Here is a 72,089-nt window from a genome sequence, read left to right on the forward strand (position 1 = left end):
CAATAAAACTACAGGAAAAATAATAATGCTGAAATAATGAATTTAACATGGAGTGTGGATTTACCATATTTTAACAACAGCATCTGGCTGCCCAAATTAGTTTACCAAACTTTGGTGGTATTTTTCTGTAGTAGGCCAATTTCAAATTATTCTAAAGAGGGCCCAGCCCTAACATTTTTCTTGTAGATTAATCTCACAATAGCAACCATGAGCTCAAGCCGCAAGCAAAGACGGTCGACTTGTGTACAAAGGAGTTGTTGAAAGTCATTGTGTCCTACTGAAATAAAGAATTGATGATAATGGTGCAAATGGTCCAAATTACTGATAAATGCCAATAAATCCAAGCACCCACCTATTCTTTGATAATCTCTTGTTTACTGCAAATTGCACATCTGCATATTTATGAAGTGAACTGATACTAATTATATGCACGGAGGTAAGCATGAACATCATTAATTTACTCCTAGGATAAAATCAGCTCAGCTTTGTTATTAACACCTTCGGCTTTTGAGTAGTTTGTAATAAACAAATATTAGATAACATGAATTTTCCTAGATTTAAGCCTATGTTAACCCTAACACCCATAAATACCACAAAATACCACAATGAAAACCACAGTGCATGTGTGAATCCCAGGGTCTGGGATGACACAATCACGTTAAGTGCTATATGCTCATGGAATTGCTGCCTGGGGCAGCATTACCCGTGTGGCTACCAGTCGGTAATCGTGTGCTTGGCATGCGGGGGGTCTAAGGTTTGAATCCCGGGGGTGCCAAGTGACTTCTTTCTTCATCTTCTCTCCTTTTTTGTTTCTTCTTTAACTTCCGATAGCAAAAAGCAGGGTTGGGTGTTAGGGCTAACAAAATGCAAGTCACCAAAGTGCATACTTCCACTTACAATGACCTACATGACCATCACTTCAGTTTTATTATTGGAAAAGTTTTATTAGTGGTGAATTCAAAATCAGGAGGGTGGTGTGAGTCCCTTTTGTGGCCTCCCATCAGCAGCTTCAGCACTACCATGTTGGTCTTGGCTACACGTACGATGCTGCTCAGCTGAAATAAAAAAACAAAAAAATGAAAATGACAATTAAAATCTGCACACAGTGGACATCCTCTCACAGGTTTGGGAATAGGTTAAATTACTCGAAATGGAGATCAGTGTACAGGGGAGAGAAGAACCAAGCGTCACATACCAGCACAATTAAACATGAAATTACAATGTCGTTGTCATAAGTTCCATTTCACTAAACATGCTTACGAATGGTACCCTTCGTATGGAATAGGGATTTACTACAGGGACCCTTTGTAAAGTTACATCTAGTACTGGGTATTCGTAACTTTAAGAACGGTTACTTGAGTTACGAAATGGACCCCAGGTCATTAAAAAAATCCCGACCACCAATGTCTCTTGGACACATGGTGTGGGAAAACTAACAGTTTATTTCCACCTCAATGACAAACTTATAGGATGACTTACCTCAGTGGAAGGATTAGGAATTTTCTCCAGCACGGCTGACGCTTGCATAAATAACTTGCATGCCGCATAGTACATGTCTAATGCAGTTGGAGGCTGGTCAAACTTCCTGGTGTCAGTCACCTCAAGGAATTGTTCATATTGCACAAGTGGGGGCGTCAGTACATTGGCAAAGTTGCCAAATCGATGCTCAAAACGCACCTTTTCATTGTCAAACTCACAGTTGGGTCTCTTTAATTTGCCATCAAGTGTGAAACCAACAACAGCCTGACAAAGTAAAATGTGTAATTGAAATAATAAGTGTGAAACTAACAACAGCCTGACAAAACAAAAATGTGCAATTATTGAAATAATAATTCATTGCTTAGAATCCTTTCTGGATGGTTTCTCCACTCACATGTAAAGCAGGAAATAGATGTTCAATACGAAAATAAATTTTCTAATTCTTCAAGTTCTGGGTACATATTGAGAATGCAAAAGAGGTGAAGTCTGTCCCTTCTACACGCTCAATGACCAATGGGTATAATTTTTTGCACAAAACCTTTTACAAATTAAGCATACTGCTAACCATCCAGCATGTATTATTTTCCACAACTCCCTATGCACACGCTTGTTTATCATTTCTGTGTTCATGCTCATATATGCATGGTAAATAATTCTGAACAATTAGTTTTTCTGAACAATTATGAAATTGAGTTTACCAGTAATATAATTTGAATTCTTTCATGCCTTCTTGATGAGTTAGTTATTGTTTATGGCTAAGGTTAATTACAGAAATCTTGTCCTTGCTTAATTTCATCATTCCAATAATTACACAAATTTTTATAAGGACTTCCATGTTTTATTTTCATTCTACTATTTTGAACATTTGAAATATATCCTTAATTCCATGACTAAGCAGACCTGACTAACATTATATCACAAAATTAAGCAAAATCAGTCGGAACTCAGAAATATTACATTCTGAATTTCTTATAGGATAGTAAAAAGCATTTGCAAAGCTCCATTTTGCAGAAAGCCCCATTGAAATTGAGTAACCAGTTCCAAAGATATGAGCAGTTAAAGAGTTTCCAAAACAAGAGGAAACAAAAGGAAATATTGCCTTTGTTTGGCTATATCTCAAAATTTTGCTTGATCGCATCACATATGTGACACGATCTGGTCCGTGGGGGGCCAAAGGAGGCATTTTTGAAAATTGAGTTACTATAATTATTACCTTATACAAAGATTAGGCTATAATATACTGAAAACACCAAAGCTCTAGCGTACTTGGTTCTAAAGTTCTGAAGTTTTGTGATGTGTATTTTCTTATGTATTTTATTGTTTTTTACTCTATACTTTTGCCTTTATCACAATTTCAAATTTGCCGCCTTTGGCCCCCATGGACCAGATCGTGTCACATATGTGATCAACTTCAATTACAACAGCTATACATGAAATTGCGCATTTGTAAAAGGCATTATGTTTGCCCCTCCCTTGAGCAAACTCTCTTTTATTGGACCTAACCCCTTCCCTTACCTTATAATAAGCAGAGCATAGGGTCTGTAGCCCTTGTGCCTGCATTAGCTCCTTCTCAAGTGGCCTTGTCTTCTTGCGTTTATTCTTCTTTTTGTTGCTCCTACCCTTGGGTGGTGTATCCAAATATGACGTCTCATGTTCTTGAAGCATGCTGTCTGCCCTTGTTACCGTGGAGATAAACCATGCATACAAGAAATCTGCTAAGTACCTAAAATATAGATGTTAACAAACATTAAAACCAAGTTTATATTACATACACTGGTGTATAAGTTTAGATCACGGAAAGTTGTGACACCAGCCCGGGTGACGTCCACACAATTCCCGTACTCAATTTGTGTACTGTTGTGAGCTAAATGCTTTTATGAGCTAAAAGGAAATTTTGTGATTTTCCCATAGGCAAACCTAATATTCATTGCCCATGCCATGTATTAAAATGAGATGATGAATAAAAACAAAAGGCTCTTATTAACGCTTATGATCTATCAATTCATGCAAATGCGAAAAATTATACAATTTTATATGATTTTCTAATTTAAGAAACTCGCCTTTTTTTCGGGTGCGATGACGTCCACAAATCCATTTTAATCAATGCTATCACAAAAATCCTCATAATTACGCGTAAAATCACTCAATTGTGACTGGATCTGAAGTACATCAGAACAAAAATGATGGCAAACCACAACATTGCAACTGTTGGGTTACTGCACATGCCTAGAGGATCATCCGGGTCAGGGAACCCTGATCTATATTTAGGGAATGTCAGCAAAATCGGCAGCTATGACCCTAATGAAGTGAAGAGACAAGGAATTTGCATAATTTATGTTTGATTTGTTTCTCACTGTTTGTTAGTGTAAAAAGAGCCCTGATGTTCAACTTTGCCCCATAAATCATAACATCTACTTACCAGAATATATAATGGTATTCATGAGTTGCATAGAGCTCTAGTTCGAATCCTGACAGGACATGTCTAATCATGACTCTCAGTGTGTGGTACATAACCCAGCTACCAAAGCATGCTTGGTATGAACGCTTAGGCTCAGCTTTACTCAGTAAACTGTGAAGATTAGCATCCACTTTCTCAGCCTGTAAAAAGCGACAGAATAAGAAATAATAAGACTGGTGACAACTTGGCATGTTTACTTAGCTATATTTTGGCACAATGTCGGATGACTTCCCTGCTTTTGATAATGTTTTTATCATACTTAGAAATTGCTACAGTATAGCTTTTTGATGATGTTTTTTGCCCTGCCCTGCATTCAATCCAAATCAGCTGAGCTCAAATCATAATCGATAGCAAGTTCCTCTGCCATTTTGTTCTGAATTGATGGCAGGTGGAATTTACACATTTTATGTTTACATATCTAACTGACTTCTGTTGAATCCTAGAATCCTGGATCTTACACAATTTAGCTCCAATTTGAGAAATTTTGTTTAGAATTAGACAATGAAAAAATGGTTGAAAATGGAATGGCTCAAACTGTTGAATTTGGTATTCCAAAATCCTATTAACCAGGGATGTGGTTTTTAAATGGAACAGCCCAATCGCTACCAGAGTTTGATCACAAGCAATTTGTCCCTCAATCTCTATGATAGATGGTATGATATACAGGCATAAGCCATATATCTAGTCATACACAATGCCGTCTAATGTCAAATTAGTCAAGTTAGCTCACTCAATACGGCTTTAGACTCTGGTGCATTGATGTGTGGCGATGCTAGTGCGCTTGTGCCTGTGCATAGCGCAAACTAAATTACTGCACTTTTACATTCTTTACATTATTTAAATAACATGTTATTATCTTACCTCTTCTTGCAAGGTGGCTAGTTCCTCCAGGACCTGTCCAAGTTTATCTCTCTGTCTGGCATGATTATGGCCTTGTATTTGTACCAAGGTGCACATAGGCTGCAATAACGCAAACATTGAAAATGAAAGTAAGCTTAGTGACCCACAAGAGTGATTTAGTGGCAGACAAGTTTAGTATTGGCTGAAATTGAGCCAACCAAACACATAGGCTGCAATAACGCAAACATTGAAAATGAAAGTAAGCTTAGTGACCCACAAGAGTGATTTAGTGGCAGACAAGTTTAGTATTGGCTGAAATTGAGACAACCAAACACTGCAGCTCTATAAACATGTTACAAGAATATGCATATTTTAGGAAGTTTAACTTTTTAGAAAGTTTAACTTTTTAGGGATGTAATTTTCTTCTTTTTTTTTTAAGTAATCCATGAAAGGTCAAAAGATGGATCTCATATAAAAGACACAATTGCAGAAATAACCTCAAACATTGCCAACATGCCTACAATTTCACAAAAACTTTCATTAACATAGTGATGAAAACATAAAGACAACAAGAACACAGTGACCAGAGAAGATAGATATCTTCTCTTTTTGTTGCCTCTGTGCAGTGGACAACTTCCCATGTGTGATGAATGTCTGCCAATCTTACCATGATATTAACCTCCAATACCACGATTCCCTGGGCAGATGAACTTCCCCTTTGAAATCAACTGGAGACCCCCTCCTGATGCTGGCCGCAAGAAATAAATAGATTTTTAGGCCTTTTTTGACAAGTTTAGGTCACTTTCATCAAATTTTGCCCCCTTTGGCCCCCCTCTGAAAACATACTGGTTACCCTCCCTGTCTCTATGAGAGAGCTAGGAAAGAAGTAGAAGAGAAAGAGAGTATGAAATGGAAAATATGGTGGGAGAGATGGGGACAGGGAGAGAGGTCAGGGGTGATAAAGAAAGAAAGAGACAGAGACAGCAAAAAAGAGAGCAAAATAGCAAAAGAGACCAAAACAGAGAAGAACAGAAAAACATGAAAATTGGCTTTTTACATAGTCTGTGAAATACACTACTATTGTTCATACTCACTCTGACAGAATGCAGCAGCAGTGAATCCACCATTTCCTTGGCATGTGAGTTATTATATAATGGTGACTTAGCAGCCAATGCAGGAGGACAGACAAACATACGTATGCAATCCCTCAACACATCAGGCAACATTTCTATACCATAGACTTTCTTATTGGCGTATGGCAAGAAGATGAGCTGTAGAATGGAACGAGATAACACGCATGGACACTGCTTGCTGAAATCTGAAAAGAAATCCTGTGCAATGAAAAGTGGAAAAAAAAATAGAACAAAAAGTCAATACTAGTTTTGCAAAGCTGTTGTAGGAGGATGAGTTGAGTTGTTGGAGGATGAACTGATTTTATCATATGCTGTTTTTGTGCAAATGTGGTCTAACCCTAACCCAACCAAAAGCCACAAAAGGCTACAGCACTAAGCAAATGAAAGGGCAAGTATCCCAAGTGACACGTCATCATTCAAACGCACATATGCACGGAAAGCTTGGCTGGCCAAGGAACTGACAAAAGGAACTCCCCAGTGGCGTGCTTGGCTGGCTAAGAAACTCCCCAGTGTGTCTATAGCACCCGAGGGGAGTTCAAAACCGCACCCAAGAAAAAAATCTTTTCATCCTTCTTTCTTAAAAAAAGCCTCCAGTAAGTTAGGGTTACTAATATAAAACTGCTTTTTTTCTTTCATTGGGCATTCACTAACCATAACCCAACCGAAAGCCTCAAAGGCCACTGCACCAAGCAGTTGCGAGTACAAGTATCTCACGTGATGTGATTGCATCATGTAAAAACACACATGGGTACGGAAAGCTAAGCTGGCAAAGGTGCTCCCTGTGGCGCGCTATTGCAGTTTGTGTGTCTAGCACCCGAGGGATAGGGGGTTCAAAATGAGAAAAAAATTCTAATCTCCTTCTTCACTAACCATGATAACACTCACTAGTCACTATAAACTATAGCATTTTTGTGTGTTTAGTATGGTCTATCATGTCATCGAAGAAAGACAGGTCCAATGTCTTGAGTAGTGATGCCGAAGCAACACAATGATAAATGCTTTCAATGAATGCTGTCACAAGACTTACCAGTACAACATGAAATGAGTTGAGTGCAATAACATCACACACAGCCTTTAGTCTTGCTACAAGTCCTTCAAAGTATTCTACTGCAGCGTTACTGTCTAAGATCTTGGAATAGCGTGGAAATGTTGGTGGAAGTAGCCTCTGGTTGACCAATGGCTCAAATCCCATGATTACAGCATGGTCTGCCAAAAGAATAGTGTTAGACTATTTGTAAACACTTGAGAAATGTCTTGCAATTTTATACACAGGGGTGTGATTCAAAGCTTGTGAAATATCCATGAAGTAGTAGAAAATCCTGAAAAACAGTGTGTAATTGGGCTAAAATACCCCAAAATGTGCTGAAAAACAATAAAATTGCATAAATGTTGGCCACAAAAAATCCAGGCAATCTGGATAAATCCTGAAGAATCACACCCCTGTATTGATTATAATATGGCTGCAGCATACATAACAGTATGCTGCTCAATCCAATCAGATGTGAGACCGAGAACTGGACAGATCCATTTAGAGTCCAGGGATGACTATTGACAACAAAATGATTGTAGTACATTTTAAACAGAAGTACTTAATATTCTAGTGTCCATTAACAACAGCATATGTATACAGTAATATCAAAATGATCTCACTTGTCGTAAAAAGGCACATTTGAACAAGAATCTATCATTTGCATTTTGAAAAAATGTTCACATTTAAATTTAAATTAAAGGGCATTTACAAGCCCTGCCTTGTATTATTACCTGAAGACTGACCCTCTGTAGGTTCTTGGTCTACTGGTTGTATTCCTAGATGAATGGATTTGCGTAGGGCTGGTAATAAGTCAGATGCTTGTAACAGTAGCTTACGAGCTTCCTCTACACCTGACTTCACCTGTTGAATCAAAATATATCGGGATTAGTATACCACAACAGTACTTTTTAAAATTACTTGCAAGTTCTACAAAAAATACCTTTCTGATGCAATCCACTATGGAAAGTGACAAACAACAATGCTTAGCGATTGCAATGATGGGCAATTGCTCATAAAAGTTATCTTGCCTTCGTATATTCATAATAATAACTGCTTAGTGGTTAAGCATTGGTTTAAAGATCAGAAGGATTTGATGTTACTGGTAATAAATAATGACAATTATGAGGCACAGCGTCATCATCCCTATACAGAGCTGCCAACATTTGAATTTTGAAAAAAGGGAGATTTCCTGTTGCAATCAGGGAGATTTGTCAAAATGTGTACATCTTAATGGACGAAACCATTTCCTTTTCAGGGAGATGACCAAAAATTAAGGGTTCTGAAGAGCTAAAAGTAGGGAGTCTCCTGCGAAAAGAGGGAGAGTTGGCAGCTCTGCCTATATCTTTGTGTCAAACATTGCCGTGATAGTACGGCGAATCCTCTCGGTTTTCAACAGATACGCATGGCGATTTTGTTCGATATAGGCCGAGCTACTCAGGCTAAGCATACCATTTACACGTTTTGAGATACCACAGAGCCTGCCGCAGAGTTTCTATTCTATGATTTGTGCATGATCAGTATCCCATATGGTGTTGCTATTACAAGAAAATTCGATTTGTTGTCAGGTAAAACCCAGGTTTTGTTTCCAATACACTAACTCGAAATGCAACACACTAATTAGGGGGGATTGCTGTTTGCTGTGGATATATTTTACTGCATTTTATAAGTAACGATTTTGAAATCAAAAGTCAAAATTGTGATATATTCAACTGTTTGATAATTACAATTTTATAAAAGAACACATGTATAAGGTGCTGTATCTATAATGCAATGTACATTATCAACACACATGCAGCTTTCTTTATCTGAGTCAATAATAGAATATTGATTTCAATCGAATTGAATACATCTCTCCAGTTTGAGTTTGTACTCCACCACTGAGCGATCTAGCGATCGATTTCTAGCCAATCAGATAGGACTCCTTTTCTTGCGTTCGGTGAAATACCAGTTGCCCGTCGCTCACCAACGGAGTATTAAATTTATATTTATAATACTGGGTGTCGACACTGTGTGAGAGTGACTATAATTCTGCTCTTGTATTATTACTTACCTCTTTCTTATTAAAAGACAAGAGTGCCATATAAAACATGCGACAGAATTTGATCCTTGATTGCACTGCTATACATTGCTCATGCTGAAAAAACAAAAACAAAAGACAAAATTGTTATGTGCAGATCTAAACTATCACTGTTCTCCATTCCATATATCCACCACTGTCACTTGGCAGGATGGGTGCAAATGTCAGGGACTGTCTTTTGGAATTTGCAGCAGAGCATTAAATAGCTCTTCTGGAGCCTTCAATGAGAGCTGTTTAGACTATTAACAATAGAGTGTAAGGAGAGAATGGTCAATTAAGGAGAGCTACAAATCACTCTACTATATCAGATTCAAGGAGAGCAGTAGATAGTAATTGCTCTTGCTCCCCTCAAAAGGCAGTCCCCGTGCAATGTGATGGGAGAAGAAAACAAACATAACTTGGAAGGTCAGGGTTTGCACAGATTTTAAAATGCCTTGATCGAATCCCAAAAATGCCAGACCAACAGTTATGACAGCATACTTTAAAATCAGTCTCTGCCTATCCCTCACTTTCCCTTAGACATTTTAAAACTAACAAACAATTGATTTTTTATTATCTCTCTCTCTCTCTCTCTCTTTTATACATGTACTCATGTAAAAAAATTGCATTCTAACTTCTTCTTTGAAAGAAACCATAATTTTCATGACTGTCTCTGGAATTTGTATGACCAGTATCAATTTTCATGACTCTCTCTGTAATTTCTATGACCAGTATCAAAATTCCATGAATTTTCCAAGACTTTTGTACTTTCTTACCTCCAACTCTTTTGCTGCATCTCTTTCTTCTCCCTGTCTTGACCTGGTATTCTGGCAAAAGAAATAAATAAACAAAATACTCAACTAGAGCCAGCAGAGTGATACTTGGAAAATATGACATTGACTTCACTGTAAGTTATTATTATTATTGGGTGAAACTACACAAACTTGATGTAATCTGTCCTAGGCTATATTTTCATTACATGGTATTTCCTGTTATTCTCACTAGTTCAGTCAATCTAAACAAATTAGTGGTGTCACCCACCACTAATTGCAACAGATTTGTTTTTACTGTTATGCATTTTAGAGATGTTCCCTGAACATTATACCTAAAGTATACTAAAATATACTTGGTGGAAAGGTGGGAAAAGGTCATACAGATACTCAAATTCGGTTGCAATTAGTGGTGCGTCAAAACCCACTTTGATTGGACTATACCTACCATATTCATTCCAATAAGCGCCCAGGGCGCTTAACAAAGTCATTTTGGTTGGGCGGAATGGACACCTATTTTTTTACCTGGTTTACCTTATTTTTTGTGAGGGGCGATTATTAGAGATGAATTTACGTACGTTATAAAAGGGTCCCGTGACGTTCTAGTAGCTTTTCTGATGTAGAAAATGTATTGCAAGTTTACACCGGATGTGCAGTCCTCCAGCTATTTCACTATATCAACATCTATCTGTCACTTCAACATTAATGGTACCCTTTAGCAAATTGAATATACCCTGGGTGGGTGCTTATTGGGACATAGGCGCTTATTGGAATGAATACGGTACATTTGTGTTGGTATTTCCTGGAATATTACCAATCCTGGTTTGATATCTCAAGTACAACTCACTTTTATTCTTCTATTGTATTCTTCCTCAACCTCCTTCAGCATTCCAGACACTCGCAACTCTGTAATGTTATGAGCTAGCTTGAAACCGTATGTTAATGACTGAAAATCCTCCTATGAAAATAAACAGAAATCAATGTTGTCAAGGGCAAAGCTATGACATATACGATAGCCTACCTTACAGGACATACAAGTCATACACTTCAAACATCTTGATTTCAGGTATCCATAAAGAAACCCTATGTTAAGCAGAAAATAATCATGACTCCTGCATTAATGTCAAATTTCATGGAAGAAATACACACATTATTTAATATAATGATCTTTGAAAAATTTTTTTATACAATCTTCCTTAGTTAAAAAAAAAAAATCATTCCACACTTGAATTAAGGGCTGGGGTATGAACGTTTGGACAGTATTTATTGTGGGACATTAGAGCACATCAGACATATCGAATTGTATTCTGAATACGAAGAATGTCATTCTGATATCAAATAATTTTGATTTTTTGAAATTCGCAATTTAATACACATTTTATGGCAAATCATTAAAATTTGATATTTTTGATATTTAACAGTACTTGAAGTAAACTTAATAAATCTGATGATTTATACTTAAAGTGTATGTCGGTGGGATGAAAAGTTCAATTGAAAATTTTGACCTTTCAGATTGAAGATATGGATTTTTTCCCAAAACACCAAAAAAATTAGGTCTTTTTGGGAAAAAATCCATATCTTCAATATGAAAGGTCAAAATTTTCAATTGACCGCCTGCTTTTCCTCCCTGCTACATACACTTTAAGAATATGTCATTAGATTTATATAATTTACTTCGAGGACTGTTATATATCAAAATTTGAAAAATATCAAATTTTTATAATTTGTCATAAAATTTGTATTATATTGTGATTTTCAAAAATGAAAATTATTTGATATCAGAAAGACATGCTTCAGATTCAGAATGCAATTCGATAGGTCTGAGGTGCTCTAATGACCCACAAAAAATACTGTCGAAACGCAATAAACGCTCATTTTAGATCCCTTAACGTAATCACATTGCTTTGCGTCTTTACCGAGATTGTGATTTGTGTGAAATTGGCAGCTCATGTGTGACCAGCTACTACTCTCATGTATATCTCATTTTCTAGTAACATTCAAACATATTTTCAACCAATCATATTGTTGAAGAGGATAATAAGCTTGTATTGTATATGTCTATAGAATTGTTATAAAACTCAAGTCTGTTTGCTTTGTCTACACCCTGTTCAAGTGATTCCCAGCAATGGTGTCTTCTGCTGTAACGGGTCACATGTTTACTATCTTGTACTGTGGTGTCACATGTACAATACACTAACTTCAACATATACCTATGTTGTAGAGTGTTATGGCTACCGGCTACAATGAAAATCGAACACAATATTCTTCTGCCGTCACCAAAATCACTGCCAATGTTTTTACCAACAGTGGGGATGTCAAGAGATGTTATAGTTTTCAGTATAATACTTCAGTTTATGGCGTATATGGAAGTGGGACTCCGATTGGCTAATGGAATCATGTCATCATTACACTGGCACCTCATTCGCTGGTCAAGCTGCGTAGCAACGTGTGACCTTGTTCTTTTTACGCGATAATCAGACACAAGCAGACGGACACCGCTAAAGTAATTTGCTGAATAGTATAAGACTTACCTCTTCAAATACACCTGCTCTAATGACTTAATCCTTGATGATATCAACTATCTTGAACACTGTCACTGTGAATGCTCTAAGACACCTGTTTTCACAGTGGGGATATCAAGAGCTGTTAGACTTACCTCTTCAAAGACACCTGCTCTAATGACTTTATCCTTGATGATATCAACTATCTTGAGTATTGCTACTGTGAATGCTCTAAGACACCTGTCTTCAATAAGATCTGGGTTATGTGTGTAAAGATTGGTAAACACTGTCTGTGCCAAGGAATGGCCTTCTAACCAGGTAGTCTGTATAGAGGAAAAATACATCAATTATCAACCACATCTAATCGAACAGATTTCTCAGGAAATGTTATAGCCTAGTAACACACAGAGGGTTGTAGTTTTGATCGGGGTGGGAGAGAGGCGCTATATGGTGCAGATTTCAAGCAACAATCCACACATCTTGGCAAATTCTTAACATCAATGTCATTATTTCCAATCAATGAGTTTTCTACTTTTACTATCAGAAAGTTGCTGATATTTTAATGGCAGAGCATGGATGCATATACTTAAGACATACCTCATCAACACAGGAGGGGAACTTCTCACAGGGGAAGCTGCCCCAATGGCCATGCCACTGATGTCCTGCACGATTTGCTAGATACTGGTGATAGAACGATCAGCCCTCAAGAATATGTGAGATGTGGTTTATTTATAGATCTGCCTCTGAAGCCAACATGTAGCAAATGTCTGTCCCACTTGTAGGTCATGTCTTTGTCTACACACAAATGGTGTCTTTGTCTCTGCACTGTTTTGTATTTTGTTATTACTTTTCAGGGTGGCCAAAGTGTACTCAAGCTTTGCTCTTTTTTTTTTGGACATCCTTCCATTATCTATTATATATAACTTTCATTGTGTTGTTGATATGGTAAATAAATAAACTGAAACTGAAACTTTTCATTGCATACAAAGCACAGGGACTCGTTTCTTTCTGTGCCTCTTTAATCTATGCTTCATCCACATTTGTCGAAGCAGGTCATGACTCATGACATACAATGTATTTCTCTTATCAGTAATAACTTACCATACAAGCCAGTGTTGTATCTATAATACCAATCAATTCCGGTAGTTCCAAGTCTTTGATCTTCACCCTGCCAGCTGCTATAGACTGCTCAAAGTCTAGTACCTTGTGTCCTGTTTTATGACTGATCATCCCAGCATCCATCTTGGGGTCCATCATCTCGATGGCTGACATGGCTTCAAACAAACCAAAACTGATGAAGACCACATAAAGAGAAAAAAATGACACTGATACTAATAAAGAACAGAAAATGACACGAATGATCCCAACTTAGTTAGAATATCAAGCATATTATGTGAGTGAAGCTATGTATACTTTGATCAGCTTGTATTATTAGGCTTTTATCACTACGCTGAAAGGTAGACCCACGTTAAGAAGGGTATTATTAATCTGCCTGGTCTATATTTTGTGTGTTAAAGAAAGTAGACAAAGTATTGACAAGACAATTCTCCAAGTAAAATATATTGATATTAATCCGTGATGTTATCCTAAGGGAATCCTAACCAAACAATTATGTTGTCTTCTGCATCACAGTCATATCTCAAAAGGCTGCTTTGTGTTTATTATTTTCATCTAAATTTATGATGAGATATAGTGAAATTAACTTTAATTTTGAGGTATTAATTACAATACCGTATTTCCTCGAATTGTTGCCCCCCTCAAATAAACGCCCTCACCAATTTTTTCAACCAAGATGTTTCAAAAATGCTGATATTTCCATGCTATCTTGTGTTGTAAGCTTACCAAGTTGCTCACATGGTCGATAATAGCAGCAATAATTGGCGAAAATCTGCATCGGAAACCCGGAAGTGAACCAAAAGTCAGGGTTTCTAGTTCATAGTTCGTCATTTTAACATGACTTTTAAGCTTACATTGTACCTAATGATTTTAACGGGAATAATGTGCTAAAAATAACCTCCAATAAACACCTCCGTTTCGAAAATGCAACGCCTCCGGGCGTTTATTCAAGGAAATACGGTATTATGTTTATGTTCAGAAAGAAGCATGCTGAAACATAAAATAACAATATAAAATACCGGTACAACAATGATAATAAAAATCGCATAAGGCAGCCTTTTTTAGATATGACAGTATGTGTTGCAGACGACGATTTTTCCCAAAGCCTAATGTATTCAATGCCCACTTACTTTGCATCATGAAGTAGTTCTCCCAGTTTAAGATCTGATGTACAGCTGACAAAGTCTTCTGTGATATCCTTCCAGTTATACTTCACCTCAGGCATAGCTGGGAATAGAATGTACAAAAACCAATGAAAAATTAAATAAATTAATTGAAAGAATGACCTATGTATGTAATTTACAACTTTCTATCTGTATGATATCCCAATATGAAGTTCAAATGTCCACTATTGTCAGTGTCAGCATCAATTACAGTAGAGGGGCATGGCAGATCCCTGATTTAATTATTTTGGCAGATTTCCCAGCCTATGCCAGGGGCTGTTATGTGGCCCATACAAATTCAATTATATTGGGCAATATCAAAGACTCTACAAAAAATGTAGATACAAAATCTACCAATGTTTATTGTGTACTGTACACACGATCCTTAATAGCGCACAATGGTAGATTTTGTATTTAGGGTCTTTGATATCAATTGCCCAATAAAAATGTGTATGGGCCGCATTACTCACTCCACACCACCTGGATCTGACTACAGTCAGTCTACTCTGAATTACAAAGTACTGACGTGGACGCACACATTGTGCCGACTTTGAAGGCACGCTTACCCGCAGCAGAGACGCAGCACTGCGCACTGTTTACGCGCTGTATACGCGTGCGTTGTCACTTAGTACTTCAGAGTGGACAAACTGTATAGTCCGCATGCCTTCCTCGAGGTAGTAATTTACATATTGTTTATTTTATTGTATCTCTTAACGTAAAGATGATATTTATATAAAAGTATACATTTTCAGAAAGGAAATGGCGCAATGAAATGAAGGAATTCAACTAGTATAACAGATTCCTGCAAAAAGGAACGGTTTTTGTGAAAATCACAAAAATTGGTTTTACTTTACTTTCTTGGGAAAGACACACAAGACTATATAATAGTTGTTAATCCTACAAATAATGTAGGGATGTGCTATTCCGTTTATTTTCTAGAACGTTTAACGCATCAGGGATGTGTGCATTTAACATAGAGTCCGAAGTTTTCCGTTTTACGGAAAACGGAAAAAAATCACGGAATCGGAGGTACAACACAGAAAATGACATTTTGTATGATGTGACAAAAATTGTTAAAAGATAAGAGAAATAAATGTTAAAAACAATCATGAGTTGTGTGTGTCAATTTTATGATAAAAATACTGTTTAATAATACCGAAATAAAGGTATATTACCAAGGCACAAACCCCCTATATCCCTCCAAACATCGTAATAGTCAGCCTATTATCGTGAGACTATTCCAATTAGAGCATATTGATCACAATATTGAACACTTTATTGTGACATAATATCATTGTTTATACATTTTAAGCTTTATTCATGACACAGATTTACAAATTTTACAACACGGAAAATGGATTTTAGAAAACGTTAAACTTGGGACTCTAATTTAACATATTAATGTCAAGTTAAAATACGATACATGATAGGTGAGGTGCAAAACAGGAACATCCCTACTGTGTGTGGACTCTGCCTCTTCTACATGTACTTCCCTGAACAAATAAGCCTTTGCATCGAGCTTGAGATTGGAATTCCAGTTTCCTTTCTCACAAAGTAAGGGCTAAGAGTAAAATTGTACAATTGTGTTTGGGAGTGGCCGTCTCTCCTTTCTCCTTTTCCTTGCTATTTTCTTCCATTTCTTGCTTTGTTTATCAAAGCTATCTAGGCCAGCATGCATTTTATTAGCCTACACTGACTCTCCAGGCTTGTTCTTTTAATAGTATGTGGAATGGTCCATGGATTTCCCATGGATTAGCATGTGTCCCTCACAGACCAACCTGGGTAAACAAACAAACAAGCAAATATGGGTCTTACCTGAAAGTGTGCCTCCATTATGTGGTACTGGTTTTGGATCAAGTGACCTAGAAGGAAGAGTTTGTAGACTGTTAGTTATAGGAAGTTTGCAGCACACATTCTATCATTGCGTCAGAGGAAAAATCACAACAAAATTGCTTTCGAGACATGCAAGCCCACCCGGCACAGCAAGACATATTTTATTAGCCGTTAGAATAGGGCCATTTCTACCAAGTTTCTGAATGTAAAATGCTTTTGCACCTGGGTTTTAAAGAAAACATTTTTTCTTCTCACCTCACCCCAAACATGGGGTCTTATTTGCCAATGCAATGACATGCCAATGGCACACGCTGGTTGAAAATGAAATGAATCCTAAAAGTGTATGTCTACATCTACGTTGATACTTGGCGGGATCCATTTGGACGTGCGGCCATTAGGGACTGTGCAATAATAATGAGCCCCCTGGGGGGTAAAATTTCCAAACGGTTCGCCAAAAATCGCTTGCCCCCCCCCACCCTCTCGGCCTGCCAAAAAATCTTTGCCCCCCCTTGCACATGCCAAATTTTGGGGATCCCAATTTGCAAACCTTAAATGGTCTATATACATGTTGCAAGTTTTCTGACAGTTTTCCTAAGCCTTTTTAGACCATTTTATTTAAAAGGCCAAATATGTGTGCCAAAAATCGCTTGACCCCCCTCTTGGCTTGCCAAAAGTTGCTTGCCCCCCTTTCGGCTCACCACAAATTTCTTGCCCCCCCCCCCCAATTTTACCCTCCCCCAGGGCTCATAATTATTGCACAGGCTACAACACTGCCCCTAAGGAATTGTGACTTATGCTCAGGCCATTCGCACTTGATTATTAGTTTCCTGTTGAAGATTTTGAAAAAGGGATGAGGTGCCCTTTAAAGGGGCATTTCGTGATCCACAGCCTCATCCCCCCAGTTTTCTCAAAAAAAGTTGAGATTTTTATAACACTGGAAACCTCTGGCTACATAATGTTTATGTACAAAATATTTCTTGCAGATTAATTCCTTTAGCAAAAATATCGTGAAATTTGAATTTCGTTCTGGTGCACCAGAACAAAATTACAACGCATTGTCTATGGAGCAGTGTAATACACATAATCATGCATAACTCGCAAACGCAAAATCGGAATCAACTGAAATTTTGGGAATAGGCTTTTTTCGTGGATATGTACTGAAAAATGTCATAAAAAGAGGATGCTAGGATCACGAAATACTCCTTTAATTATTAATTATCTTTTATTTTCTTTATTTAGTTTGACCTATCACAAGCAACTATTGACTCATTTTGACTAAAGTCTTATTCAGATTCCCTTTTACAAATTAAGCGTACTGCTAGCCGTCCATCGCGTATTATTTGCACAAGGTCCAATCAATGTACACGCTTGACGTCGCGCGCGTATACGAGATGATTAAGCTGTCAAATGAAATCTGAATAAGACTTTAGAGCGGGCATTTAATTATTTCACAACAATACCATGAATATTTGATTAAAGTGAAGGTGGAGTTGTATAACTTGTAGTTTAGTTGTGAGTCTTAGTTGTAGGAGTTCCTTGTTTATGAATTCATCATTATTGTTGATATAATTAAAGTCAGAAAATGGCAAGTAGAAGTAGTTGAAAGTTATTTTAAGGGCTGGGGTATGAACGTTTGGACAGTATTTATTTTGGGACATTAGAGCACATTAGAGCACATCAGACATATCGAATTGCATTCTGAATACGAAGAATGTCATTCTGATATCAAATAATTTTGATTTTTGAAATTGCAATTTAATACACATTTTATGGCAAATCATTAAAAATTGATATTTTGATTTTTAACAGTACTTGAAGTAAACTTTATAAATCTGATGATTTATACTTAAAGTGTATGTAGGTGGGATGAAAAGCCGACGATCAATTGAAAATTTTGACCTTTCAGTATTGAAGATATGGATTTTTTTCCCAAAACACCAAAAAAAATTAGGTCTTTTTGGGAAAAAATCCATATTTTCAATATGAAAGGTCAAAATTTTCAACTGACCGCCGGCTTTTCCTTCCTGCTACATACACTTTAAGAATATATCATTAAATTTTTATAATTTACTTCTAGGACTGTTATATACCAAAAATTTGAAAAATATCAATTTTTATAATTTGTCATAAAATTTGTATTATATTGTGATTTTCAAAAATGAAAATTATTTGATATCAGAAAGACATACTTCAGTATTCAGAATGCAATTCGATAGGTCTGAGGTGCTCTCATGTCCCACAAAAAATACTGTCGAAACGCAATAAACGCTCATTTTAGATCCCTTAAAGGAGAAAATTAGAAATAAAAATAAAATAATTAATTATTTTGAGATTTTCAATTTTGGACGCAGGCGGTTAACAGGAAACTAGTAATCAAGTGCTAAGGGCCTCAGGTGCAGTGCAAATGTAGCTGGGAGGAAAAGTTAAAATAATTTGATATCAGAAGGACATTTCTCGTATTCAATGTAATTTGGTGTGTCTGATGTGCTTGCAGGTCCCACAAAATATACTGTAGGTATGCTAGGTGAATTCAAATTTGCCATCAAACTGCATCATTTTATATATCAAATCAAAGCCCTTGAGTAAACAAAGCCAAAACTGAAAACCATTTTTTCATAGCACTTTCCGTAGCAAGTTACATCTTGTCAAAGATTGACTTTCATCAAAAAGTTTCAGCTAGCAAAATTCCCCAAAACGGCATTTCGGGGGTGTTTCTAGATCTTAGTCTCATTATGATAGCAGCTTTTTTAATGGAACTGCTATCCAAATCCCTCTAAAATTCCATGTGCGAGTGACTTATCACCATAAAAAAACATATTTTTATGGTCTATATGGTGGCGCTATTCAAGATGGAGTGTGTTTGGCGATTGCTCCGATAATCGAAGCAAATTTTGCAGTTTCTTTGCTGATAAACCAACCAAACTGAAGATTTGCAAGTACCAGTAGTTGTAGAATTAGACATAGATAGTTGTGGCATGGGTAGGGGGCCCCAAACCCTAATAATATTTGCATGTCACAAAATGGCGTAGCTCTCGAACGATTTTTCTCTGGCTAATTTTAACCGAATGCAGTCGGTTATGCAGTCATAATTTATTTAAAACATGGTTGAATCAAGATAGAAGGATGCAATAATGCCGAGGCAGAAAACAAAGCAAAGTAAATTAAACGAATTTACCAGAAAACCTGGTGAAAAGTTTCGTCGCACCTCTTCGACAGAAGAAGGCATGGAAGAAGTAGCAGAATTCCACAACCTGTCACAGCCGAACGATACCAGCATGACCAGTGCTCTCGTAAGGCCCAAACCTCGGCCTCTCAAGCATGATTCTGAGAAACTTAATGTAATCATGGATAAGCTTGATATGCTAGATACGATTAATGAACGGCTGGGAAATATTGAGAAGGACATTGGCAATATGAAGAAAACAATTCGGGATCTTGAACAGAGTCAGGAATATTATGATAAAGAACTGGACTTAAAAGTCAACACAGCTGAATTCGATAGACTGACAACACTGGTGGATAACCTAGAAAATAGATCACGCAGAAACAACTTGATATTGTTCAATGTTCCGGAGAAAGCAGAAGGAAATGCTACTGGTAATCAAGGTCAGAAATGTGTTAACTTTGTAAAAAAATTCATAAAGGAACACTTGAGATTAGAAGAAGATGTTGACATCGAGAGAGCACATCGAACGCCTACTAGATTAGACCGCCCTAGAGATAAACCTAGACCTATCCACGTAGCTTTCCTCGTTATACACAAAACAAAAAACACTAAATGCTGCCTCAAACTTAAAAGATCATCCTTTTCCCAATGCTACGGTGATTGTAGCAGAAGATCTGAGCCAAAGACTACAAGAAGAAAGAAAGAAGCTGTGGAAGAAAAGAGGAGAGCTGCTCAAAGAAGACGCAAATAGAAAGGTATATGTGAATTACCCAGCAAGTCTACGGGTAGTGAACCAAGATGGAACCAGCTGTGTAATAAAAGCAAGCGAAATTTGACATTTAGACTGCAAAACTTGATTGAACATAATTTATGGCATAGAGAAACAGTGACATGTGTTTTGTTTACATCCAGAACAAGTATAATTTTCTGACCACTTCCTTTTAGTTTTGGTTAAAAGAAACAAAAAAGTTTTCCTTGAAGTGGTCTAAATCCCTTGAGTATACAGTACCGTATTGAATATCATATCGGTACAGCTGTAATTATGCGGTACACAAGGAAGTTAATGTTTTTGTGTAGTCCTAATGGACTTTTTTATGTTTCATATTTATATGTGGTGCCATCAATAGCGAACAATTTTATGCATATCAGAATAATACTTAATCAACTCAATGACTGAACTCACAGTATGTACGTTGAATGCTAAAGGTCTACGGGACAGAAAAAAGAGACGTGAAACATTTTTATGGCTACGAGTAAAGAAATTCTCTGTTTATTTTTTGCAAGAGACTCACAGTGTTGCAAATGATATAAAATGCTGGTCAAATGAATGGGGTGCAAAAGCACTATAAAGCCATGGAAGCTCCAACAGTAAAGGCACTGGTATCCTGTTTCATAGTAATTTTGATTTTACAATTATGAAAACCTTATGTGACCCGAATGGTCGTTTTATTATTATTGATATTGATGTATCTGGTAAAACATTCACCCTGGTTAATATTTATGCACCAAACGATGATTGTCCTGAATTTTTAGAGCAATTGATGACCATCTTAATCAATTCCAGTGTGATTCAATTATATTTGGTGGCGATTTTAATTGCGTGTTAAATATAACTTTGGATAAAAAAGGTGGTAGAATGCAAACTAATTTTAAAGCTCGCACTGAAATTCTGATGTTAATGGAAAAAAGGTGTCTAATTGACATTTGGCGTGAAATGAACCCTAATAGTAAAAGTTTTACTTGGAAGTCGAACACAAATCCACCAATCATGTGTCGTTTAGATTATTTTTTAATTAGTAAAACACTTAGAGGGTGTATAGAAAATAGTGCAATTTCACATGGTTATAGAACTGATCACAGTTTGGTTTCTGTAAAACTCAATGATAATTATGAAAAACCAGGTCGTGGTATTTGGAAGTTTAATGTTTCCTTGTTAGGTGACATTAATTATGTAAATATTGTTAAAGAAAGTATTGAGAACATTGTTAATGAGAACAAGGATGCCAATCCTCAGATTTTGTGGGAAACAATTAAATGCGTTGTTAGAGGTGATACCATAAGATACTCTGTAAGGAAAGCAAAAGATCGTAAAAAACACCAGGATGATCTTGAAAAGGATATTACAAGGCTAGAAATATTGTATTATCAAACAAACGACCCAGATACTCTTGCTGATTTAAATATTAAGAAAAGAGAACTGGAATCAGTGTATAGCTACAGAGCCAAAGGAGCTATGATACGTAGTAAAGCTAGATGGGTAGAAGATGGAGAGAAAAATTCCAAATACTTTCTGAATCTTGAAAAACGTAAAAAAAAAAAAAAAATGTATCAGTAAATTGCAGGGGACAGATGGTAGCGTCATAACTGGTAACGATGCAATTTTAGAAGAAGAAGTTAATTTTATTCTAATTTATATGCTAGTTGTAATGAACATGGTAATGAAAATATTCTTCATAAAATTGGAATCACTGAAAATGATATTCCCAAAGTGTCCAACCAGGATTCAAAAATGTGTGAAGGTATTATTTCATATGGTGAGTGTATGAACGCTATCAAATCTATGCCTAATGGGAAAAGCCCAGGGTCTGATGGGTACCCCATTGAATTTTATAAAGTGTTTTGGAACCAAATTGGATCTGTTTTAGTCAAATCCTTTAATTATTCTTTTAATTTAGGGCAATTATCTGTTAGCCAAAGAAGGGGTATCATTTCACTGATTCCAAAAGATGGTAAAGATGAACTTTTGTTGAAGAATTGGAGGCCGATTTCTCTCTTAAATGTAGACTATAAAATTGCTGCTAAGGTAATAGCAAATAGATTGAAAAAGGTTTTGAGCTCTGTAATTTCAAGTGACCAAACAGGGTTTTTGCCAGACAGATACATCGGTGAAAATGTCAGAGTAATTCTAGACATTATTGAGCATACTGATACAAATGATATACCAGGCACACTTTTCTTTATTGATTTTGAGAAAGCGTATGATAAATTAGAGTGGAATTATGTGCAAAAGTGCCTTGATTATTTTGGCTTTGGTAATGATTTGAAAAGATGGATTAAATTATTCTATACACAAATAAGCAGCTGTGTAATAAATAATGGTTATGTTTCAAAATATTTTCAGTTGTCCCGTGGCGTCCGTCAAGGATGCCCATTGAGCTGCTATATTTTTATTTTATGCGCGGAACTGATGGGTATTGCCATCAGATCCAACGACAACATTAAAGGTATCCAAATTGGTGATGGTAACTGTGTAAAAATTTCCCAATTTGCTGATGATACCACTCTTGTCTTAGATGGTTCAAATGAATCCCTTATGAATGCTATTAATGTTATTGAAAATTTTGGCTCAATTTCTGGTTTAAAATTGAATGCTTCCAAATCTGTTATTTTGAAGATTGGCTCATTACAGAATGATAATGATCATATGCTTCCAGATAAGACCTATCAATATACAAAAGGTCCTGTAAAATTTCTTGGTATTATGATTTCACTCAACAAGGATGAGCTTATTAACATTAATTTTGAGCCTCAGTTAAAACAGTTAAGTACAATTCTTGATATATGGTCTCAGCGTGATCTTACTCCAATAGGCGAATCACTATAATTAAGTCTTTAGCTTTGTCACAGCTGACTTACCTCTTTTCCGTCTTACCAACTCCACCCAATACATTCATTAAAAAGATTGAGCAAATTTTATTTAAATTTATTTGGAATGGTAAGCCAGACAAAGTTAATAGAAATGTGTTGTACTGTAAAAAAGAGGATGGTGGTATGAATATGACTAATATTTATAACTTCATTGATGCCTTAAAATGTGCTTGGGTTAAAAGGTTTTTAGATGATGAGAACAAAAGTAGTTGGAAATATTTGTTTTCAAATGAATTGTTAAAAGTTGGTGGGGATTGGATTTGGTTATGTAATCCCAAAAGTCATATTAACTTCAGCTATGACAAAATTTGTAACACCTTTTTGTGTGATGTGTTGAAATCTTGGTTTAAATTAAGGAATATGGATCATGAAAAAACGGATGAAGTTTTATGGTACAATTGTAACATAAGAATTAACCTAAAAAACTTTATATTTTAAGTCCTGGAGTAGTAAAGGTGTCAATTTTGTATCTGATTTAATTATTGATGGGCATTGGATGTCATATGAAAATTTCAAAGATAAATATGATATCAATTGTAATTTCTTAAAGTATCTGAGTGTGATAGATATTATTTCAAAAGCCTTTAAAAGTCAGCTGTTGGAAAGTAAACACAACCGTGAGCTACAGCTGATGTCCCAAATCAAGAATGCAAAGAAAGTTACCTCATTTGCATATCAATTACTTTGTCATACAGCTCATCACCCAGTCCCTAAAGCACAACAGAGGTGGAAGGTTGAATTTGAGGTCAATGATATGAATTGGAATTTGATTTATGCTATGCCATATAGATGTACATTGGATACCAAAACACGGTATTTACAATTTCGTTTTATTCATAGAATCCTTCCAACAAATAAGTTTCTCTATAAAATTGGCTTAATTAATGAGTATAAATGCTCCTTTTGTAAGGAGGAAGAAGAAACCATGAAACATTTGATGTGGTCATGTAAATTTGCCAAAGCAATGTGGAGTGATATTTTTGGCTGGTTGAGAGAATTAAATATTACCGTGAATATTACCTATCGGGAAGTATGTTTGGGTATTTATGATGACAAATATGCCACTTTTTTGAACTTGATTCTATTATTGACAAAAAGATTTATTTATAAATGTAGAGTTCAAGAAATTAACCCTATCTTTAATGATTTTAAAACTGGGTTTTTTCATTGAAAAAGTAGAGAAGGAAATTGCAAATAAAAAAGATACTTATGGTTATCATGTAAAGAAATGGGAACCATTATTAATATTAAGATGAGTTCTGTCCAAAAGATGTCAGAAAAAAAGTTGTTTGTAATAATTTTGGTATCGTGTTTGATGGTTGTTTGTAAACTTGTGTGTTTTATTTCATTTTGTATGCAAATAGAAATATTAAGGTACATTGTATTTACTTTATGATATTATTGTATTTGCATTTTGTGTATTGTTTGTGAGTTAAAAAAAAAAAAAATAAAGACCCTCACGGGCTTTGAAAGACAAAAAAAAAATAATATTTGCATAAAAGCACTTGTCATTTTTGCTCAATTAACGTGCATGCTTGTCAGGTTTCCAAGATGGCGTCCCATGATGTAAACAATGGCAGTGACACAGAAGATGGTGCGAGCGGTAATTTGCCTCCACTGAAGTTTACATTAAGCCAACAACATGGTTTAAAACCTTTGTCAATGCAGAATAGAGATAATAGTGATGATGATGATGTCCATTTTTGTGGAAAGTGCGATGAAGAAATTGATGATTTATATAGTGATGGGTATGGAAGCCCCAGTGCAGTAGCATGTAGTATATGCAAGACGTGGTATCACCAGAAGTGTGGCGATTTATCATATGAATTGTTCAATGTTATTAAACAGTATGGTATGCAAGGCACACATGAGTTACCATGGCATTGCAAGGTGTGTAGGAAGTATGCAGAGAAGCTGGTAGGTGAAATGGTTGACTTACTGAAGGAAGCATGAGAAGTTAGAGAAAGAAGTAAAAGATATAAACAGTAGATTGAGAGCCATAGAAATCAATGGTACAACAGTTCCTGTAGGCCGTGAAGACCAAAGCATGCAGAAGGTAGTGAAAGAAATCATAGAACAAGATAAAAGAAAACTGAATGTCATAGTCAGTGATCTACCAGAGATCACCAAGACTAGTTCGCCAAGAGTTGTGTTGAAAAGCGTTAAAGAACTTTTTCAGAGTAAGCTTGAAGTAAGTCCAAACGACATAGTGAAAACTGATGTAATACCCACTGAAAAAGGTTGTCTCGTAAAAGTACAAATGAAAAACAAAACGGCAAAGCACACAGCTCTTACCAATGCCAAAAATCTGCACAACGATGAAGTGTACAACGATGTGTACTTGAAACCAGATCTGACGTATGAACAGAGGAAAAAGAGGCTGAGCTACGCAAGAACTCAGGCAGCGTAAAGCGGAGGGTGAAAAAAACTTGAGGATAGTGAGGGGGAAAATTGTCACAGCCAGACCTCCTCCCTCACAAGAAGAACAGTAGGTCAACAAGACAAGAACTATGTAAATAGCGCACAAATTAGCACCAAGCACCAAACTTCTACTGGCCTGCAAGAACCAGAGTCTTCAGAGGAAAACCACCTTGAAGAGAATTTGCAGACAGACATTGAAGAAAAAAATTGTTGATGCATACCAAGAGACTGGAAGGAAAGAAAACCGACCAGTGGATGCAGACAGACATTGTTTTGATGGCCAAAAACCTGGCGAGACAAGGAAACGACCAGCAGCCAAGAGAAAAAACAGTACAGCCAGAAATCCAAAGACTGGTAGGAAAAGTAACCAACCAGCGGATGGCACAAGAAAGAAGTTAAATGCACCTTCTGCAACGCACAAAGTATTACAAATAAGAGAGACGATTTGAGATACCACATAGAAGAAGAAGATCCAGATATAGTAGGCATTGTAGAGACATGGCTTCACCAAGATATTGCAAATGCAGAGCTTCAAATACCTGGCTACCAGACTAGACAGGCAGTACAAAGGACATGGTGGTATACTACTGTATACAAAGGATGGTATACATGTAGAAGTACAGGTGAGAGAAGATGCAGCTTTAGCAGAGTATGAGGATGCATTATGGTGTGACATCTCATGTCCAAGCACGGAAGCTGATATGCTACTGGGGATCATGTATAGGAGTCATTACAACACCAATGAGCAAAATGATAGCCTGAACCAGGTATTAAAGAGCCTCAAAGACGAGAAAAAAGACATCATGGTTATTGGTGACTTCAACTACCGAGAAATTAACTGGGAAATCATGCAAGCTGGATCAGGAAGAGCAGAAGCCTTCATGGATGTTATCCTGGACAACTTATGGACCCAACATGTTACAAAGCCAACTAGACTGAATTCCTTGATAGACCTGGTGATAACCTCAAACCCAGATATGGTTGACGATGTGCAAGTTGTAGCCCACCTTGGCACAAGCGACCACTGCATGTTGATTTGGGATACAAATTACCTGGTCGAACCAGTGAAATCACCGCCAAAGAGAGACTTTAGAAATGCCAATTTTGACCAAATGAAAGCCAAACTGAGACAAATAAAGTGGACCGAATATTTGGAAACAAGATCAGCAGAACAAGCTTGGAACTATACCAAAGAACAATTGCACAACGTAATACATGATCATGTTCCAATGAAGATCCAAAGAAATAAAAAGAAACCAATGTGGTTGACCAAGAAAGCACAGAAACTTGTACGCAGGAAACAAAGAGCCTGGAAAAGATATCAGAAGAGAAAGACTAGTAGAAACTTGGAGCACTACAAGAAATGTCAGAAAGAAGCTAAGTATGAAGTAAGACAGGCAAAGAGAGACTTTGAGAAGAAATTAGCAGAGAATATAAAGGAGGATTCTAAAAGCTTCTACTCCTACGTGAGATCCAAACAGAAAGTAAAAGACGCTGTTGGTCCACTGAAAACCGACACCGGAGAAACAATACCACCAGGGCAGTCCACAGCAGAAGCATTGAATGACTTTTTTGCATCAGTCTTTACAGTGGAGAACCAGAATGTACCTGAACCAGAAACTATTTACACAGGACCAGAAGAAGAGAAACTTGAAGAATTTGTTATTACCAACGACTGTGTCAAAGAAAAGCTGAAAGGACTTGATTCTTCCAAAGCAGCTGGCCCAGATCAAATTCCCCCTTCGGTACTTAAAGAATGTGCAGAGGAACTGTGTACCCCATTGGCGAATATCTTCAACAAGTCATTAGCAGAAGGCATTGTTCCTGCAGACTGGAGAATCGCGCATATCATACCACTCTTTAAGAAGGGCTCAAGATCCAAAACAGGGAACTACAGACCTATCAGCCTCACTTCAGTAATTGGCAAAGTCCTGGAAAGTATCATCAAAGACCATATAACAGAGCATCTTGATAAGCACAATCTCATCCATGACACTCAGCACGGATTCAGAAAGGGGAAGTCTTGCACTACAAATCTTATTGAGTACTTGGAAGTCATCACCAAGACAGTAGATGAAGGCATCCCAGTAGACGTTGTGTATCTAGACCTGGCCAAGGCTTTTGACACAGTACCACATAGAAGACTAGTAGAAAAGATTAAAGCTCATGGCATTGAAGGCAAGCTGTTGTATTGGATTGAGGCATGGTTGACAGATCGGAAGCAGAAAGTAGTTACGCAAGGAGCAGAGTCGGAATGGAAAGAGGTGACAAGTTCGGTGGTTCAAGGATCAGTATTAGGACCCCTCTGCTTCCTGATATATATGAATGACATGGAGAGCAATATTAGTACATCAGCTACAGTGAGCAAGTTTGCAGATGATACAAAGTTAGCAAATCCAGTGGCAACAGATGACGACATAGAGAATATGCAAGACAACATAAACCACCTGCAAGCCTGGGCAGAAAGATGGCAAATGAGGTACAACGCAGACAAATGTGCCGTTATGCACTTTGGGCATCAGAACCAGCACCACACGTATCACATGGGAAAAACAGAACTGAAAGAAACAAAAGAAGAAAAGGATTTGGGAGTGCTGATTAGCAACACACTGAAGGTATCCTCGCAATGTGCTACTGCAGCCAAGAAAGGGAACAGAGCATTAGGCCTCATTAAGAGAAACTTAGCCTTCAGAAGCCGTGACATCATATTGAAGCTCTTCAAGTCTCTGGTTAGACCACACCTGGACTATGCTATGCAAGCATGGAGCCCGCACATGGAAAAGGACAAGAAGGTCATCGAAAAGGTGCAGGCAAGAGCAACCAAACTCATTCCGAGTATCCAGCATCTTACATACGAAGAACGACTAAGGAGACTCAACCTCACCACAATGGAGAAGAGAAGGGAAAGAGGGGACATCATCCAAACATACAGAATCATGAATCAAATCGATCAATCCAGATAACCTTTTCCAGAAAGCGGACTACCAGGGCACCAGAGGACACTCCCAAAAACTGGCCAAATCAAGATCAAGACTAGATACAAGGAAGTATTTTTACAGTCAAAGAGTGGTGGAAAATTGGAACAAATTGCCTGAAAGTGCTATTCAATCGCCCACACTCCTCTGCTTTAAGCAGGAACTAAGCAAATTGGGTTTTAATGGGCAAAAAAGCCCCCAAACCCTGCCACACTATTATCATCTCAGAAGAAGGTGAAGGTGTGGCATCTAAGGTATGTCTAAAGGTTTGTTCATACTACCACCGCATTTGCGATGCGTTGCTTTGCGATGCCGATATATCGATTACTTTTGCCGCAAATCAACGCAACTCGTCGCATTTCCAAGTTAAAATGTATTTAACTTCATTGCGATATCGCAATGCAGTAGTTTGCAGTGCGGCAACGCATCGCAAAGCAACGCATCGCAAATGCGGTGGTAGTATGAACGAACCTTAAGGTATGTCTATATTTGGGTCAAGTGAAGTATAGAAAACATATTTATGTATGTTTCCTTCTTCGGCCAGTTGTTTTAAATTTCTATGTAAATATGCATTGACATTGTCGGCGAATTTGGCTGACTAGCAAATGTGTTAACTAAGGTTTGCCTGGGTTACCAATATACTGTGCAAAAAGTCATAAGACACGACTGTGCAAGTCTTCCGAATTTGGAAACCACATCCACGATCGCTGAATAAATACATGCTACAAGAAACGCTCATTCATCATATTTCATCGTTTCATGAACTGTAAAATAAGCATGCATGAAATCTACATTTTTTCTACGAACAAGACTTTTCATAAAGAGAGGAAACACGTAAAAAACTAAATAATTTACCCGTTTGCCGGCTCGCTGGTAGCCATTGTTGTTGATTGACGAACTTTGCACTCTATCATAAACAGGGAATGAGAAATGTTGCGTTGCTGAATGGAAATGGTCATAAAGTTACTGAATTCAGATATTTTTGTGTTGCCACATTGAATGAGGTAGTAGAAATTCGTTTCACGTTATTTTGGAGTACTGGAGCCATAGAACTGAAGCAGGAGCACAGCCCGGGGAGTACAGACCCGAGAAAAAGAGAGTCTGTGGTAGGAGAGTGTGATACATTTGAATGCAAAGTTTGGAAGAAAAAGACAGAAAAGAACTGGTTTGGAAATACTGCTCCCCATTTCTCATTTTTTCTTCTCACCCCTGCCCCCCCCCCAAAATCCTCCTATAATTAGGGTCTTTTATTTGTTTACTGTTCAACAAGTTTTGACAAATATTTGTAATTTGAGGGTATATTTATGCGATTCCAGATCCATTTAGATCTTCATCAATAATACTTACCTGTAATAAAGTGTCCTTATCTTCAAGTTCAAATCACAGCAAGTGTCATAAATATCTAGTGCCTATACCTCTTCAAATACCCCATTAAACCGCTCCTAGCAACGAGTGCACAACAAGTTCCCAGATACAAAAGTATTTCAGATTTCCTATACTGATAAAGCATTCAGCGAAGTTTATGAAATTGTTTGGTTCAAACTTGATCCACAAAATCATTTCAGGATTTATCCACTACTATTTTTTTTCTTACAGACAGTAAATCAGTACGGTATAGTATTGCAGACATGGATAGGGTAAACAAGGTTAAGTGAAAACATTCAGGATTAGTTAAAGGGGCATGGCAGTATCCAGTTTGAAATTATATTACCAAAATGTTGCTATTTGCAAGGTTGTGAATGAATGGTTTGTTCAAACTGTTTATTACTTACCTCAAAAAGAATAGGCCTACAGTCTACAGAAGAGTTCAGGATAATTCAAGAAGTCTACAGATGTAAGCATTATATAAAGTATAATTATGTTTTGTCCAGGGTCAGCCGTTATTTTTAAGGGGCGTTATTCCGAATTGAGAAAAGCAGTCCTTATTCCAAAAATTGGGTTGAGGCACAGGTTCGGGTACAAGTTAGGGTAGGGTACTGTGTCAGTACGGGTATGGGCAGGCCCGTACGCAGGATTTTTTTTGGGGGGGGTGCTGATTTTGAAAAAGTTGACTTTTTTCCAAAGGGGGGGGCGATTTTGTGAAATGTGGACTTTTCCCCCAAATTTGGACCTTTTTGACCAAAAACCGTAAAAAGCTGATTTTTTGCTACTGCTACGCTCATAAATTCCTAAATTTTGGGACTTTTGTATATTTTTGCAAATTTGGGGAGGTGCGGTCGCACCCCCCGCACCCCCCCCCCCCTGCGTACGGGCCTGGGTATGGGTTATAGTGTAGAGACCAAAGTTTTCCATTTTGTAAAAGCCAAATTCTTTTTTGTGAATACCAGTTTCCAACAGTTTTCAAATTGCAAAATTGCACCCTGAAGTCCTGAACATGAATTTGGGTGTTTAAGGCAAAGCAAACCTTAAAATGACATTAATTAGTCTGACAAAGTTTTCTCTAAGAAGTTATGACATAAACTGTTTTTCCACCAAAACACTGAATTCTGTACCAGCTATGATATCTGGTCTTTTCACAAAACTTTTAATGTTAACCAGTGGATTTACATTGAGGAGAGCTGATATGGTACATGTATATGCCTATGGTGAAATACCATCACATTTTACAATCCTGCTCCCTGCTAATATCCTCTGGGACAAATAGGCCAGCTGTAGTAGGCCTACCTTTTATGTGTCTCCAAGATGTCACAAGTTCAAAGTCATAAAATAGTGGCATGCCATTGAGTTGATGAAAGGAGCTGCAGAAATACACACTTGTACCTTTGCTTGTACAGTGTGCAGCTGCATAATTTGGTACATTTAATGAATAGATAGTTGTTTTAAATTGACTTCACACTATTTTAAAGTGGCATGCCTGATGAATGTGTCAGTATCCACTAGACTACTATTTAGTAGTGACAGTATAGTCATGGAAGTGTCAAACTTCATTTATTCCCATCTATGAATGATCCTAGTATTCAATGAAAGAAAAGTGGCAATTAGGCCTAATGATGGAAGAAGTGACAGGTTCATTTACAGTATGACAATTGTATGTGCTCAGATTTTATCCCACTTTATTATTTGGCAATTACTGAGCCCATTATTATATCTGTTAACTTTATATCAATTCAGAAAATGTCCTAATCTGTCAATGTCATTTCCCTTTTTTACCTGAATATTTTTAAAGCAATGTTGTAAGATTTCAAGTGTTGAAATTCTGATTTTTACACTTGTAACACATGTAATGTGTAATGTAATGTGTAATGTAATGTAATGTAATGTAATGTAATGTAATGGAATGTAATGTAATGTAATGTAATGTAACGTAATGTAACGTAATGTAACGTAACGTAACGTAACATAACGTAACGTAATGTAATGTAGTGTAATGTAATGTAACGGTAATGTACTCTGAATCTCATGAATATAACCTGCAAAAATATCATTAAAACTATCAAGAACTAGGTGCTTTATATATTTTGTGACAAAATCTGAGATATAAAAATCATTTATATATAAATCTCACTGCATGCAGGTATAAATAAGATTTACTGATATTTATAATCAAAAGGATCTTATCACTGAAATGAAATACATAATATTCTCTTTCATTTTATCTCATCAGCTAATCATCAGCTCATCAGTTATCAGCAAAAATGTAAAGCCCTATAAAGTGCAACACTAATGCATGAAATGTGTGAGACCCAAAAGGCACTAAGTACAAAAACACCTGTATCATTACATGGCATTTTTGCACTTAGGGCCTTCTGGGTCTCTCCCCTCGAATTTAGAAAAGAAAAAAATTATGTTATTTGTCCGGGTTATTTGTATGTCACTGACTATGTGTTTGAACATGGAGACTAAACAGACAAAAATAAAGAATTATATAAAAATAAGTTTATATAAAAACTCTCCTGCCTTATATAACCTAGGCAAAATGATTTTGCAGATTTATCCAAATCTCTCTTAATAATTTTTGCACAATGACTGATCTGTTTGAACATCATTATAATGAGGATAACATAAAAGTTTCATCTTTTGACATTACAGAATATCTCTGTGGATCAGCTGGTGGATCATTGAAGATCAGGTGATCATGGCCAGGATCTGTTATCATGGCAAAGAATTGTGCCTGATGATGATTCCTGATTTTCCTATGTTTTCTCTCCATGTGACTGCTATCATAGGCACACAGGCCCTAGAAATAGGTTACATGTTTTCATTATTAAACCTATATAAGGGGAAATGCTATAAACACAAACAAACAAACAAACTTATAGTGTTTTGGGTTAACAAGAACAATAACAGCAGCAACAGCCTTGACAGTAAAATTGTTATAGCTATTGTTCAAAGTCATAATTTGAAAGAGTGGTTTTATTTTCCTTGGATTTTTCAAGTATCAACTATCAGTTATTATGATTTTCTCATGTCAAAAAATATAAGGGAGAAGCTAAAATAAATGATTCTTCATTCACATTTATCTCTGATCAAAACATGCACAAATGTAGCTAAATGTAGTCACTATAATGTTCATGTGTTATCCTTATTCATTGATATGTTAAACATGTTAAATGTTTATTGTTAAAATGTATGACCTTTGCATGTTTATTTCATTCTATTATCCAACATAAACAACTTTGACACCCACAAGTTGGCATTGTGCAATTCCATGCAACATTTACCTCAATATGTGATTAAAATATAATAAAGACAAAATATTACTTTAGGAGCCATTGCACACTTATTCTAGTTCTTGCCAGGAGTTCCTGCAGGCTGGAGAAAAGTGGCTAGAACTTGAGAACTGTTGAGCTGAAAGTGCATAAAGTCTTCAGCTGAAAGTGCATAAAGTCTTCAGCTGAAAGTGCTTAAGTCTTCAGCTGAAAATGTATAAGTCTTCAGCTGAAAGTGCTTAAGTCTTCAGCTGAAAGTGCTTAAGTCTTCAGCTGAAAATGTATGTCTTCAGCTGAAAGTGCATAAGTCTTCAGCTGAAAATGTATATAAGTCTTCAGCTAAAAGTGCTTAAGTCTTCAGTTGAAAGTGCTGAAGTCTTCAGCTGAAAGTGCTTAAGTCTTCAGCTGAAAGTGCTTAAGCCTTCAGCTGAAAGTGCAGAAGTCTTCAGCTGAAAGTGCATAAAGTCTTCAGCTGAAAGTGCTTAAGTCTTCTGCTGAAAATGTACAAGTCTTCAGCTGAAAGTGCTTAAGTCTTCAGCTGAAAATGTATAAGTCTTCAGCTGAAAGTGCTTAAGTCTTCAGCTGAAAATGTATAAGTCTTCAGCTGAAAGTGCATAAAGTCTTCAGCTGAAAGTGCATAAAGTCTTCAGCTGAAAGTGCTTAAGTCTTCAGCTGAAAATGTATAAGTCTTCAGCTGAAGTGCTTAAGTCTTCTGCTGAAAATGTACAAGTCTTCAGCTGAAAGTGCTTAAGTCTTCAGCTGAAAATGTATAAGTCTTCAGCTGAAAGTGCTTAAGTCTTCAGCTGAAAATGTATAAGTCTTCAGCTGAAAGTGCATAAAGTCTTCAGCTGAAAGTGAAAGTGCATAAAGTCTTCAGCTGAAAGTGCTTAAGTCTTCAGCTGAAAATGTATAAGTCTTCAGCTGAAAGTGCTTAAGTCTTCAGCTGAAAATGTATAAGTCTTCAGCTGAAAGTGCTTAAGTCTTCAGCTGAAAATGTATAAGTCTTCTGCTGAAAGTGCTTAAGTCTTCAGCTGAAAGTGCAGAAGTCTTCAGCTGAAAATGTATAAGTCTTGGACACAGGTCCACACATCATTTGGGGCTAAAATGGTCTGAAATTTACATTTTGGTGCACAATGCACATGTTTTGCACACAAAAAAAGTCCCAGCAGTAAAACCAGAACAAAATATACTACTAGCCTTATACTCGTCCCCCTAACACCCTTATAAATTCTGCCGCCACTGGTCTTGGAGCTTCTATACGGACCATTATGTTACCTTTCATCTGCTAATGTGACTAATACAAGAGACCATATAAACCCTTTCAAACTTCATACATTCATATAGCAAGCAAACTTATTACAAAACATGATTTTATGCCCTTTCATAATTTTATGTCTCAGCAACATTCAACAATCATCAAATATTGTAGTTCAAAATGTGATAAGATTTTCACATGGTCTTCTATATTAATTAAGCAAGAATTTAATGCGAAATAGACAATTGATTTTAATTGATTTTACGTGACAAACTGTCCATTTTGCTTGATCGCATCACACATGAATGTACCTTTTTTGTACCTGAGCAGATGGTGAATAACATGGCAGAACCTTGTAGTTAAATTTTAGCATTATTCACAAGTGATTGGGAAAATTATACTCAGGGAAACAGCATATATTTGTGAGGTGCGGATTTTGAAAAAGTGGATTTTTTTCTGGGGGAAGCAATTTTGTGAACCTTCTGCCCCAGAGGATAATTTCCTTTAAAGATTGCACTTTTCTACTCTGATCTCTGGGACACCATTATTCTAACCTCTAATCACTAATGGAGGTATTGAATTCAGTTGTCAAAATCAACATTACTGGCATACCTCCGATTCCTTCTGTTTGACGATAATGTGGTCCAAAGTCCACAAACGATCAAGCATACCTCTAGGAGATAACATACACAAATTAACAAATACCTGCTGCAAATACCAGTAGTTTTTATCTTTAGTACTTTATTACTATACTTCTATATCAATGGAATCAGGAATGTTATCATATATGACAACACAGCTGTGTTGTTTTGTTTCTTGGATCACAACACTATGCATATTGCATCATTTCTGCAAGTCAAATTATATGAAATTGAAAATGAATGTAACATACTGCATAATTTCTACCAGTCAAATTTCATCCATGAGATTAACAATAGTACCCCATTTGTAATAAATTAAACTTCATGTACAGGATTCAAAAGTAATAGATTTCGAAATGCATTTACGAATGAATGAATAAATAAATGAATGAGTGAATTATCCAGAGTTATTATTTATCATTGCAAATTAATTCATTTCATATCTTACAAAGATTATAATTTGTACAAATTGGTCAAAAATTGATTTAATACATTTATCAAAATAAATTGCATAATATCAAGGTGACCTTTATGTTATTGAACTTGTCCATCAATTCAAACAGAATAAATTGTATCTAAATATAGAATCAGGTAATGATCACTGCGTTGTCATGGCAATCTTAAAAGCATCATATGAACAATAACTTTGATTGGTAAAATATGAAAAGGCATTATGTAATAAGCTTATACTGACCAGACCAGCTCATTGGTTTTATTTTGTGCATATTTTCTGTTTGTGCAATAATATAAAAATGAAATGATTTCTATCGAAGTTACCGGGGATTTTTGGCTAAACTTTCCTTCAAATATGCTCTAATTTAATTGAGCCGAATGAGCTCCAAGCACTATTTCAGAGAAACTTTTAGAAATTTTTGCCAAGAAGGGCACTGAACAAAGCCCCAAAGTATCATGAGAATTGTAATCAGGGAAGAACATTTTGTCTTGTACCACATTTAGTGCAAGCACAATTTTGTTGGCACTCAAGTCACTTTTAATAGAAGTGCATAATAAATGTACAATTATTTCATTTATGCCATTGATTGATTCATTCATCCAAATCTCTCATCATCATCAGCATCATCAATTTGATAATTTTGATCTAGTTCGAAAGAGATTACTTTCATTGAATAAATTTTAATCTATCGGTTGAATCATGGAGGTAGGAAATATACTATTTTCTCACTCTATGGTTAAATTTGACCCTTTTATTTCTGAATTTCATTCTCTGTGTGTGTTAATCTCTTTAGTTAAAGCAGCCACATTTGTCTGGAAAGGATATACTCAATTCTCTAGACACAATCTATTATTTGCCATAAAGACAAAAGAATAGTATTGTGGGTTTTGTTTTAAAATGGGAGGATATCATTAAATTAACCAAATGAAATAATTTTATCCACACTGTATCTATCCCATTCATACTTCCTTTGTAGTAAATGAAACTGCACTTCTTTGTCACAGTGCTATCAAGCAGCGATGTAAATTTCAAGAGATATTTTAGAGAATGCAGTGCTAAAGAACCGTGGACCAACACAAAAGAAAATTAATTTGTCATACTGTTTGAAACAGGGATATATAAATAAAATGAAATAAATAAATAAATAAATAACTTGAATAAATAAATAAATAACTTGAATAATAAATAAATAAATAAATAAATAAAGAATTAAAGAAATAAAATGAAATAAAAAAAATGATATCATAAGTATAAATTTATGCTAATTTTCAATCACAAAGACTAATAAATGTACAAGCTGGCTTATACATGATATTCTATATCAAAATAGCAAAATTATCAATATTCCCTATGAAGTCAAATATTGAGGACAATGGCCATATTATTATTGCAAGGCCATTCAATATTGGCAAGGAACAGCACCATTTTGTTAATAATTGCCAGGACTTATAGTATTAAAATATAAATTGCCATGAAATCATCATTTTTTTAAATAAAAAAACATTGCAAATTTCTTACATTTTGCAAAAGTCGTATATTACCAAAAAAGAGGGAGTTACCTGCATTTTGGATATTCAGCGCTGCAAAATTAAGCACATCGCAGCACTGGCTAACAAGAATTGACCACGCGCCACATGTGCACGATTGTGATAAATTGCAATACAATACAAATATGGATTTTGGTATCGATCTATAATCGGAAAGCTATAGGCTTTCCACAGCTTGTCTATTGTTCGTTGTATTTTATATCACATACACTGTAGCTTTCTACCCTGGTTTTTTACTAGCTGGTGATACCTTTTCAAGCCATAATCATGATAATTAATAAACACTGAACGCACTTATTGTTCAAGATATTGAAATTTTAATTGGAAAGATGTAGGGGGGTAAACATGGGAATTTCAAAGACAACCAACATTAAAAGTTGATACTAGAATGGTTGGAGTCATAATTTGCAATTTCTCACAGCGACTGAGCGACACCCTAATTTTTTCTAGAATTTCTACTCATTGCATTCATAATATCCAATAATATATTTAAATATCCAATAAAGACTAAGCCTGATATGCTTTAATTACAGTAAAATTAGGAATCTGGTTTTATTGCCAATGCATTGATACACAGTGGATGCTAGGCGCTGGAATGAAGTAGCAATTTTCACTGTTTTAGTTTTTTACCTCATTTGTTCGCCCCCCCCCCCAACAAGAGACATATCTGATAGTGAAAACCAACAATATGGGTGAAAAAAATCCAAATCTATTTTCAAAGCAAAATGCACATTATGCTTTAAATTATCTGCCAACCCTATGTTAACATGTGTCTACTCAATTAAATGAGCAAATATATTTTCATGACTAATTCATTTTTTATAACATGACACTGGTTCTTCTACTAAACATACATAATTTTGTACAGGGAAATAACATGCTTGCCTTTTGTTGATTTACAAGGGTTAGGCCTACATGAACAAAAATAGGCAATGTAATGATATATCAGATCTTCAATTTTTCACCGTCATGATCACTGACAAATTGGTAAAATATCATATACATGTATAATTATTACTGGCTCAACTCACAGACTTACTTACTGGCATTCATTAATAAAAGTATTTCCACAGCAACCATCTTAAGGTTGGTCTGAACCCTGGAATAAAGGAAACCTTTCGGTCTCATAACTGCTAACTTGTTGGTCTCAAATATTTATATAGAAGTACACATTACAACATATAGAAGTACATATTTAGAAGGCAGACACTTGATGAATCCATTTGTGAGGTCAAATTTGGACAAAAATGCTCAGGTTTGGAGAAAATTTAAACAAACACTTTTTTTACCCAAAACATTGTTTATCAAAAAGAGTATTGATTTTTAACAAGATATAAATATCTAGGACTGTTTTGTTATTTATAAAGAAATTGTCACCAAAATTGGTTGAAAATGCTCAATTTTGCCAAAAAAATTGGGTAAAAAAAACATGTTTCGTTTTTGGTATTTTCTCCCAAACTGCATTTTTGCCAAAATTTGACATCACAGATGGATTTGTCAAGTCTTTGCCATTTTAAATATGTATACTTTTAGATACTTTAGACCAACAATTGAGCAGTTATGAGGCCCAAAAGTTTCCGTAACTCCAGGGTTAAGATCAACCTTAATTTCATGAAAAATGAATGGTTTCAGATAATCAACCAAGCTTCCTGTGTTAAATCTACATTATATTTTACAGCTTGTGATAATGTCAGTTGAGGTGCCTACTTAAAAATGCAATTTATTTTACAAATTGAATAGTCAATACAATTATTTAAAGATCAATGCTTGAAAAATACTGACTTGGCGAAAACAAATATATATTAGCACTGCTAGTGCTTTATATATTTGCAGAAAATATTTTAACCAGAGTAGGGAAAATCCAATCCTAAATGCAATTAGCAATATATTTTTAAATATTGAAGTGTATGTTATTACATAGTACATCTAGTCATAAAATGGAAAAGTTGAAATTATAAAGTAAACAACAAACAGAACTTTTAAATTTTTGTAACAAGCAAAAATAAAAATGCTGACAAAAATAGTGACTTACAGAGATGTCAAATAATGTACCATGTAACCAGACCAGTCTATTGACCCTTACATTCCCTTTCACCTCTCATTAAGGAGAAAATAGTAGGCGTGGCACTCCTTAACGATCAGCAGGATGCATTTTGGTGTCACTAATTATTGCTTTGCACTAATTAACATTAAGGTGGTGGCACTTGCCAGCCTTTTGATAACTTCTTGACAGAAAAGTAAAAATTTTTTATATGAATTGGGTTCAGCAAATCTGCAATAACATAAATTACAATAATAATCAAAGAAGTACTGAAATATTGTGTACTACAGTAAGCCAAAAAATTAAGGTACCAGTTGTGTTTACCCCTGTATATCCTAAATAAAGACAAATATGTCAAAATTAAAACAAGCAGCTAATACCCGAACTCTTTAGCTCTGATTCAAGACTTTATTTGTTGAAATTGGTTAAGAATTAAAGAAACGGTGATCTAAAACCTACTGAAGAGACAAAATGAAAAGTTGCACTTTTGTGTTCTAATCAATGAAAGCATGACACTAGTTTTAACATGCTAATCAATAGAAGCACGGCGCTAGTTCCCTTGTTCGCAAACACTTTGTGTACAAATCAATAGCGCATGCAATGGAATAAACTGCAACTTTTAAATTGGCACCTTCCTTGGGGTTTTGGATTGTCGTGTCTTTATTTCTTGAACAATTTCAACGAATGAGGTCTTAAATTTGAGCTAAAAGATGCAGCTATTGGGTGCTGGTTCCAATTATGACAAATCAATCTTTGTTTAGGATATATATGGGGTAAACATAACTGGTACCTTAATTTTTTGGCTTACTGTAAATCAATGAGTTAGTGGAAAGGGGCCATAGGCAATAGCTGCCAGGTGTCATGTTCTTAGACATGTGTACAATATAGAATGCAGAAATTGTCAAATGTCTATGGGGCAGCTATTACAGATATAGCCTTCTTGTACTACCCATCACAATTTTTGATTTTACACATACATTTGTATGACTGCATTCACACACTGGGTACAGGTGCATCAACAGAGAAAAAAACCAGTTTCTATATTAACCAACTTTTTTGAAGACAAAAAAAAAATGTCAACATCTAGTTTTATAAAGTTAAGCATAGTTTCACCCTATAGGAACTGAAATGTGAGATTATGTAATTCAAAATCATTTTGAGCTAAAAATTTAATACCTCTATATTGACAAAGCTCATGTATTAAAATTTTGAAAAAATTCCCAAAACCATTCAAAACTGAGTTACTGGATGACACCACCTTAAACATGTTTGATTCTAAACCAGCTGCATTATGTATTGCACTTTGCTGGTAGTATCCCTTTAAATTAACACATTTTGACCTCAGGTTCTATTATTTACGAAGTACTCGCTATAGAAAAATCACAATTTGCAACCTATTGTTGTTGTGAATGTGCGATATCAATAACAAGCTACATACAGTTAGTCAAATCGATTAGTAAGCTCCTACTATACGATAATGACTGCGCTTATTAGCCAAGCATATACCAGTACAGTATGTTTAAGTAGAATCAAATATAACGTTACATTGTGATTTACTTTCAATGTTTTTTTTCCCAGTTGTGAAATATTTTGTTTTATTTTTGCACCAAAATTATTTCAATTTGTTTAAAATTTTGAATATTGTATGAAAATTTATACTTCTCTTGCTTTAAGGGTATATGAAGCAGTCGAAAGAAAAAAAAAGATTTTCATTATCTGAATCAATATATTATTGAAAAATAACACTTTGGTGTTTTGCTGCAAAAGTTCATTCTACAAATCATATGTATACTTTGAAAACTTGCTTAATTTATTGTTGTTAATGAGTTATGTACATTTTACAAAAGTGTTGTTGTTTCAGCCCTCTTTACAACATAACTCAAGAACCACAGGACCTACAAAAGTATATCTGTGATATTTGAATTCTTCTACACCCTTGCTATGAATTGAGTAATGCAATTTTTGCTAAAGCTCACTACCATTTGCAAGATGCTGTGAACTACTTTTTTTTTTGGCTGCTTCGACCAACAATACATCATATACCCTTAAAACAATGTGCATGTGAAGCAGACAGGATCTATACATGTTACAATAGGAAGACAGTTATTGATATAAATGGATGGTACCAAATTGAAAGCTGCATGAAACAAGATATGTCCATTATGAATGTTATCATCATCAAATAGATATATGACAACCACTTAGCTTGTCATTTGATCACTAGAAGAGAAATACACAGATGTAGGGGCCCTTGATGGGGATTAGGATCATGAAGATGACAAAAACTTGGAACTTGTCATTTACATTGGCTTTGAGGAGTAATCTTAATGGTTTGGAGGATGAGAATGTTATTTGGCAGCTTGTCATTTGATCACCTATAAGAGAAATACACAGATGTGGGGGGGGGGGCTTAGGGGGATGAGGATCACAAAGATGACAAAAACTTGAACTCAGCATTTACATCGGCTTTGAGGAGTAATCTTTCAACCAAAAAAACTGGTTTGGAGGATGAGAATGTTATTTGGCAGCTTGTCATTTGATCACTATAAGAGAAACACACAGATGTAGGGGCCCTTGATGGGGATAATGATCTTGATGATTCTTGAGGATGACAAAACTTGAAAACTCATTTACCTGTGGTGTATCTTTGTTTTTGAGGAGTAATTTTAAAACTGAAAAAAAAAACACCCTCAAACCAATGGTTTAGCGGATGAAAATGTCATTTAGGAGGAATAATATCAAATTTCAATATTTTGAAGAAAAAATTGTTTGTGTTTAGGAGAGCTGGTGCTTCATTTGGGGCAGCTGAAAGAAATGTATATTATAATGTTTTAAGGGTTGGCTCCTCCCTGATATTGACTTTAAAATAATTACTATTACTCATCAGTGTCTTCATTAGATCATGGAAGTAAGACACAAGAGCTACACAATTTTATGGGCACTATCTAATGGAGCAAAATATCATATAATATAATTTATCGCAAAAATATGTCATCATAAAAAATGAATGATACTAAATGTTTTGCAAAATGAAACTTAAAGATACTGATGCAGGCTTAATTGATCAATTTATGAAGAGGCATACAGGGTGATTCCAAATGAAGGTAACTCATGTTTGTAGCACTTTTGTATGAAATCTAGGACTCTGCTGTAAATGAAAATATCATTGAAAAGAGCCGATTTTGATTGTCTAAATTAAGAACTCTTGGTTCCTGTCTTCAGGCCATAATGAAGCCTGCGAGGCATTATTGATCAAAACCACTCCTGCCACACAACTTTATTTGCATTTGAATATCACGCTATATACCAGTCAACACACTACCATTATCATGATTACGTGGTTTGGGAATAAATAAATGTTCAGAAATTGCATTTTATTGCAGATTTTTTCACAAGAGAATATCAACATAGTAGTATCAGTGTCATCTATAGGTATAAAACAAGCTGCTCTGCAATTAATACACACCACCAGTAAAGCGTGGCCTATATTTCCACTCATCCCTGGGAGTAGTTTGCCCTTTCAAAACTTTCTCAGTCCAATTAAACTTAATCAGGTAAGTCATCGAAGACCTGTAACCTGGGCGGGTAATACCGCGCCTCACAGCGAGTATATTATCCAAAGGGATCATTGGTGTGTTTACCTCCCGTACCTCCACATCACATGCATACTATTAATACTTGTACATGATGAGCTATGATGATAGTAAACTTGAGCTTGGGGTATAAATGAAAGTGGTGAACATTGTTTACAAAGAAAAAATAAGAATGGGGGTAGCCAGGCTGGGGGTAATGGGGTAGCCGGGATAGTCCAGGCTGAGGGTAATGGGGGTAGCCCAGGCTGGGGGTAATCAGTGCCCCCAATCGATCTGAAATTAAAAAAAATCCCATAGGAAAATGGCCGAAAAACGGCTTGTGCCCCCCAATCGGATGACCCACGCTACGCCACTGGGGGTAGGCAGGATAGTCCAGGCTGGGTGTGATGGTGGTAGCCAGTCTAGCCCATGCTAGGGGTAGGCCCTTACCTCTTGCAAGCATTCTCTCTCTGAACAATTCTGATGAAATGCAATTTTTTTGTCCATATCAAGAACATCACACAAAATTCTTATTTGTTCCGTTCACTACTATCTACCAATATTTGAATTTGAAAAATTTGATATTCAAATTGTGTTATCACAGTAAACAAAATGGTTGTGGATTATATTTTAAAGGTATGTAGATACAGGTGTAGGCCATGGTCATGGCCAAGTACACTGGAATATACTTTATAATCCAACCCTATTATTTAGATAAAAGATTACAAATTATTAACAAAATATTTTAAAATGATGGTTTACACTGAATAGATTTTTTCCAACTTTTTCTGCAAAATCTGTCATTGGTAGCATGACACCATGACCATTTTACAGCCAACATGATACATGTAGATTTGCTTTAAAATGCAGCTGTGGTATTAAATACACATTTAAAAGGTGATTTCTCATTATGCATTATTACCCCGGAATATTACCGGAATTAAATCTGCAGCATTTTGGGGTCGTATAATGTTTGCATGTTGTGAAACCAGCTTTTTCATAAGGGGGGAGGGTAGCAAGGTACATACCATGCCATACACAGCTTGAACTGCCATTGCTAGCTAATTTATGGAGTCAGATAGGGAGAAGGGTACTGACTGACCAAATGCCCCCTCTAATTCTTCTATCAAACTAAACATATTGAAATAAAAATTCAACTTCAATTGATTGTCAACATGGAAGTACTTCCATGATCTCAATGACCAAATAATTAGGCCCTAAGATGGTACTGTCGTCATAGCAGCAAAATGAAGCACTTTTAATTACAATATTTTAAAATGTTCTTAAAGGGTAGTCACGATTATGCACTTTCAGTTTCCTAATGCTTTGAACGGGAATTGGATTGCGTTTTTTCGATGTCTAGTGAGCAATTTTCTTCAATATTTTGAGAAAATCATGTCAAATTTTCTATTCTATATTGTTTGGTAATAATGTCTTTTGCCAATAGTATGTTTAAAGTTGTAATTTTGTGTTTTTGATCGCAAAAGATCGGATATTTTCGCTTCGATTCAATTCTGAACCCTTCGCAAGGGTGCCGATTTCGCAGAACTTTGACGATAATTTTGCCTTTTTGGACACTTAAATGCTTTCGATCCTTAATTTTGTTTCAACCGAGTCTTAAATTATCAAGCACAATACAGTTGGTACCACATTTATATACATTGATGAAATTTTAAAGATTTTTTTCAAGTTTCTAACCGCGCAAATCGTTAAGTGTGTATTTCCCATTGACATCCAAAATATGCGTAAGCCAGTCCTCAATATACATAGGTACGGCGTATATAGGACTGGCAAGCGAGTCTATTAAAGGGGGACTCCGGCAATCATAACATTATGCCTTTATGATAGAAAAATAATTATCAAGCACGAATCACATTGTTTTATTTAAAACAAACTCATATTGACCATAAAAACAAATAAAAACAGTCGGCTCTCAACACGCGATATTCAAAATTGTCTAAGTGCAATGACGTATAAATGGTTATTTGTGTTCAATTGTCGTCAGCCTTCATTGTATTACTGGGATGTCATTGCACTCGGCGCCTGGGAATTTTGAATATCGCGTGTTGAGAAACGGATGTTTTTATTCGTTTTTATGGTCACTATGAGTTTGTTTTAAATAAAACCATGTGATTCGTGCTTGATAATTATTTTTCTAACATATAATAAGGAATATGTTCCGGAGACTTCCTTTAAAAGAAAATACAAAATTAAACATACCACACCCATTTCTTTTTCTTGATCCCATGATAAGAAGATAATAATCATCTTCAACCCAAAAATGGTCAACTCAACCTATAGGAACAGGCTAGAACTGGGGAGTAAACCTCTGTAAACCACTCTGCCCTGGGCATAACAGTGGTGTGTCCAGGGGGGTGCTTTGGGGCTGAAGCCCCCAACACTTTATTAAAAATCATGTAAAATCAGCTGTTTTTTGGTGATTTTAGCCATTAAGCCCCCCGCCTAACTCTGAAAGCCCCCCCTGAGCCCCCCGCAGGAACAGATCCTGGACACACCGGTGCATAAATGAATAATAATATATTTGAAAATGTACAGCTTGAAATTTATACCCCCTTTAAAGAAGTTTAAATGGTGAAATCAACTTCTGAAGTTTTCCTGAAAGTGAAAGATCTGTGTAAAGCCACATTGAACAGGTAAACATACAAACACACCTACGCAGTCTTCATATGCCAAGTTGGCATATTTACTTCATAAAGGGAAATGCCATACGGGGTCATACTTCACAGGAACGAAATTTCACATACAGAAGTATACAAGTAAACTGTCTTTGAAAGAAAAAATAAAACAATAGTTAAATAACATCCAGTTGTCTGTGCTACAGACCTGTGATCACTGACAACGTCAAACCAACAAAACGAGCCAATTTTGTCATAACACCGAGGTGTGAAAAAGTAACCAAGCGAAAAATACGACTTCGGTAGTACAGACAGCATAATAGTTGGAATGTGAGGTTGCCCTGGTAATTTTAATAAATGGTGTATTTGATGAGATAGAATATCATGACCTTAGGCTCAAGGTCATTGCAAAAATCAAGGTGCATAAAGTCATGCCCAATAAAACTCCACACACTCTGTATATGAACCATGAATGTGACATTGGATCTTGAAGATGCACATGTAGGAGGGATAATTGCACCATGTAAACCTACTTCAGACATCTAACATAACAAACTTTTATGCTTGAAACTTCAAAAATTTTACTCACTTTCACAATCACTTTTATAAAGAAGATAAAATTGTCATACTTAGTCACATAATGAAATTGTTCATGCTGTCTTATTTGTTTCCTTATGAATAGATTCATTTTTCGACTTGCGAAATCACTTTTTGACTTGCGAAATCACTTCTTGATTCATCTAGTTCACTTGAATTAACCGTATTAAAAACTCTAATAGCCCTCATCGAAAGCCCTATTTCTGGTTCCTGAATGGCTGGTTTTTTTTCAATGTGGGACAAACACCCATTGACAAAAGGTGTTGACAAGTCCAAAGTAGGTTATTTTTAGGGGGTAGGTCTGCTTTTTACACAAATGCATTTTTCATTAAAAAAGGTCTACTTTTTTGAAGTCCCCTCCCCCCCCAAAAAAAGATCCTGCATATGGGCCTGTATGGTATCGTTTGCTTTGATTGGTCATAGCAAATTTGGTGCAAAAATACTCAGGATTGCAAGAAAGAAAAATACACAGATGAACATTTCTTCTCCATGAAAACCACAAAAACTGTAAGTTATTAATATTTATTATAATAAACCAGTCTTTATATACCAATCATCTTTTTCACCCATAATTATGATAATTTTCTTCATATAAATTATCAAAATTAATACAAACATAATATTTCTAAGTTCTACTTGACTTTACAATGTTTTTATCGACAGCTCAGTATACATGATTAGCATAGTTGAATAACTATGTCATATTCACATCAAATAATTAGTACCGTATCTTCTTTCTGCTTTATAGCATGATCAATATTGTCTCAAGATGGTATCTGACACTATCTGTGCAAACTTCCTCTGCTGCAAAATGAGAATGCTATGATATTGCTAACATAATGAAATCCTTGCAAATTTTACAGAAATTTGAACAGCAAAAATATTGTTTTCCTTTATGCATCAATGTTTCATCCTTTGGACACACCTGCATCATGATTTTACATTTCATCAGGCTATTCCATTTGAAATTCACACCCCTTGTACAATATCGAAAATGACACTGCTATCTCAATTCCCAATTCAATATGTGTATTTAAATCCAGATGAAAATGAAAATTTTAAACTCCTATAAGATTCTGTACACAATGTTGTATGGAATTCCTATATATCTTCCCACTGTTATGGGGTTAAAATTGTTGGATCTGATTCTGGAACAGCTAAAACAGTTGATTGGAACTTTAGAGTCTTCCTCAAGGGGAGGGGTGCAGTTTTCAAATGGAATAGCCAATTTGGAATAATTATATAAATAGAAATTCAATGAATAGGACTGGGAATTTATCCTTCGAAAGTGTCAATAGAAAGAAATTCCTCTGTAAATCTGATCTCATCTTAATATCAAACAATAAGATACAAAATAATACATAATTCCACTGATGATGATCCACTTACCAACATATGAATGAAATATACACCTATGAAGGTTTAATCTTAACCATATTATTTCTGTAAGAGGATGCTGAGAGATCACAGCTCAAACTGGATTACAATATTTCAATTTTTTTCAGAACTGGCATATTTTGGGGTAAGATGGCTCAGACCAACAATGTACAGTAACTTACTTTGAACAAGAGGTTTCTGTTACAATATTACAGAATTGGAATACAATTTACAAATTGGAATTTTTCAAGAACATGCAGATGGAAGCAATATACCGATTCAAGATATCTTTGATATGCTTTAAAAGTTAGAAACCTACTGTGACACGTCATATCAAAAAGGCACCTTATATCGGTCCCTTTTAAAGTAATCAATACTAATCATGGTAATGAGATTTTATCTTAACTTGAAAGAATAAAGACTAAGCTTTAAAGTGTTATCTTGGTTGTTAAATTTGAAAATAATATGAAGAAAAGTAACATTTTCCCCTTATTATTTTGTTTATATTTTGCAATACTTCAACTTTACCTCTTAAGGCACCTTTTGATATGATGCCCCGCATTATTGTCTAGATCATAGTGAAATATATTTATCTAATTCTACATCAACTATACATGTTTTTATTGGACAGCATTTGTATATATTCAATTATTGAATAAAATACTAAAAATGTATGTATTAAGGCTATCTACATGAGTTGATGACACTTTGGATCCTGATCTGCTGAATCAGTTTTCGTAACATTTGCTAGCATCACATATATGTGATGCTAGCAAAAAAAAATTGTTTGGTTGTCCACCACCACCGTACCAAATTTTGAAAACTGGAAAAAATTACTGTGCAAAAGAATACCAACCCTAATTTTGAAATTCCTGAAAATAATTAATTTTAGAATTTTTGCTTTAATAAATTTTTAAAACCATTAGTTCACACTTCGAACCTGGATTAAAATATGAAATAAAAGGAAAATAATAGTGAACTAATCCACATTCGCATAAGCTTCATCTTTATTGGTAAATTGATTATGCAGTATTGATTATTGAAGTTTTTCCAGCCACCCACTCCTACACCAACAAAGTTTTGGCGGACAACCAAACATTTTTTCCTTGGCCTTTTTGTTATCTATATTACATTATATCCAGATACGGACATTTATCTAAAGTGTCATTTCATAAACCCAATGTTACATCAAGGTTTGTTAAATTTCTTATAAGTACTATTTATAAAATCAATACAAAATCTCACATGAGCATGTTTTGGATGATTGCAACAGTGATTATTAGACCTAAAAATATACAAATAGATGACAAAGGAAATATAAATCAATTTTTATAATAATAATGCATTTTCTATAGCTATACAAACATAAAACATCTGTTAAACTGAATATATCTATAGGCCTATGTATGCATCTTTTAATTGAAAAAGTGGAAAAATTACAGGTGCTAAGAATACTTCAACAAACTGTCATTTTGTAAAGCATTATGTATGCAGTTATGCACTAGCCAACAAAACAAAATAAATAAATAATAGTGCAGTTCTGCAAATGTGCTCTCTTAAATTGCAAAAGTTTGAACCATTTAATCCACAATTCCACAAAGCACTTCTTTAATATTAGCTCCATGAGCATGACAGGTGGAATGCTCTGATCCACTTAGGATTTGCATGATTTGGGAAATTGAACTATCATTGTTAATGTTGATCCATAAAACTAGCTGAAACCCTTTATATCTGTTGCATACTTTGTCATGTTTGTTGTGCAGTTATATAATATTTGAAAATAACAAAGTTCTTTCTGAATCTTGTATTTTACAGTACGGTACCTTTGGCCTGAGTGATCAGATCATAGCAATTTTTTGACCACGCTTGTATCATATTGTAGCTGCAAGTTTTTACTCAAAATTAAATCTGCAAAAAAACCAAAACATATCTTAGACAGGATTCACATGACTTTACCCATGTAAATGTGTAGCAACAAATAATGGTACCATATGGTATAAAAGCAGTGAGCATATTTTGAAATTTGTAGAGAGAAATTAAGCATGGCAAAATTGCTATATATTTTGGCAAGCTAATATTAAACTACAAATTTACAATGCACTTTTTATAAACATGATTTAGAGATGTTCAAGTGAGTTTGGAAAAAAACATAGAATGTTTACAAACAATATGACAAACAATGTAAGTATGGTACAGATTATACAGTATTTTGATACAAAATGCTTTGTATGTCTCCATTTAAAATTTTAAATCACAGATCGAAGTCAGTGGTGCATCGACCAGGTGGGGTACGTTTCCCCTGACTCAAAATACCATGCATCTTCCTTTTAACATGTTTTAGGCCACAATTATCCTTGTTCTGACCCATTTTGGTAGCCGGTCAGTGGGACAATTTCCCCCCCTCCCCCTACAAATGTTGCTCCGGTACACCACTGATGGATATTTTCTTGTTTACAATAAAGAAAACCTTTTGGTCAATGGATTCTCACTTTCAAAAACAGGCAAAAAGACACTTGAACGCTTCACTTATGTCATTATTATAAGGCCAAAAAAATGTTTGTTTGCCCTTAGAGACCAAAATTTGGAGGGTCTGTAGGTTGATCTTTTTTTTCATGTGCTCTTCCTCCATTTTGACATGGAAAGTGAACCCACATCATTAGAGTGCAACTAAAACTATTGAACAAATATCTCATATGTAGCTTCAAAACACTCAAAAATAATATAACTTAGAAATTATTAAGTACCCGGTATCCATACACTTTTGGAAGAAAAAATGTGCAAAAATGATGAAATTTTTTAGTTTACTTTATGAGTTTACAAAAAGACTTTTTTAAATTTAAAAAAAGTGATCTGAGCTTTTCGTGTTTTGGGGATTGGTTGCTTGTGGGCAAACAAACAATTTTTTTGGCCTAAGCATGCTAAGCATGCTAAGACAGAATACATTTTCCTGGCATAGTTCTGTGGGCCGTGACAGGCAACCACGGCCACTGCACTTCGTCTGCCTTTCAATTTCAATTGTTAAACGCAGCAAAAGCATTTTCGTTTTTGTCCAATTTTCACACCATGATTGACAAACATTAGGGGATCTGATGAGGCAAGTTCATTCATCTGTAAAATGGGGCAAGTATTTTTTTCATTTATATATCATTACATTTCTGGTTATACTTGAATAAAATATAACAAGAGCAAACCATTAGCACCATAAAATCTGATTTGCTAGCTTGCTATTGGAGTTTGCTCAGTGAATGAATGATAGAAATGAAGGCTTCCAGGAAGCTATTGTCATTAATTTTGCAACTTATAGTTGCTGGATATCAAGGGTTCAGAACCAGAAAGCTGTAACTCACTATGACCAGCTCTCACAAAATGAGCATAAAGTTGGCTCCTTGCTTGGTCTTCAAAAATCAATGTTTCCTCTACAATGTCTTTTGTTTTCTATTGAATTGTGTCATGATTAATGGACTGTATCTTCTGTATTGCTCTGGCGAATTTATGCTCATTTTGTGGGAGCATGTGATTGTGAGTTGAGGCTTTCTGGCTCTCAACCCTCCCTCGATATTTTGAAATTTCACCATACAACCCGAAATAACTGGTATCAAGTCTTCACAACCCCAACGGTCCTCACAACCCTAATTCCGAGATGCCACTTTGTACCATTCAAAAAGCCTGAAAATGTTGAAATAATACAGAAATAATGCACAAATTTGGGTTTTAAGACCCAAAATAGGCTGAAAATAAATAGAACTAGAAGTGTGGAAATTATAATTTGGAAGGGACTGATTTCAGGCATAAACCTGAAAAGTGGCATCTCAAAAATATGATGCAATCAGCAATCTTGAAAACAAAATGAGTTGTTTGTGATAAAAAATCAATTCTCATTTCCTGTATGACTATAATGTTGAAATGCCATCATAATTGTTCACTGGACTTTCAGCCTCTTGAATATTAATGCTCGGAAAGCAATGAAGACAAAGATAATTTGGTTAGAATTGATTTTAGCAACTTGTTTTGCTTGATTGTATCACAAAAATAAATCCATAGTACTGTGTAAGTACAAGATATTTAGACACAATCTATGGTCAAAATGTGCATGGATACCAGGTGTCATTCCACATTCCAGGCAATTAGAGAATAAAAAATAGGAATTTTTGTTTTTTACTGTCCTCTACAGTGTGATAGATAATAGACAGGCCCAATATTTTAAGTAGTGGATGCTGGTGCAGCCGCTATCCACTACGATAGGTAGAGGATAGAAAACACAAAATTATTCCTATCATTTTTACCATTTATTTTCATTCTTAGTCAGATAAATATTATTTTAATAACTGTAAACTATTTTAAGCAAAAAGTAAGTTACCATCATAAAAACTCCCCTTGTTATAAAATGAACGAAACTTCACAGTATTCTGTTGCACGTGCTGCTTAGTGTGTGCGCCAGATTCCGCACTAGTCTCACTTCCCACTGACTAAGAATGGAGATTTGAAAGCATCTCATGAGGTGGGGTAACAGCCATGTCAACCTTTTCAATGGAATTATACAAATTTTGAAGTAGAACTGGAAGTAGAGCATGATGATGATAAATCTCAAAGTTTCAAAGCAAAAAATGTTGAAAGTTGCAGTAAAGTACTCCTGGATTCCAACCTGAGCATTATCGCTGTAAGTAGAAACGTTCGATGATGTTCTACCTGACGACAGATAATAGTTTGTACAACTTCATAGTCATAGTTACTCAATCATCTGATGAGAATCCATTCATTGATATTGGACTAGCAAGATCTAGATCTGAAGGACTGGTAAGCGTTGGGCTGGTCATGATGTAGTCTACTTCTTCACCCTCCTCTAGAGATTGCTCTGCCACTTCTCCGTTGGTCGTTGTACCATTGTTGTTTGAGTTGGGCTGATGGCATTGGTAGGAGTATATGAGGAGTGCATCTTCAGGGTCTTTGTGTGATCCTTTTGGAGGAAGCTACAAAACAAAAAAAGAACAATATCATTAAAATTGAAGACAAATAGATTTCTATGGCATGCCATAGTGGACAAAAGGTGTTTGGATTGAAGTTTGCATTTAAGATTTGACTAATAGAACTTTATGGCATGCCATAGTAGACAAAAAGATTCGGGCTGGTCAGTGGCATTGTATAATCTTCAGGGTCTTTATGTCATATCCCTTTATAGGAGGAAGCTACAAAAAACAGAACACCATTTCAATTTAATTTGACTAATAGATCTTTATGGCATGCCATAATGGACAAAAAGTGCTTGAGTTGGGCTGGTGGCATTGGTAGATAGATGAGGAGTGCATCTTCAGGGTCTTTGTGTGATCCTTTTGGAGGAAGCTGCAAAACAAAGAACATCAAATTTTCATAATTTCAGATTAAAAAACAAATCAATCTTTATGGCATGCCATAGTGAACAAAAATGCATTTCGCTGACTTGGTACTGTTTTACGCATTGCAAGCTATATTTACAGTTTGACATGTCACACTGATACACTCCTTCAGTGTTGTAGATCTGCACAGTGCACATGTAGCGTCCCGAGTTTCATATAATAATGTTTTGTTAAATCTTGGAGACAAACCGAGAGCGAACTAAAAATTGGCAATAATTATGTCTGCTATGGCATGCCATTGATTTTAACCTACTGCAGCACAAAAATGACTTCAAAAACCAGGATACAGTCATAAGCAATTGATGTGCACCAGCAGTATTTAAAATGAATCAAATTCTCAAGGATCGACTAATGACGGTATGAAATCTATGGACCCTTATCAATTTTCATGGGCCCAAACTCAAATTATAAAATGTTAATGTTACACTGGTCATGCTGGTCCACTGATCTGTGACACTCTGTTAAACAGACTTCGGACTCCCACATCAACAGCATGTAATGTCATGCACAACACCACTTAATACTGACTGTACAAACTTTGAATGCCAGCAAAATGTTGAAATATATAAGATATATTGTAAATTCAGAGACTAAAATAATTTGTCTTTGGCAAACAATAATTATACTATCTGACTATAGCATTGGCACCATTGGCTTTATGGGTACTTTAATGGGGCATGTTTGTGCACTATCAAAATAATACGAAATGCATCAAAAGCCAGATTATTTTTTATTTTTTTTTGCCCTTTAGGCAAAAACGCACTAACCTGCCAAATTGACACAAATCTAGGACAGAGACCATTTGTTTTCATGGTGGAATGAATTAACAACATTTTGGCGATATTCAAAACAATTTTTTAGGTAATTGTGATATTTTTTCTCACTTTTTGGCCTTGTAAACACATTGGAATGATAGGAACAAAGGTATCACATTCCATTAGAAGGAGATCAGTCTGACCAGACATACCATAGTCTTGCATACCTTTTACTCTTTACCAGACCTTTATTATTTAGTGTTTAAACTTTCTTTTCCTTAAGGGCTGGGGTATGAACGTTTGGACAGTATTTATTTTGGGACATCAGAGCACATCAGACATATCGAATTGCATTCTGAATACGAAGAATGTCATTCTGATATCAAATAATTTTGATTTTTGAAATTAGCAATTTAATACACATTTTATGGCAAATCATTAAAATTGATATTTTTGATATTTAACAGTACTTGAAGTAAACTTTATAAATCTGATGATTTATACTTAAAGTGTATGTAGGTGGGATGAAAAGCCGACGATCAATTGAAAATTTTGACCTTTAAGTGTTGAAGATATGGATTTTTTCCCCAAAACACCAAAAAAATTAGGTCTTTTTGGGAAAAAATCCATATCTTCAATATGAAAGGTCAAAATTTTCAATTGACCGTCGGCTTTTCCTCCCTGCTACATACACTTTAAGAATATATCATTAGATTTATATAATTTACTTCGAGGACTGTTATATATCAAAAATTTGAAAAATATCAAATTTTTATAATTTGTCATAAAATTTGTATTATATTGTGATTTTCAAAAATGAAAATTATTTGATATCAGAAAGACATGCTTCAGATTCAGAATGCAATTGACACGTCCGAGGTGCTCTCATGTCCCACAAAAAATACTATCGAAACACAATAAACGCTCATTTTAGATCCCTTAAGGGATAAACAATAAACGCTCATTTTAGATCCCTTAAGGGATCTAGAAGGAGCATTTATGGTGTTTCGACAGTATTTTTGTGGGACATGAGAGCACCTCAGAGGTATCGAATTGCATTCTGAATACTGAAGCATGTCTTTCTGATATCAAATAATTTTCATTTTTGAAATTCACGATATAATACAAATTTTATGACAAATTATTAAAATTTGATATTTTTCAAAATTTTGATATATAACAACAGTCCTCAAAATAAATTTTATAAATCTAATGATATATTCTTAAAGTGTATGTAGTTGGGAGGAAAAGCCGACGATCAATTGAAAATTTTGACCTTTTATATTGAAGATATGGATTTTTTCCCCAAAAGATCTATTTTTTTTTGGTGTTTTGGGGAAAAAAAATCCATATCTTCAATACGAAAGGTCAAAATTTTCAATTGATCGTCGGCTTTTCATCTCACCTACATACACTTTTAAGTATAAATCATCAGATTTATAAAGTTTACTTCAGGTACTGTTAAATCAAAAATATCAATTTTTAATGATATGCCATAAAATGTGTATTATGCAAATTTCAAAAAAATCAAAATTATTTGATATCAGAAGGATATTCTTCGTATTCAGAATGCAATTCGATATGTCTGATGTGCTCTAATGTCCCACAATAAATACTGTCCAAACGTTCATACCCCTTCCCTTAAATTAATTAAATGTTTTGTATTTGAAGGCATCTGCAAGTACATGGCACCGGGACATGGCATAATGTTAAAGCCTACAAAAATCAATGTAGGCATACCGTACTTCAGGACTATTTATGTGAAATTTTAAAATGTACCGTACTTTGGCTATATGCATTAGGTAAACACATTTCACAAAATTCATATATGATCATTAATATTAGTAATAGTAAAGCCAAGGTACGTTTTCATCTAAAGACCCTAAAGCCAAGTTTTTCACCCAGCAGAGACCCCATTCAATTCATAGCATTTTCTATAATGGCAAACATAAAAATACGAAAATAACAAAAAGAAGAAAAAAGAAAGACAAACTGATAAAAGTTTGACTACAAAGAAAAAACTGGTGCAGTTTATTATTTGTTTGTGTTCATGCCCCGTACCATAATTGTTCCACTACCAATATGGGTAGCCTTGATTTCAAGTAAGTGCTTCTAAGATAGTGGTTTCTACACAGATACTACTCCGATATATTTTGTCATTATGCTGATAAACAAAAGCCACAGTTAATCCATGAACTACTAGTGTATAGTGTTTTCATGGTTTTTATGATATTAAAAATAATAGCCACAAGTCATCTATGGTAAACCACTATGACTAGGACCATATGTCCAAATATGTCAACTGTCACTCTCTCCTTCTGGACAACAGCAAGAACTCCTTGAAGGCCTGTCACTATATAAAACAGCTGGAGGGGAGGGAGAACATATCACACCTATTAATCTTCAGCACTTAAAAAGAGATTAGGGCAATTAGCAAAGATAACTAAAGATTATTGGCACACCACAAATATTATAGTATAACCAGCATGATCAGGGACTTTGGACACTGGCTGGGTATACATGTACCAATGGAGTAATTTGGTATGTATATAGGCCTATTCTCGTAGGCCTATTTTAAAGATGTTAAAGAACTGTGGCTTGGCGATGGAGTGACCAGGGCCATATAAACGAAACAAAAGAACAAGATATCATATCACAGACCTCAGGTCCGAAAGGACTTGAGCAAGTCTAAATATGGGTGGTTATTGAACTATAAATGGATGCTTTTGATTGATTACTATGGTATTTGGCAGTGGTGTAGTGTGGGTTATCCGATTGGGGGGGGGGGGCACCAACCATGAATGGGGGGAACCGGGCTTGATTGAGGGGGCACAAGCTGTTTTTGTCAATTTTCCAATGGGATTTACTCAATTTTGCCTTTTGGTTAATCTGGAGGATAAAGAAATGCATAAGAAATGGTGGGGAATCCGGAAATTCGCCTACATTCCTGGGAAATGAACATTTTATTCTGCCAAAAGCAGAGATCCTATAAAATAAATTTTAAGAAGCTAAAACTTAAGACAAGTGTTGAAAGGAAGTGACACAATGCAGAAATTATTAATTAATCATGTGTTAATAGTAAATTTTAATGAAGTCGAGCATTTTGAAGTCATAATTATTTGAGACATGCAGTAGGCCTATAGTATGCATGAAAGCTATAAAATTGATCAGTCTGATTTATCAGGTTGAATCACTTTTCCTGTTGATTTAATCATCACCATGATCGTTGAAAAGGATTCATGTCCCTTTTCAGATTTTTAAAATGGATAAAATACTAAATTATTATGTGTGAAACTATAATCTATAGAGTTGTGTGGTTAGTGCATGATGCTCATCATTTAGTATGTGAACGTGCACTTCCACACGCACACCTGCTTATTTGTTAATATTTCCTGTTATTTACTATACCTTCTTTGGCATTTTGATGAATTACATCGATTCTCTTGTATTGTAGTCCTATCTAAAATGGGCTTTGTATCCACAGAAAAGAATTATGCAGAAACTTTATGTACAGCATATTCTGCAACATAAACATTTGCTACAAATTCATCTGAGTGATTTGCTTACATGGTAAGATTGAGTGAAAAAGTTTATAACCAATGCAATATTTATTTGCTTTGGAACAAATTGTTTAAATTACTCATAACCTGATAAACAAGAGATTGCAGAGAGAAGACTTTGGACAGAATTATATTTTATCTGAAATACCAGATCTGATAACCGACTTAAAAGTTTGTGATAGTCTACCGTTATTTGCAATGTCAAAGGCAAATCATACCACATATAGCAATGCAAATTACAAAGTTTCAAATGATTACTGGTATTCTGATTTCAAATGGCTATTTTGATTTCAAATGATTCAAATGGTTATTTTGATTAAATGTTGTTGACTATATAGGCTAGGAGTTACCTGTTATTGTGCAATGTTTATTGTGTGAAAACATAATGTGGTGTAAACATGGTAAACACTAAGGTCCATGGCCAGGCTTGCAATAGCCAGGATTTTTTTTTTGGTGTGCCTTTAGTTTTGTGCAATGCAACCCTGGCTACAGGTCCATCCATGGTTGTATTTTCATTATAAGTTTACATAAAGCAGGCCTTCTCAACTGGTGGCGCGCGCACGCGCCACTTGTCAAAGTGGCGCACAAAGTGGCTCACAGTAATTTTAATAATTTTTTCACATAAATCTTGAACAAAAACGCATTGAAAATACCCAATCTGGGCCTTTAAAAAACCTTAAAATCCAGGAGCTTCCGGGCTGGACCCCCGATAAAACACCACTGCACCTTACTCGCTATGCATACGCGCAACCTCGCAAAGTCCTCCCTTGACATGTTGGCACTTCAACTCAAGCTCACTAAAAATTTTCAGTTGGCACTTCAAATAAACTAGTTGAGAAGGCCTGACATAAAGTGTCAAAACATTTAGTTATAATTATTTAAGCAAGGGATTTTGATTTCAAATGTACCACACAAAAGACTCTCAATATATTGGTAAACAGCATTTTTGATCAGCATCAATTTCTCAAGTTACAAGTGGGTCACAGTACATTCCAAATTCCAAGCATGCAATGGAGTATTGAATTCAGTTGTTAGGACAAAAGATTTTACAAACAACTTGTGAGTCAATAGTCCAATAAAGATTATGGCATGCCATGCTAGAGTCTGCCATTGAGAAATTTGAACAGTTCAGGTGTTTGCATAGTGGTTTACAGTTATATTTAGCAATGGGTCAGTTATATGTAAAATATCATAAACTTATTGATTGGAAAGAGGATTAAGGCTTTTTACATGTTTTATGCAATCATATCATATGTTTGAGGTGATCTGTCAAATTAGTTGAATATTTGAAGTGCAATTACTGTAACAACTTGATGTTTTGATGTGCAATTACTGTAACAACTTGATTGTGCAATTATAACAACTTGATTGATAAATGTATATTTTGTGGTATGAAGTTTGTTTTAAAAAGGTAAAAAAGGTAGCTCTACAATATCTATCATAATTATGCCACAACTAATCATGCTAATTAACTTCAACTTGAAGGTTGAATAACCAATGTTTTTTTGCACTAAATGACCTTGAAAGTACACTGCATATTAGTTTTATTTTTACACTGCGCGATACTTTACAAATCATGAATTCATCAATTATGATCAAAGAATAATCCCATAGGAGATGCAGAAGAGCCAACCAAACTATATTGTACCATTGTTGAAAATATCAAATGTGCCTACAATTTGCCAGTGTCAATAAATGGGATTCATGTATTTGTGACATCTGTTTAGATCTAGTCATTGTCTATTCATGAAATCACCGACTGGCATAATATTAAAGAAAAGGCTCGTCTCCATAGCAATGAAATTGAACTGATGACTATGGTATTATTATTAAAACATGGCATTAATACCAGATCATAGCGTTTGCTTGTATAATTAATTTGAAGTACCAGTAACAATCATCATGATCATACAAATTTACCATGGTCATGCCTGTAGGACTACAATTCTTGAATACCATTTCCCAGGTGCATTTCTTACCGAAATTCTAGCACATCTCGTTACATCTAGTCTCATTGGCATCTCCATATTTTTGACAGAATCCGGGAATGCTATCACAGCTGCTGCATCAACTTCCTCATCCTCCGAATCAAAAACCTCATCATTTAATGGCTTCCCTGGTTCTGGTCTAAGCTTAACAGCTGCCCAGCATACAGGTAACACAAATAAGGGATGAAGAGTTAAATAACAAATATCATCGAAAATTTCTGTTAATTCCACTATAAAGTTCTCCTCGGCTGCTACATTTTGTTAGCTAGCATGATCCCACATTGATCCAGGCCTTTCTGCAGCTCGTGAGCGGGAGGCGGGGAGGGAGAGACGCTTGACATGGTGAGTACCAGGAACATTGAAACACTGTCGTTGTAGTGTACTCTCTCTGTATGAGAGAGTACCGTTATTTAGAGCAGAAAAATACAAAATGAATTGTTATTTCGCCTGGGTGATTAAGCCCAACGCGGCGCTGTCATCCAGCCAGCAAGTTTACAATGCAATCTGACAATGAAAAGTTACGGTGCGGTAAACCACCACGCATCGGCTGCTACGGAATGCATCACACCACCACAGAAACAATATTTTCCATTGAATTTGCGATATTGAACAAAAATGAGATATTTTTGCCACTTGCTGTTTTCCTACTGAGTTTTGTACTCAGTGGCGCGTCTTGAAGTCAGAATTTATTGCCTAAACGCCCCCGACTCAGTAGTAGCAGATGAAGAGCTTCTGAATCAGAAGTCAGGAAAAGTGAACAGTCTCATCTCTCTGTAATTACGGAATATAGCGCGAATGCGTATTTTGTATATGGGTGCTGAACTTTGTTTTAAGATTGAGGCAATTTTTCCAACATTTTGGGTTGCCTGCCTGTTAAACCGAAAAGTTCTCATTGCACGCTCATCACTGCATGTGCTATTTTCCGGACTGTTTTCTTTCAGTTTATAAGCAATGGAACAATTTGAACTCCAATTTTAAAGATTCAACCTGTAGGCCTACATTTACATCACCATAACATGTGCATTCTATAAAATCAGCAAATATAATTTAATTTATAAATCCGTATAAATAAAAGTACTTCGCGTGTGTGCGGCAAAAGTTTCCAAACGGGGGATTTGTTATAGCCCTCTCAAGCGCATTAATGCCGAGACTAGCATCTGGCAACCCAAAAACGTTGAAACGAAGCAGGGTCCAGAACCACAGAACCGAAGAAGTCGCCACCATCCGTGTGAAGTGGTGGGGGTGAGGGGGGTGGGGGTTCCGGGAAGGAAATATAAATGAAAGAAAGAACTAACGAACGAAAGTTAGCCTATGGAGCATAAAAAGGTCTTAGGTCGATTTGCTTGTTGTGTATGCTGCAGCTGAGACGAAAATACCTTTTTAAAGGTATTTTCGTCTCAGGTAGCCTAGGCCTATTATAGGTCCTAGGCCTATGGCTCAAAAGTTACGCGTGCGGGGGGAGCCTGGGGGTCTTCAAAACAATTTTGGATGCTGACTTTAGGCCTACCTACATTGCTGTTGCTATACCTATCAGTATACCAATTTTTCACAAAAAACACCCACAAAGTAGGCCTAGGCCTACCCCACATCGAATTGTGATGATTTTTACGATCCTCCGGATGGGCAAATTATAGACTATTTCCAAACAAGTCTAAATAGCCTGTACTGCAAAAACAGCATAGCAAAACTTAACAAACACCGTAGTGAACACTTAATAAACACTTGTTTGTACAGTGAAGGTATAGGCCTAGAGGTGTTAATTTATAAACACTAAAATAACGAGGTAACTAAAAGGGACTAAAACACGTAGGCCTACAAAAAGATGTTAACACAAGATAGTGGTATAAGCGTGCTTTTTAACGCTATCGTTTTTGGAATTTTTAGCTCCACGGCCTATCCTATATAATAATTTGAGCTAATTTGGCCCTATTTTCAGTTCATTCAAGCCTTATTTTGCCCGAAAATCGGTTCTTAGTTCCTAGGTAAGTGATCAGTGAGGTTGCATAATGATCCCGCTGACTATGGAAAAGTAGCGACCGAAGCCGGAGTAAAAATGCCAAGGGAATGGGGAACTGAAAGAAAGAAGAAAGAAAAATTTAGCGGAAAAAAGTTTTTGTCTTCTCTTCTTTCTTTCTTTGACATAAATTAATGATTAATTCGTGATCCTAACATCCTCTATTTATGTCATTTTTCATTAGATATCCACGAAAAAAAAACCTAGGCCTATTCCCAAAATTTCAGTTGATTCCGATTTTGCGTTCGCGAGTTATGCATGATTATGTGTAGGCCTATTACACTGCTCCATAGCTAATGCGTTGTAATTTCGTTCTGGTGCACCAGAACGAAATTCAAATTTCACGATATCTTTGCTAAACGAATTAATCTGCAAGAAATATTTTGTACATAAACATTATGTAGCCAGAGGTTTCCAGTGATATAAAAATCTCAACTTTTTTGAGAAAAGTGGGGATGAGGCTGTGGATCACGAAATGCCCTTTTAAGACAAAACAAAATGGTATTAATTTTCTGTATTTAGGCCAAGAAAAAAATTGTTTGCTTGCCCTCAAATGACTTTTAAAAATTGGGTCGGTCGGTCGGTCGGTCGGTCGGTCGGTCGGTCGGTCGGTCGGTCGGTCGGTCGGGTCGGTCGGGATTTCTTTTTTGGCCTGCATAAAAAAAAAAAAAAATGTGGAACGCTTCACGATTTTATGCGTGTCATCCTTGCTGCAGGGGCCATGCTAACCTTCTCTGTATCGTTCCAATTTTAGTATGTGTGCTGTCGTAGACACCACGACCTACAATGGAGTCAGAGTTGCTTATATATCCTCCATTTCTTACGTTCCAAAATTCATAGGTGTCAATTAGACCTAAAAACGTAACAAGAACGTTTAAAGTTGCAAAAACGTCAATTGCATCAATATTGAAATGATAGAGGGCGTTGTGCCAATAAAAAAACTGGTGTGCAGCAGGGCAGGCCTGGTGTGTAGCAGCTTCTGCGGGTATAAAGATAAGAAACGACGAAGAAGAAAGAAAGAAAAAGAACCCTCTCATCATTTCCCCCCAACCAAATAGTAGCTAGAGCGATGTGTCATGATGGAATGAAGAGTTTCTCCAACCTTTTACCTGATTTTGATATCTACAGGATGTACAGAACATGTGATTATTAAAGTAGGCATCAGGCCTGTACTCAGTGCAATACTATCGATCCAGGACTGCCTTTGTTCGTCTTTTTTCTCAGTTTTCCCTCTCCTATCCCCTCCCCGGACTCCCCTCCCTTCTTAATCTCATCGCAGTCTCTCCGCTCCTCGGGTCACAGTCACACCCCGGGTTCATACTCCTCTTCCGCCCCCACCCCGATCCGGCCCAATGGATTATAGCAAAATTGCGAAAATGGCTTGTGCCACCCCCCCATCACGTCGGTTCCACCATAAGATCACTCATGCTACTGATCCTCCCCCCCCCCTCCACTGGCCCCTCCACTCTCCACATGGTTGAGGAAAAATGTACTGCTTGACTCCTCTCCTCGGGTTTGATCCTCTTCTCTCTCCTTCTAGTCTCAGACCCCTCCCTAGCTTTCCTTCCTCCAGTAGGCTCTTGGCATCTCTTCTCTGATTTCTCAGTCTCATTTAATCGTGTTGGGTCATTTACGAAAACAACCGTGGTGATGGTGTACGTCTGACGATGCTGCTGCATTGCTGTTCAGCCACACCCCCTCTTTGCCGAACTTATCATGCTGATCTTATGCTCTTTGGATTAAAGGAGGATTTAGTGATCCTAGCATCCTCTTTTTATGACATTTTTCAGTAGATATCCACGAAAAAAGCTTATTTCCAAAATTTCAGTTGATTCCGATTTTGCGTTTCTTATGAGTTATGCATGATTATGTGTATTACACTGCTCCATAGACAATGCGTTGTAATTTCGTTCTGGTGCACCAGAACGAAATTCAAATTTAGCGATATTTTTGCTAAACGAATTAATCTGCAAGAAATATTTGGTACATAAACATTATGTAGCCAGAGGTATCCAGTGGTGTAAAAATCTCAACTTTTTTTGGGAAAAGTGGGGGGATGAGGCTGTGGATCACGAAATGCCCCTTTAATCAAGGATCTTTGATTAATCGCAGATATGGTAAGCCATAAATAATTTTTCGACATTTTTTTAAAGCTTTTAAAATCACAAAATAGAGGGTGTCTGTCTGTGATTTGGTCTGATCTGCTAAACGGAACCAAGTCCTGAACAGATCAGCTCTGAGTCAAGTTATTTTTATCTGACGAGAAAAAGGCAATGGGAAAACCCCATCAGTAACATTATCCTGAAGTCCTGAAGTACGTGAAGGGAAGTATAGTCAACATAGCGCATTGTCCATGACAGGAACAACCGGGTTCTTTCCCTTGCCAGGACAAGTTGCCCCCCCCCCCCCTTGCTAGCTCTTGCTATAAAGACACCTGAAATATCTACTGCATGCATTACAGATAGTTCAGCTCAGAATAGAAGCTAATAGACAACACATGTTCATCTTTCTCTTGTTTTAAATTCTGAGCCATTCTGTATCCAATTAACATTATTATCATTAACATTATAGTAAAACCGGGAGTAAAACTAGGCCTGCAACTATTTTCCCATTCAGAATCTAGTAATGATATCTCTATTAAATTTGACAGCACCTGCTGTGAAACATGGTGTTATACAACACCTCCTGGGCAGAATTTAGGACACCAAAACCACCTTCACTTCAAACTTGAACTTGGTGACCACTTGTGGTTTGAGCTTGAATCAGTTTCTGTGTATGTTTATGAATTGTAAATTGTTTATATATTTCATCTATAAAGAAATAAAAAGAAGAAAGAAATTGCGAAAGTTTGGATTATCTGTTTTCAAATGCTTCATACATAAAATAGTGTAATAAGAACATTTTAAAGATTTTTTGACATTTTGAAAAAGCACCTTGAAATAGGACCATAGCTAGGTTAACAAATGTTGGCAGCCATCACAAATTGGGCTACCAAAATACAAATATATGCCTAAATTGAAATAATGATATAAAGAAAAGACATTTCTCAAAGAGTGGGGTGGCCATGGCCTCCCTGGGCCTGGCCACCCCGTTTGCTAAGGCCCTGTCATGCTATGCAGTTTAGGCTATTCGGGGAGGGACTTCAATATGAAATGGATATAGGTGTAGGGCTGGCACTTTACAGTAAGATGTAAAACATATGGGGTCATTGGGTGAGAGCATGATATTTGGCATTCGGTGAGAGCAAAATGTTACAAATATGGGGTCATTGGGTGAGAATGTGACCTTTTTTTAAATGGAACCTTTGGGTTTAGTCGAAACAGCACATAGAATTTCTAGTTCTAAATGGCTTCAAATTTCTTTGTTAAAAAAACAAAATCAGTAATAAATGAAATTTATGAAAGTTACTGTTCAAATTGAAAAATAAGGTGACACATCAAATGAAAAAATAGGGGGTCTTTGGATGACAGAACATGTGTTAAGTAAAAAATATGGGGTCTTTGGGTGACAGCGGCGCTGAAAAAGGGGTCTTAACAGTCCTACATATCGTCAGCCTGCTACGCTAAATGCCTAGAAGTCATTTTTACATGTTTCTCATTTGATTTTCTGAGTAATAAACCCATAATTCATCAAATTTCCACTGAGCCGCATTCTTTGTTAACTTGTGGAATTACATCAAAAGAGATGTATTCCACAAGTTACTGAAAAATGCGGCTGAAACTTTGATGAATTATGGGTTTATAACTAAGAAAATCAAAATTGCAAATGGGAAACATGTAAGAATGACTTAGGCATTTAGCGTAACAGGCTGATTTATATGCATCTCCTCAAAGTAGGAGTGCACCACCTGGAGGCTATTATAATTGAAGTGCAATTTAGCAGTTACATGTTATTATACAATGCTACTCTCGATATTGATACAGGAAGGAACTTTTCCATCAAGCAAAACCCAGGATTTGGAAATGGAAGGTGACGGAATGAAAGTATTTGGGATGAAAGCCAAATTTAGACCCTAGAAAAGAGATCTGTGAGCCAACTTACCATAGGAACCCCTGTATTTCATAACATATCCTTTAATCATGTCAATTGGACCTACAATCAACAAAAAAAGTCACGCTTGGCACACTCTGACGAAATTCTGTGCAGAATTTCTTATGTTCGTGGAAATGACATAGGTACATTGTGTTTGGGAAGAAACATGACATCTACAACAATGATTTACCCTTCCCCTCTCCCCATCAATCAATGTTGGACACATTGGGGAACCGCTGAAGACATTGGCATTTCTCAACATTGCACGGGGGAGAGGGGGTGACAGTTATTTACCCAGTTTTTAAGTGTTCCAAGACTTTTTTCGTTGATTGTAGTTCTTCCCTGTCCTTGTTGTTTAGATTTTTGTGTGACAAATCCAATAAAATATACTCACTGACTTGAGCTTTCGCCATCCAGGCTGATGGCTTGATCACAAGTGATCTGGTCTACTGCATTTCCAGCGGTGTTTGGATGCACTCTCACTCCTCGGGATCAAAGTTTGTTTTAGCAGTGGATCATATACGTGACTCAGAGAAAAAGAGCCGTCATCGCGGTTGATTGCATTAGCCCCCTTCTTGCGGATCTGAATAGATTCTCGGATTCTTCTTGACGGAAGAACAGTTACGGAAGGAACTGTTCCATCTACCCAAATCAAGATTGGGAATTTGACAGCTGTACGTGAAATTATTGGGCAAGTTGGGACAAAAGCCAACTCCTCATGGACACCTGCATTTTATAATGTCCTTAATTGGATCTCAGTCTTCTCAGTCTGGATATTGATGTCAGTAGGAAGGAACTTTTCCATCAAGCCAAACCCAGGTTAGGAAATGGGAGGTGGCAGAATGAAATAATTGGGATAAAAGCCAGTAATGTTATGAACACCTGCATGCATTTCCGGATTCGCTTGATCAGACAATTTAAAAAATCATTGAAAATCTTGTTTTTTGCATTTTTGTAACAAGGTGTGCTACTAAATATGCACTGAACGTGACATATAAAATGGTCACCCACAATGTTGGAGGAATCACTTGTAGCTACATGCAATTGCACTGAGCTTCATTTTTTTCAATACTACCGGTACCGTTTTCTTTTTTTATAAATTAAATATTTTCACACCTTTACAGGGATAGATAAATCATGTTGTTAATTGCACCTCAGTCTTCCTTGTCTGTAGGAAACTTTCCCATCAAGTCCAGGGCTCGAAATAAAGCAGGCCCATGGCCCTCAAAAATTTGTGAGGGCCCAAAAAAATTAGGAGCAAGGGCTTGAATGGCCTTCAGAAATTCTGGCTTATTTTGAGACCTGAATTCAACTTGAGCCTGTAGTACACCCTGCTATATAGCTTGGTGTGGATTATATTCGGGCCTGTAAATATTTGTTGTGAGGGCCCAAAAACATAAGATCAAGCTTATTTCAAGCTCTGAATTTAAGTCAAGCCAAGATTAGGAAACTGAGGCTGTAGATGTAAATAATTATTTGACATGTTGTGATAGCAGCCAACTCCTCTCATAAACATTTCAATGTGTCCCTAATTGGACCTCAGTCTTCCCAGTCTGGATATTGATGTCCGTACAGGAAGGAACTTCTCCATCAAGGTAAATCCAGGATTTGGAAACTGAACATGCTGAAAGCTGATGAATGAAATCAGTGGAATAAAAGCCAACTCATGCAGTTTTTAATGAGTCCTTTAAAATTGGAGCTGTAAAAGTCAGTCCTCTATAACTGAGTCATTGAATTGAGTGTGATTTAGTTCAATATGAAGTGGTTTGGAGAGGGGTAGGCAGTGGCGGCGCCAGAAATTTTTTTTGTGGTGGCGCCAGGAATTTTTTTTTCGGGGAATGGGGGGGGAAAAGTGAATTTCAGGGGGGGGCAAAATTACCAAATTTTGTGCAAAATTGCAGCTAAATATGGAAATTTTCGTAAGAGTTCTGACTGGGGGCATTTGCCCCCTCATGCCCCACCCCCGTGGCACTGCCACTGGGGGTAGGCAGTAACTATTTTGAAAAAAATGCAGCTTCAACCAGACTCATGCCAGTACCTGGGGCCAGTACCCAGCTGGAAAGGAGCAATGTGTGTGTGTAAAGCAACTCTCCAAAATCTGGGCTACACATGTGATTGTCAAAAGGCCCAAGTTTGAATGAAAACACAGGTCCCATTTTTGAGTGAAATACAAAAGGTCAAGTTCACCTTTTTCATGCAAAAACATTGTTTACTTCTTGAAAGTTCTGTACCCCCTATAAATCCTGGGTCACAAATACAACAAAAACATTAATCCTTTGTATTTCCTTATTTTAAAAATGTTTGCCCTTACATGCAGTCCTAGTTGACATATAATGACAGCCTTGGCCTGGAAATTGATCGTCTGTTGATGTAGGAAGGAAGGAACTCTTGAAGTTCCATCAACCATGATCAATTAGTCAAACTCAGGATGAAGAAACTTTTATGAAGGCTGTAGAGTGTATTTGTTGTATACTGGGATTAAATCATAGCTACCAGAATAAAGCATGGTTCCCATTGCAAGTTGCCCATGATGTTGGGTTCATTGCAGGAAAATATGTCTTTTGTGCATGACAATGGCAGCCCATTAGTCCAAAGGGGTATGAGTCCAAAAGGTTTAGGGCATTTTAGGTTAGGATTAGGGTAAGGGATAGGGTTAGTATTATTGTTATGGTTAGTGTTAGGGACAGGGTTAGGGTCAAGTTAGAGTCGAGATTATGTTTAGGATTAGGTTAGGAGTAGGTAGCTGGGGTTTTGGACTAGCCTACTGACCTTTTGGACCATTAGTGTCAATCCATCTTGAAATCTGGGGACGTTCAGCCTGAACTGTCAAAAAGTGGCCAAAAGAACAAAAAAATGGGTTATTTTGCCGAAAGGTGCATGGGGTGGGGCATGTCCCCTTCCCCCTCCCAAGATAGACACTTTGGCATATTAACCTGTAATGGACATGGATAATACTTGAATAGATCTAGTAAGGGTCTGTCAGTATGCTACTATCCACGAGTACGGTAAGTAATATCTGAGGTGGTTGTTGGCAGAAGCTGCACACCTCTGTTTGCGCTGTCACATCCGCTATTCATCACAATCCGAGGGAGCTAGCTGCAAGTTCTATACTTGAAGGGAGCACCATAATGAGAACATGTTTTAAAATGGACCTTAAATTGATGAGGACCTTAAATTGGTGATGCAATATGTCAGTGGGATAACCAGGAAAAGGGGGCAGACTATATACCCCCTCAAAAATTGTGCTCTACCAAGTAATGAGGAGGACCAAATTCTTGGTGATAAGTTGCCCACTCGTAATGCCAAATATGGTCATGCACCCGCGATATACATTGATCTCTTGGAATGGAATGAAAAAATTGAAAATTGTCAACCTTGCCAAATTTCAATGCAGTCAGAAGGTGACTCCATAATCTGATAATGAAAAATTAGGCCATGATTATGTTGTATCGCCATGGCTACTACTGTGTTTCTCTGTAAGTTGTTACTGTTCCAGTCTGGTGCTTTGTCTACAATGGACATGAAAAGGTTCAAAATGGCTTAAGGCCAGGTTGCCTAGGTTTTGTCTTCCAAAATAATGCGATTTTTGAGTCCTGTAGACTTAGGCTATATAGGTATAACAAGGATTTTTCGAGAGAAAAAACAGGCAAAGGGAGGTAAATTTGATGATGAAAATGATCCAAAATGAGTAAAAAGGCCTGAAAATCAGGGGGGCATTGGGGTTCCTAGTTCTAAGTGACATAGGGACTGGTCTCTAGCTCAATTCCACAAACATTCATACCTATCACCTGTTTTATCATGCGATTGCCCGTGGTACCTTACAGCGTGCAGAATTTTATTTAAATGTGGCCAAGTGGGGTACTGGTTTTCCTATTTTCTATCATATCTGTACAGTTATGTTTCCTTTGGTTAACCATGAAAACACCCTTTTTATCTCAAAATTTGTCATGTCCTTTGTGGTTCATTATGTCTGGTAATGTTTTGTGATGTTATCATGGTAAAGAAGCAAAACTGGGATGAATCTGTGGGTGAATTGAGATTATAGGGCCAAAGAAGTTCACTTTCCTACCAATCTGTCAAAAACAAAACTGGATGTGGATAAAATTAAACATTATCATCAATCAATGTGGTTACTTTTCAGCATCATTTTCATAAAAAAATTTGTATCTCAGGAAGCCTGAGGGGTTTAACATTGAGCATATTGTGCCACACTTCCCTGGTTAAAACCAAAGAATACTTTGATTATACCAATAAAACATTTGAGCAAAAACAAGACATAGATTTGGCGTTGGGTAAACATAGTAAATCAGGACTATATGAATGAACAACATTTTTTAATTGGCAGTTTTTGGAACCCATTTCCTCCTCCAACTGGGACAATATGTTTTATTAAACCAATGATCTTTTACCCTCCTCCAAACATGCCAAATGATGGCCAGGCTACCGGCTGTTGAGGGGGTTGGAATTACCAAAATGTGGACCAAAAATTGCAAAAAAAGAAAAAAGTGAATTCATCCCCCCTAAAAATTAGCATTTTAACATGAAAAAGTGGTCCCTTTGTTACCTTTCTTTTCTAATTTGGACCTTTTTGGACATTGTTACCCTTTTTTTAAACATTTTCTTTTGGAGCCGGGGACTCTTTTGGGCAGGGCCGGATTTACCTTTTTGGAGGCCCTAGGCCAGGCCAAAATTTGAAGGCCCCAAACCCACCGTGAGGAAGGCATGTGCACTCAAAATTAAGGTGAATTTTGCTAGATGTAAATGGCCAGTGCTTGAAGCTTGTGAAAACTTTCAATTTCAAATAATTTTAGGCCAAAATGATGGTGAATTTTGCTATGTAAATGGCCAGTACGTGCGAAGCACACAAAATGTTGCAATGTTAGCATATTTTGGTCCAAAATATGGTGTTTTGGGACTAAAAAGAAACATGCACATGGCCAAATTGGGGGCCCCAAATTCTGGGGAATTGGGCCTGGGCCATCTGGCCCAAAGGTAAATCCGGCCCTGCTTTTGAGGGCCGGTGAGTGCTACCATGCATGCCCCCACTGCATACAGGCCTGGCTATACCCTTGTGAACCAGTAGTATAGCCAGGAATTTTTCAGATGGGAGTAAGGGGGGGGGCAAGGATAGGGTATTCGGACAAAAAGGCCCGCAATCTTCAAATTGTCAATGGCCAGCATTCCAGGGGGTAGAGAGGGAGGCAAGATGCTTCGCAGCTGCTTAACCTCAGATGCATTGTGACTCTCTATCCAGTCAAGGCTGCTTCATACCAGTCTGCGGTATAACCCTAACCACATCAGACACATTTAACTATTACAGGTTTCAAGAGTTTTGGCAAAAGATATCTATTTTAGGTCCAAGTATAGGAAGAAGTCAATACATTCAGGATATGTGTATTTCCATTCAGCTTAAACAGTACTTCCTCACAGGGTGCTGTAATCTTAACAGTTTTCATGCTAACATAGCTCTTTCTTCTAGAAAAGCTACAAAGTAACATTCTACCATTTTATTTCTCCAAAAATTATTATGTTGGAGACTTGATGGATTGAGAGTTCAGTTCATAAAATAACTACATTAATTTGGCCTATTTTAATGTGCATTCTTCAATAAATGGGTACAGCATGCAGCAGGGAATTTGCCTGGTACACTGTTTGAGCATGTATGTATGGGATTCTGGAAGTGTCATGTCAGCTCAACACGCTCTCTTGGAGATTCCTTGGCCCGGGGGCACTCACATGTTAAGGTGGTGCGGGTATGTGCGGCGGTCAAGGGTCCCTTTTTCAGGCTCTCCGGCAGTTCCTTAAGCCCCACATTTGGATCTGCTCCAGTTCTTTGAGCCTCAAACTCTGACAATTGTAGCTCTTTAAGCTCTTCAAAATCAGTTCATAGTTCCCAAAGTTCGGCGCTCCGCGCCACACACCCCTACCAAAAACCCCGGGTTCCTTGGCCTTATTTCACAAAGATCAATCTTTTAAGCAATACTATAGGTTAATGCTTGATAAACATGATAAAGCAAATGATTTTGTGTCACAAGAAGAGTGTCACTGAAACGGCCCCCTCGGAAATCTACACCCTCTGTATGGAAGATTAAAGGGAATGTCTTCTATAAGGGTGTATGAATTTCAACTGGAATAGCACAATCTGACTCTCAAAAGAATTATTTCCTCAATGGTTCTTTGTGACAGAATGATCGCCATTTTCAGCAGCATGGAAGGAGTTACGTATTGAAAGCTGAAAAAAAGTTTGACAGCACATGTAACAGTTTGTACAAAACTCTGATAGACATAGGATGAGAATATATAGGTTTACAACCTGTCACAAGTATCTGTTTCTCTCTACAGCCAAGCGTTGTGACTCTGACAGCCAGGCAGTGTGACTCTGATGGCCAGGCGGTGTGATTCTGTTAGGAGTATCCGTTTCTCTCTGACAGCCAGGCAGTGTGACTCTGATGGTCAGGCGGTGTGACTCTGATGGCCAGGCGGTGTGACTCTGATGGCCAGGTGGTGTGACTCTGATGGCCAGGTGGTGTGACTCTGATGGCCAGGCGGTGTGACTCTGACAGCCAGGTGGTGTGACTCTGATGGCCAGGCAGTGTGACTCTGATACCCAGGCGGTGTGACTCTGATGGCCAGGCGGTGTGACTCTGATGGCCAGGCGGTGTGACTCTGATGGCCAGGCAGTGTGACTCTGACAGCCAGGTGGTGTGACTCTGATGGCCAGGTGGTGTGACTCTGATACCCAGGCGGTGTGACTCTGATGGCCAGGCGGTGTGACTCTGACACAGCCAGGCGGTGTGACTCTGATGGTCAGGCGGTGTGACTCTGATGGCCAGGCGGTGTGACTCTGATGGCCAGGCGGTGTGACTCTGACAGCCAGGCGGTGTGACTCTGACAGCCAGGCAGTGTGACTCTGATGGCCAGGCGGTGTGACTCTATTAGGAGTATCCGTTTCTCTCTACAGCCAGGCGTTGTGACTCTGACAGCCAGGCAGT

General features: G+C 36.5%; 2 protein-coding genes and 1 non-coding gene across 4 annotated transcripts; all 3 read right to left on the reverse strand.

Annotated features, from left to right (window-relative positions):
• Positions 1-404: 404 nt before the first annotated feature.
• Positions 405-29,520, reverse strand: LOC140171211 (N-alpha-acetyltransferase 35, NatC auxiliary subunit-like). 2 transcript variants are annotated; one of them, XM_072194426.1, is made up of 17 exons: positions 29,445-29,520; positions 16,362-16,408; positions 14,514-14,610; positions 13,369-13,558; positions 12,437-12,590; positions 12,298-12,311; positions 10,614-10,724; positions 9,773-9,823; positions 8,991-9,074; positions 7,672-7,801; positions 6,938-7,116; positions 5,872-6,108; positions 4,799-4,897; positions 3,899-4,077; positions 2,995-3,202; positions 1,480-1,743; positions 405-1,055 (listed from the first exon to the last, which is right to left on the reverse strand). In XM_072194426.1, the coding sequence occupies exons 1-17, from the start codon at positions 29,501-29,503 to the stop codon at positions 915-917; spliced, it is 2,244 nt and encodes a 747-aa protein (XP_072050527.1). In that variant the 5' UTR covers positions 29,504-29,520; the 3' UTR covers positions 405-914. The 2 variants fall into 2 exon arrangements, with proteins under 2 accessions (XP_072050527.1, XP_072050526.1); XM_072194425.1 differs by lacking the exon at positions 12,298-12,311 and having other exon boundaries at positions 12,423-12,590.
• A 16,964-nt stretch (positions 29,521-46,484) lies between these two features.
• Positions 46,485-59,800, reverse strand: LOC140171212 (uncharacterized). Its single transcript, XM_072194427.1, is given in 3 exon segments — positions 46,485-52,325; positions 59,043-59,314; positions 59,317-59,800. Coding segments are annotated over 3 exon segments (603 nt in total). The 5' UTR covers positions 59,411-59,800; the 3' UTR covers positions 46,485-52,088.
• A 1,933-nt stretch (positions 59,801-61,733) lies between these two features.
• LOC140172257 (U6 spliceosomal RNA) lies at positions 61,734-61,840 on the reverse strand. Its single transcript, XR_011861732.1, has one exon. It is a non-coding gene; the product is annotated as a U6 spliceosomal RNA (small nuclear RNA).
• Between the last annotated feature and the right edge of the window lie 10,249 nt (positions 61,841-72,089).

The sequence above is a fragment of the Amphiura filiformis genome, chromosome 15 (genome assembly GCF_039555335.1).
Source record: "Amphiura filiformis chromosome 15, Afil_fr2py, whole genome shotgun sequence".
NCBI lineage: Eukaryota > Metazoa > Echinodermata > Ophiuroidea > Amphilepidida > Amphiuridae > Amphiura > Amphiura filiformis.

Excerpts from the sequence above, each read along its gene's own strand:
- LOC140171211 (XM_072194426.1), bottom strand. The coding sequence starts at position 29,503 with ATGATAGAGTGCAAAGTTCGTCAATCAACAACAATGGCTACCAGCGAG. Across the intron at positions 7,117-7,671 it reads TACAGAGGGTCAGTCTTCAG|ACCATGCTGTAATCATGGGA; the intron begins GTAATAATACAA and ends TTCTTTTGGCAG. Across the intron at positions 4,078-4,798 it reads TAGCCACCTTGCAAGAAGAG|GCTGAGAAAGTGGATGCTAA; the intron begins GTAAGATAATAA and ends CGCTTTTTACAG.